The following is a 72,089-nucleotide window of genomic DNA, read 5'->3' on the forward strand; positions in this document are numbered from 1 at the left end:
CAGGTAGCTAGGAAGTAGATTACTACTCACCTCGTCCTGATTGGTCAGCTGTCAGAAAGGCGCTTAACATCACACAGCGCCTTTCTGAAAAGTTGAATGAATTCAATTGAAAAAGGCGGCGGCAGCTGCGCTTTTTTCACCTTTTTTAAAAGGCGGACGCTTTTTAAAAAAACTTCAGTCCCATAGGGTTGGATGTAAAAAGGCGCTGAAGGCCGCGCTTAAAAAAAAAAGTCAAGTGTGAACACGGCCTAACATATCACAACACATCTATAGAACATCAACATGCTAAAAACACATAACTACACATAATTAGATGATCACAGTCCTTGCTTTTGAACACGTCCTAAAACGTAAGTTTGTTTACAAGCCATGTATAATCCAATTACGGACGGCAGACGGTACAGTGAATCCAAATGATTGACCCTTAGTGGTCCTAAAACTGTTGTTTGTTATATTGAGTGGGCTCTTCAACACTTAAACTTTTGTAATATTCGTATTTCATATTATGAAAAAAAACAGAACATTTAAGATTTAGTCACTACTAAACTTGAATGGGTTGCACAACTTGCACCAACCACACTATATGACATAGACCTTAGTAACTACTAAATATTTATACATACCCCTAACTTAAGGTGGTGTAAGTTATAACTAACTCGTAGCTAACCGTAGTTACCTCAGCAGAGATAAAGTAGCCTGCCGAAGCAGGGGAAAACCAGCCTATGGAAGATAGCGATTCAGTTCCTGCATTTCTACATTTATTTAGTTTGTACAATAAAAAGACACATGAGCCGTAGTTATGACAAATTAAATAGTTTATTAATACAATGTATTCAATTTTGGCTTGTACTTCCACGCTTATGGTAGGATCACAATCACAGTTCTCAAGTAAAACGTAAATGACGAGTGCAACCTAAACTAGCCCACATTTTATTTTTCTGACTTTTATTCAGAAATTCAATTTTTTGGACTTTTATTCTGAAATATTATTTTTCTGACTTTTATTCAGATTTTATTTTTCTGACTTTTATTCTGAAATTTGAGGCGTAGGCCAATTTGCTAGCCTGTGCTGAAACAGGTTTTTTTGGCAGTCAACGAAATGGGTTGTGGGTGGCTAAGACTAGTCCTCACCACTTTAACACCTTCTCCATATTGTCAGATAGGATCTCTGCGCTTCTTCTGTTTGGGTGCACTCTGTCACGCTTAAAAATGCTGGTCTCTCTGAAAACAGGTCAAAATTGTCTACAAATGGAATATCCTCAGTGTTACAGAATGCTTTAAGCCACCGATGTAGCTGCCGTAGGCTGTTGAACCTCATGTCACCTGAGCAAAGTGGGAGTAGTGGACCAGAGATCACTGGCTGATTCGTTAAGGGTCGTGGAGAGCTGTATAAAGTCAGCTTTTACAAATTATGTGCTGTAGCCTTACTGAACTATGCAATTTAATTTAAATTAAAATGTTAAATCTTTCCCAGACACCAGGATGCTCGAATAGCCTGGGGATGAGGTTAGATCTGAGGGGCAGTTGAATACACAATCCTCAAAATGTAATACAGTATTTTATTTCAGTCACTCTTTTCACACACTACATTCTCATATGAAACAGATTTTGGCAGCTTGGTCTTGTTGAACAAGAAATAACATGGATCAGCAAAACATAATGACTATGTACTTTACAAATACATAGCAATATTCTTAGCTCAACACTCTCAGAATATACAAGGGGTCAATTCCAATGTAGAGCCACAGAAACAGTAATGAAAAAACTAAAGCTAAAATCAACCAATCCTGACCAAATAAAAGAACTCCCCAGTTATAATAAATATTTATAGAAACACAACATTTTCTGCGCTGACATTTTGTCTATCTGGTTTCTCTGCCAATAGGTTAAGTTATAACTCACACTTCTGTATCCATCGTTCACTGATATTAGTGCAAATCAGAAAACAAGTATTGCTGGACATCACATTCACAGGGAAAGGGTTTCTTGAAAGACTTTCACTCTGTATACAAACCAAGATGTCAATACCACAGTTAATACAATCAATTTGATAGTGAGGTTATCAAGAGCAAGAAAAGAAGCTTTACTCTGCAGGGTCACAATGACGTTTCCCACAGGCCAAAGCAGGAAGAACAGTTTTGTCATAGTCCTTTCATTTACAGCAAAGTACATACATTTGACACTTGTGTGCAATACAATAATGACATTTCTGAATGTTACTAACGGTGTATGAAAAGTCCATGAAATGTATATATGCTATAGTGAAACTATGGTGGCACACATTTCAATTGCTAAAAGCTATAAGAACAAGCATAGTAATCTACACATTGGCAATACTTGGTCTTCACTCTCTCTTACAAAACATTCAAACTTCAACTACTTTTGCTTTGAAAAACCATTTGGTGTGGTTAAAAACATTTTGGGTAATGTAATACCAGTACTGAAGATTTACTTGAATTCCCTTTGTGGAAAAGCTCCTCTAATTGAGTCACCTACGTCATTCTCAAACATGCAAAGAACATTATATACAGTATTTTTAAAAAAAGCAGAGGTGCGGTTAGGCCTCATTTCAAGTAATATCAACTCAATTGAGAAGAAAAAAATCACTCTGCCTGGGAGGCACCAAACAAGTTAGGTCTGATAAATCCTGTAGTTCATCACAATTACACACAGCATACTACTGGCCTTTTTAGAGCATAGCGTATGATTACAGACATTCTACATTCACAACTTAAACTGCTCACAGGAAGGAACTAGATAGAATCACATAGTGAAACTAACTACTTCTCTTGCACTCCTTTATGGTATTAGACATTTTTTGTGCTAGGATGTAGGTAGAGAGCAGTCGTATCAGTGTTCTAGTTACTGTAACAAACTGTCCAAAGTGCTTTTGTGTCAACAGTCTAAGGAGGTCCATCTTCATTGAGGAAAGTTGGATGTGGCATCAAGTTTGGAGACTCAAATAATAATGTTGCTGCAGTCCTAGAGGTCAAGTAGACTGCACAGTCTGCAGGCGTCGCTCAATCCACTGCTTACCTGAGATCGACGCAGAGAGACAAAACATACACAGGATGAGCATAATTTATTACATAATCTATAACTATGTGGTAAAACTAAAGTGCTCTGCATTTCTTATCCACCAATTTTATCAGTAAGTCAACATGCTCATGCTCATTTATTCAATAGTGTGTGTGTGTGTGTGTGTGTGTGTGTGTGTGTGTGCATACTTACATTTACTTATGTTGTCGATGTCTGCCTGTTCTGTAATGATAAGGGACAGGCCCTCCATCAGCAATAGGGCTTTATGGTAACTCTGGATAGACGCCTGGCCTTGGTGGAACATCTCATCCAGGGCTGCTGTCTGCACCTGAATTACACCAGGATGGCATCCAGGAATTAGCTCTGCTCCTACATTTTCAAACTCAAGATCATGAAGATCATTCAAGATGATCTCTTGAAGATCATTCAAGATGATCTCTTGAAGATCATTCAAGATGATCTCTTGAAGATCATTCAAGATGATCATGATTCAACTGGCCCAACTTCATAATTGTAAAATTGTAAAAGAATAAATAAAATAAACTGTCTACAAGACAGAGACAGATTGGGAGCACATTCTGTAATAGTTAAACAGAAATGTATGATGAGTGAGAGAGAAAGCTCTTACCATGTTCACAGTGTGACTGTAAAGGAGTTTCTCTGCTGTCATGGTGTTGATTTGGTCCATCAGCCGTTGTTTGTTGAGCAGGAAGTTGTGCAGACGGGCGTTGAGGGAGCGGCAGGACGTCACACTGCTCTTATACAGCTCATTCATCTTCCTAACCACTGCACGCAGGGTAAATCACCTTAATGCACCTTATCAATTCTACATAACATGACTATCTACTAACATGACATAATATGTTATGTAAGAACACTATCTTATACGTTTTGCATAGCTACAGCAATCAGGGAAGCAGGACGGTGGCCAGTCTCACCTTGCTTGACTGTGGTGGTGGGAGACAGTCTGCCTTGTCTGATGTCTTCCATGGCAGTGTGCAACGCAGAGGAAATCAACTCTGCTGCCTTCATGTACAAGACCAACTGCTCTGCATAGCTTGGGTACACACAGTAAAACAGACATAAATGTACCTAAGTTTGGTACCTGTACTACGTATAGCAATGACAATAAAGACCATTCATTCATTCATTCATTCATTCATTCAAAATGTTATTTTAAACAACAACACAGACAGGAGAATCAGAGATACTTCATTACACTGGTGTGAGGTACAGTACGTACGTTAGATGGTCATTAAACAGCGCAGGGTATCAATAATAGGTGACAGCAGCTGGTGAAACCGGGAACAAGTCGGCACCAGATTTAATGTTCAGACTTTTATTCCGAAAATGTTTAATACATTTCAGCGCTGTTGAAAATCAATGACACACTCGCTAGTCAACTAACACAGCTTGTTTTGTGAGCCTGCTAACAATGTAAAGTAGTGTTATAGTTAACTAGGTAGTAGTGGGGATTACGGTAGGCTACTCACAGAATCCATTGCATTGCAATGTTTTGGCTTAACTAGCAAGTGTGTCATTGATTTTCAACAACATTGACATTTATTTAAATGTCCCAATGTACCAAGTCCCATTTTTATTGGTTGGCGACTTGATCCTGGTTTCACCAGCTGCTGTCACATAAGACTCATGCACCTCACCTCCACTCCCGGCTTAGGAGACTAATCTGATCAGCCACCAAGCTCTGCTGCAGGAAGGACACGTCAGGGGCGTCGTTGGCTTCAAACCCTGTGTCTTTAGAGCAGGCTATCTCCATGATGCAGTGGGCAAACGCTAGAGTGAAGCGGAGGTTACTCAGGACATCCATATGACCCTGCTGTGATGGAGCAGAACAATATAATATTACGGTTATCTAGCGCCAAAGTGCTGCTTCGGAATCAACCATCTTGTTTCTGTCAATATACTTGACAAGTATAAGCATGACCCATAAACCAAAAGCCCAGTGCTTAATATGTTCCTGTGTAGAGATGTGGTATGAAGCTCTATCAACCGGAGTGTTTGTGTTTACCTCCATCAGCGTCTCCTCTGGGAACTCTGGAGGGTCAAAGGTCACAGTCCCATCTGGGAGGGCTGCAGGGGGGTCAGTGAGCTGCTGCTGGTGAGGTGAATCACCCTCTCTCTGGGCTCCTATCGGGACCAGACGGCCGCAGTAGGACCATGCGGAGCTGGGAGAGCCCTCAGCTGGGACAGACCGAGTAGATACAAGAATAAGTGGGTATTAACTCAAAGGCATTAATTTAAACAAAACTAAATAAATAAGGAGCTGAACCAACTAAATTGTTGTCCTACAGTTTCTCTCTGAGCATCCCACTATTCATGTAGTTGTATTACAATCTGACTGCATTGATCTATTGATCTCTTATGAGACGAGAGAGAGAGAGAGAGAGAGAGAGAGAGAGAGAGAGAGAGAGAGAGAGAGAGAGAGAGAGAGACCAGCTCTAGGGCAGTAGACCCCTACCTGAGGAGATCCTGGTGGTATATGGCGGGGTGTTTCTGCTGGGTGGAGATCCCACAGTAAAGAACGCAGCAGCCGGACTGGCTGAACCCCCTGCTACCCTGAGAGCACCACCAGGGGGAGCTGTATGAACAATTGAAGGGGAATAGTCAAAATACAGGACATACAAAATCCCTGTAACAGTGTTTACGTGGATGCACTATGGACTATTGACCATGAACATCCCATCTTAATACATGATCATATCCCTGCTGACCTTCAACCAGGTTCATTTTCTAAAACATCTACTCCTCTTGCCAAATCATACACGGATTAGATAGGTCTTGCCCTGAAGAGATTACAACTTTACCTAATCTATGAAAAATTGGCAGCCGAATTACATAAGGTCTAACTCATGTCCCAGAACAGGCTTTGCAAGTTGAAACAAACATTTGTTTGTGTTTTTCCTTTTTTGTGTTGGTGTAATCCTTTTGGCTTGCCCTGGTACGGTACCTGTGGTATCCATGGGTTTCTCAGTGTTCAGGCTCTCGTTACTCCCTCCATCCAGTAACTGAGCTCCAAAAGCAGCCTTCAGGAGAATGTCAGACAGGCGTCCTGCACTCAGAGACCTGGACATCCAATACACAAATACATTACCCTAAGAGGGACTCAGCATTTAATGATTAATTATTTGTTGTGCTGTATGCAACGGTATGCTGGGGACATCAAGGAAGATGACACCAAGAGGCTGAACAAGCTTAAGAAAGCTGGTTCTGTCCTCGGTGTCACCCTGGACACTGTGGAGGAGGTCGCCAATAGGAGGATGAGAACCAAACTCCTGGCCATCATGAACAATCCCTCCCATCCCCTACATTCACTCACTCAGTCACTGTGGCAGAGCATTGAAGCACTTTTAGCAACAGCCTATTACAACCACGCTGCACTAAGGAGCGCTATAGGAGATATCTTCTGCTTGCCGCAATAAGACTGTACAACTCCTCCTCCGACTGGCTCGATTGGGGTGATCAGAGTCAGGCAGGGGGATGTTAAATCATACTGGACTGTTCTTACTGTATATAATGTTCCATAATATTCAGATATTATATAATATTATATATCTGCTTTATGTTATTTTATTATATTATTATTCTATTGTCACATTATTTTGTTGTTTTTGATGTGAGTTGCTGTAACGCCTTCATTTCCCCTCTGAGATCAATATAGTAGCTAGCTTTATATCTATCATCTATCTAGCATAACCTAGCTTCAGTAGCAAGCAACTGTTGAAAAGTTCTCACCTTTCGAAAGAGCCCCTCCTCTTCCCTGCTCTGTTGATGGTGTTGGGCTGGGTCCCAGGTGACAGGCCCAGGACCTTCAGGTCCGGCATTGTCCTTGTGCGGGTGACACCCAGGTTCTGAGAGCTGGGAGGCTGGGGAAACTCAAATGGAGGCGCTGCCTGCGAGGGAACAGGGGAAAATAACTATATTCAGTCACTACCTCTACAGGCTCACGTTTAGTTGTGGATTCAACCACAAGCGTGCAGAGGATGGTTTTAAAGCTGACCTGAGGGCTTTGGGGGTCAGGAAGAGTGAAGTCTAGGTTCCTCCTCTGGATCGTCAGCGGGCAGGTAGGGGTGTGCACCATGCCAGGAGAGCTAGCCAGTCGTTCTGTCCTGGTGCTGAGAGGACCAGTCGGCTCTGGGGTCTCAGGGATGGTGCCCACTAGCACATATAGAAGAAGCAGTGTGGGTTAAGACGATAGGCAGTCTATTGACTGTGTGCTGTATGCATTAACTATTTCTGCCAAACCCCTCAACTGAGTTGTACTAACTATAATAGAGATGGTGATGGGGATCAGTACCTTGTGGAGAGGGCTGATAAGGTCTAGCCCCTCCAGAGGACGGCCTGTTGGAGCTGAAGGCTGCTCCTGGGCTTGATGGGTGAGGGGGAGAGAAGCCAGTCTTCTTACACCCTGGGGAACCTCCACCACCACTACCAACACAGCATAGTGTTGCCCTGAAACAGATCAAGAGCATACCAAAGGTCCTTGTTACATCCTCTCAATAGGCATACCATGCTGAGAGAGAGAGAGAGAGAGAGAGAGAGAAAGAGAGAGAGAGAGAGAGAGAGAGAGAGAGAGAGAGAGAGAGAGAGAGAGAGAGAGAGAGAGAGAGAGATGTGTGTGTAAGTACCTTGTTGAGCCATGCAGGCCGACGGGGTGCAGTTTCTGCTCCATGCGCTGGTAGTTGTGGATCTGTGTTGGGACAGGAATGGGCACAGACTGACTGTAGTTACTGCCACTGAACTCAGCAGTCCTGCTGCAAAAGGAGAGAGAGATAGAGAGAGGAGAGAGAGAGAGAGAGAGAGAGAGAGAGAGAGAGAGAGAGAGAGAGAGAGAGAGAGAGAGAGAGAGAGAGAGAGAAGGGATAAGGGACACCTTGGTGATTCAATACGTTGTGAACACAGCATCAGGTGGACGGAAAACAAACACAATAATTCCTCTGCCTATGTTCTGTACTTGGGCCAGGAGACATGATCATGGGTAACTACGAAAATGGCGACCATGTTAGACTTGATTGTGGCACCACAGTGTCTGTTCCTCTAATACCCTGGCTATAATCCCCATGCCAACCCCCTCAGCTCAGCTCTTACCTAACGGGATTGGGGGGGCAGCAGCGCGGCGACGGAGAGGAGGGTGGCGTCCTGCCGAGATCCTCCAGACCCCCGGCAGCTGCCAGCAGAGAACTCCTGCAGGACCACAGAGAGTCAGAGCTTCTTTCTTTCCCATCTCAAAGACGCAGGACTCCAATCATACGTTTATGCTGTTCATATTCATGGTCAGGATCTGGAAACTACAATGTCATAAAGCACCATTGGATCATCCCTTTATTCAACTCACCCACTGTATAGCATGCTGCCCTGGAGGGGCGAGCCGTCTCCTACCTCACATGTGATGTCACCTACAGGTCAATACAGAGGAGGGAGGAGACCAAAATGAGATCAATGACACAGTACTGAAAGTTGGTTATCTAGGTGAGTGAGAGGGTGGTCGTCTTACTAGGGAACAGAGCAGGCACTATGACAAAGTCCTCTGAGTCAGAGGAGGTGATCCTGCTGTTGGGAACGGCTGCGTCCTTCAGCGGGGAAGGCCGGGCCTTGGCCTGGAGTCTCTGCATCTCGGCATCGGAATGCTATAGGAAAGAGGGAATGTTTAACCACGGGGAAACATGCTTTTCACATTCGGAAGGGGGGCTTTATCCTTTCAACAATTCTTCTGAAAATTCAGGACTATTCTTCCACAGAGGGTGGTGGGGAGGGGGTGGGGGGGGGTCGGTACTCACTTGAGGGGATGCCATGTGGGAGGTGGAGGAGCTGCTGGAGGAGCTGCCAGAGCCAGAGCTGCGGTAGGAGGGGATGGGCACCGGAGACGCTGCCAGGCACACACAACAATCACACCGTGCTCCTTATCTCAACCACTACAGTGGAGGTCACAACAGGGCTGTAGTATTCTCTATTCAGTTGCTGGATTACCTTTACAGACATACAGTACATAATACAAAGCCACCAATACCGTACTTTCATGCGTACTTACATTTCTTCGCTGATGAATTTGACTCCAGGAAAGGGTGGTGGAAAAACTCATCTGTGGATAGAAAGTCACAGATAAATGGAAATGAAAGGTCAGATGCATCTAAATCTACATCTAGAATCTAGATGGTCTGAATAAAATGTGTAATGTAATTCAAGAGAGGTCGTGTCAAACCTCAGGTGATATAGTAAGAGTGAGAGTAGTAAGTGGGGCTGACCAAAGTCCATGCGATCCCTATGGTTCCTCTGCAGCAGGCCCAGGAGCAGGTGTCTCAGCTGGCTGGATGTCTCCCGGGGGACGCTGGGAAAGACACATCACAGGCTTGCTGTTTAACCTGGTGACTCACTGTTTGCCAATGTCAGTTTAGTGTGTTCAACCAGAACACCGAGTGATATCATGCTTTCTCACGAGGTGTTTTGTGTTTGCTGTTGATACACTGTGAAGAGTCATGTTTGAAGTTCACTGGTTGATGTGACACCCTAAGTGGCAATGTGTGTTTTGCCAGCACAACAAACTTAGAAACTCTATAAGCTTTGGAACAGCACCTGTGTGTGCATATCTGTGTGTTTTACCAATACTCAGGCCAGAGAAACTCTGCTGACCTGTGACTTGTGTGTTTGAGTGTGGTTGTGTGTGTGTGTGTGTGTGTGTGTGTGTGTGTGTGTGTGTGTGTGTGTGTGTATGCGTGTGTCTATTCTGCTGTCTATGAGCTATGTGGGTCATGTGGAAAGTGATAGTGGTGTGGGGCAGTTTGGAGATGTTATAAATAGAGTAACAAGAAAACAACAAACCATCTTAGACACATATATAGGCCAACCTTATCACAGGTTTATCCAGGAGGAAGGACTAACAGATCATGTATTACAGAGAGCCAAACACTAGCTCCCACAGTGAAAGCTCAAATGCTAACAAATGTGTCCCCTTTAATAACCATAACCGTAACCAATTTAATAACCATAACCATAACCAATCCTCAAGACACTTCATTACAAAGCAAACAGACACACTCGACTTAGACCATTATTACTGAACAGCATAGATTATAAATCAGAGAGCATGATTGGGGGCACTTGGCTGTGAGGACAGAATGGAAAAACGAGGAGCGCAGTGACGACTCCAGAACATTCTCCTGTTATGGCAACGGAAGTCAAAGACACCTGTTACATGCTTTAGTGCTGTCCTGTATATGCCTACTGTATACTTGTGTGGTTGAGTGTTCTCTACTGTATTTACATTGTACATGTGTATCACCATGGTGCTTGTCTTTGTGTGATTGACGATGTGTATGGCCATATATGTGTGGCCATGTTTTTTTAATGATTTTTGTCATGTCGATGTTCTTTAGGGTCAGAATATACTGTACAGCAGGGGTCCCCAATTACTTTTCATAGCGGGCCACTTTTAAACTGAACTGGGAAACCGAGCCCCGGATGCCCAGGCCTCACGTCACTGGCCTCATCTCTACAATTTTTCCCTTGAATAGTAGGAAACAGCTGTTTTACAGTCGTTTGTGACATTTACCAACGATTATGCTATCAATAGTTCGAAGCTAGCGTTAGGTGCGAGGCTGCTCGGGAACATTATTTGTTTCACAAAATAGCCTGATTTAGTTGACCATGAACATCAGAGACTACGAATTACGTTACGAATGTTCATTTAAAATACTCTATAGTGAGCACTGGTATAAGAACATGAACCAGAGAACAGCAGTAAATGCAAGAACCCAAGGTCGTCGCTGATGATGTTGCATTTTCGATTAGGATACGCTTACGGGATTAAAGGGACGGGCGACTGGCGAAGAGAGAGGGAAGGGATTTCCAGAAATCCAAATGTCCCGCTAAATTCGGACCAATCACAAAACTGTTTTGCAAGCACATCGCCGACGAGGTTAATTGCAACATTGTAACATATTGTAACTTACTACATCCTAAATCGGAACGAAATGTAGGTCTGAAAGCGGCCTAAACTAGCTTCAATCTGATTTTTTTCTGTTCTCCGGTCATAAAGTGGACTGAATCAATTAGTGGCGGAGAAAATGTATTTGTGGGCCCCGCGGTGGTGTAGCGGTCTACGCACTGGCCACTAGTGCATGCTGCCCACCGGGGCCGGGGTTCGTATCCCGGCTCGCCAGATCCAGATATGGCCGAGGCACACGGGAAGCGGCATATTGGCCGGCCGCTTCCGAGGGCGGTATAGGAGTATTTCTGGACTAGGATCCGTCGCGCAACACCGCCCCCTGGGCGCCGGAATAACGGTACTGGGCTCAAGGAGCCAGTCAGCCTAGTCTGCCTGGCGGCCTCTTCTGGGACTGCCGGCCACGGGGTCGTGCGGCGGATCCTATGCAATAGGCAGGGGATAATTGGATGCTAAGTTGGGTTAAATTGGCTACCAAATTGGGTGAAAAAGGGATAAAATCTGAAAAACAAATTTAAAAAATAAAAAATAAAATAAAAATGTATTTGTGGCGGCCCGCCACGAATAAATGCATATAGAGGAAACACTGTCGGACTCTAAAAAACGCATGTTTTTTTTAACCTCCGTTGCGAAAGGGCCCCCACCGCCACCTTGCGGGGGGGCCTCGGGATTTTGCGGTACGCCACTGGGTCTGGGGCTGTACAGGGTAACGTAAAGACACCCATGTGTTAGCTGACTCAGCAGGGCAGGCAGATCTCTCAGTGAGGTGTGGGTTTACGTTCTCCTCACACCTCACCCTGACTGTGCAGGACTCACTCACCTGGGGAGGACGCTCCTGTTCACCTGGTAGAACAGACGCAGCTCCTGGGGGCTACTGGCCTGGGGAACAACAAGACATGCTAGAGTTACAGCTGACATCAGCACACACAGGTACACCCATACACTGCACACTGCCCATACAGATATGCACCGAAGCAGACACATGGAATCACATTTGAATTTGCAATATGTTGCACCCAAGGTTTTACAGTATACACTAAAGAAAATTGTATATGTCATACATCTGAATCCTCACCCAGGTTGAACTGTATGTACAGTAACTGTCAGCTAAGACCAACTGCCGTGGATGGTTTGTTGGATTGAACCCTACACCATGGTCAAACATTTCCTGACACTGAGACTGGGCACTCTCTCTCATTGCTATTCATGGACCGGTGACATAAATAGCCTTCATCTACAAAAGAGGGTTCAAATAGGTTGTTCATATACAGTACCCTGTAGGACAGTGATGCATCTTTTTGACTCTATACTCAAAATCAAACAATTACTTACCGGTAGGTTAAAGTAGAAGTAGTGGCTTTTATTTGAGGGTATTTGTGTACATATTGGTTTCACCGTTTAGAAATGACAAAATAAATTATATAGTCCCCCTATTTTAGGGCTGCTAAAGTAATGGGACAATTGGCTTGACAGGGGTTTCTGGTACAGTATGGTCCATCACATCATTTGTGCAAGCTGTCAATGTCTAGTAGCAGTTCTAGGCTTTGCATTTGCCTTGGGAGTCTTTTCAATGAAAGTTAAGGAAGCCATTATTAGGATAAAAATCTGACAACATATCAGAAACATATCCAAAACCGTAGGACTGCCAAAATCAACAGTTTTGAATGTCATTAAAAATGACAAATAAAGCACAGCAATAGCAATAGCAAACATCCTGGTAGGCCAAGGAACACTTCTACAGTGGATGAAGAAGAATGCTCATCATAACTAAGAAGAATGCTCACCATAATTAAGAAAAGGCTGCTCTATAGAGGCTTCACTGCAAAACTAGTTATCCTAAAAAAGGATGGTCAGGTCACATTTAGCTAAAAAGTACCTAAAAAGCAGAGGTCTTTAAAAGGTATTGTGCACAGATAAGATGAATATTATCAAGTACCAGTGTGATTACAAGTGGAAAGTATGAAGAAAAAAAGATCTGCCTAAGATTTACAGCATATCACCTCATCTGTGAAACCTGGTGGAAGGGGGGGTCATGGTTTGTGTATCTTCATTTATGAACTAATGACAGGAGCAGCAGAATGTATTCTGAAGTGTACAGAAACATCTTGTCTGTTCGAGAACAAGCAAGCCTCCACATCCACTCAATGGTGTTTCATCACACAAGTAAGACAATCCAAAACATGCTGCCATAGCAACTAGGATGTTTTCCAGGCCAAAAAGTGGAAAGTTCTTGACTGAACAAGTCAATCTTCAGATTGAATTCTAATTTAACATGAATTGAATTTCCTGATGATAACATTTTATGCAAAAAGACCAAAAAACAAACGCAACTGAAGATGGCTGCAGTACAGGCCTGGCAGAACATCACCAGAGAAAATACTGAGCGTCTAGTGGGGCCAATGGGTTGCATGACTTCAGGCGAGGGATGAAGTATTGAAGTATTGTTGACCAAATACTAAACATAAGTGCTTAATTTGAACCTCATAGTAATTGTTTGATTTCAAATCCAAACGTTTGGAGTATAGAGCCAAAAGAAGAAAAATGCTTCACTGTCCCATTACTTACACAGGGCACTGTATTTGCAAACCAAAATTGAACAATTACTGGTAACATTTAAGTTACCAAATTGGTGAAGGATTCTACTGTAAATCAACATCAACCATCAACTTTTTTACTTGCTTGCTGTCAGCTCGCTAGCTTAAAACTAAACACGATCGGGCACCAAGTCAATCAGCATACTGTAGCCTACACCACAGTGATTTCAGAAGACTGCCCCCTGGCCATTAGAAAACTCAAACCAGCTGGGTGCCTGTTGTGAAACAATGTTTACCCTGGTCTCAGAAGCATGGCAGCCAGCCATTTCATCATACACACATTTGTAAACAAGGTATCTTTCCTAACAACTGTTCTTGGTATTTCACCACAGTTTTAGGTATGAAGCAGGTGGGGTGTCACTCAGTGAACACATGCTGTTTATGAGAGGCTTGTGACATGTTGTTTCCTAGAATGGCCCATGCTAATGTTACTATTTAGTGACAATACAAGAACCAGGAGAGAGAGAACATCTTAGAAGCCATCAAAACAAGAAAGACTGAGTGTGTGTGTGTGTGTGTGTGTGTGTGTGTGTGTGTGTGTGTGTGTGTGTGTGTGTGTGTGTGTGTGTGTCTATAACACTCACCTGAAATGGGGCCTTCCCAGTCAAACACTGGTACAATATAGTTCCTATGCTCCACAGGTCTGCCTTGGCATCATAGTTCTGGGACATGATCACCTCAGGGGCCTGAGGGCAGAAAGACAGCTTAGGGTCAGTGTCCAATGTGCTGGATGAGACACGGCTTGGTAATGGAGCAGAGCTTTTGTGCTCACCATATACATTGGAGAGCCGCACAGCGTGGCTGCCATAGTGTTAGTCTGGAGATGACGGGCAAATCCAAAATCAGCTGGAAAGAGAGCAAAAACATCAGCCAAAACACACCCTAAATACTGACATGTTTTGATGGTTTGGTATAGTTTGATGGAATGGTTTTCAATTGCGCCTATTTTCATTCTCTAAAACTATGACTCATACGTAACTGAGTAGGAACTAACTGAGTAGGAACATTTTGATGACTCAGTTGAGGGAGTAGCATTGACTAAAGTAGCAGTTAAATTTTCTTCAAAAACAAACACCGCCACGTGGCAAAACTGACATCAACAACCACCAGCTTCTTTCTCTTTAACTCCATCCAAGTAATCCCCCCCCCCCCACACACACACCTATCTTTATGCAGATGTTGTTGGGGCTGGACTTGCGTCCCTCTGGGTGACAAAGCAGGATGTTCTGTGGTTTGAGGTCTCTGTGGAGGATGCCCTTGCCCTGCAGGACCTTCATGGCCCCTGCAATCTGCTGGAGGAAAACCCGGATGGTGTCCTCACTGAGGGTGCCTTTAGCTGCAGGTCAAATGAGAGGACATATAGGTGAAGATACATGGGAATTATGTAAGCAGGACAATGGACATATAATGTGACAGATTACATTTTTATTATTATTAAACTAGTTTAATCATGAAGATCTATAACAAGGGTTAGGGTCTCAAATATGTTACATGGTCTGGTTAAAAGGTCCGCATGTCGGCAATTCTCAAGTCGTCCCAAAAAGCTAGTTTTAAAAATAAATAAAATGTTTTCCGTTTTTTTTTGCATATTACGAAATTGCCCACTTGATATAACACAATTATTTAATATAATGGATTCACTCTACCGTCTGCTGTAGGCTACCGGGTAAGTGATACATTACTTGTAAACAAGGACTGTGTGATCATCTATTTACGGGTAGTTATGTGTTTTTAGCATGTTGATGTTCCATGTGTTTTGATTCAGAGGAAGTTTCTCCGGTATTAGGTTTGAGGTGTACCAACATTCAAATAAGCATATCTTCTTCAACTATTTTCTGATTTCAATGTATGACACATCATTTGAAAGCTTACAATCTGCACGTTACTGAACTGAAAAATGACTTTGTGTCTATTGTACTTGAGGACTTTTTACCAGACCCTGTCACTATGACTGGATCCATCTCCAAAACCCCCTGCCTTATTGGAGTGTATTTACAACTGCTGTGTTTTTCCACCGACCGGAGGAGAGGGGATAAGTCAGTGACAGATGGATGAGGTGACCTCATTGGTGCTACATGAGCCTTGTCAGGCATGCCAGGGTGTTGGACAGGGCAGGAGGAGGTGCCAACCTAAGGGCACGGGCAGGGGACGGTCTGGCACACGTCTAAAAAAACAAGAGACACTGGCATGACAGCAAAACTCGGCCAGAGCTATTAAGACCTTCAGACTTTAAATAGATGCATCAACTCAAGCAAGTTACATTCAGCTAGTGAGAGGTCTTTATGGCTCTCAGTCCAGCCATCCAGGGTGTGTGTAACAGGAGGAGGGGGATTTTCAGTGTGCAAGCTGTAATATGTTCCTCAGGGCAATAGTACGGTGCCTTCAGTTTCCACCTCAACACCTTACTACACCATGGTAGTTCCTGAGAGCAATCACAGGAAGTACTGAGAACGGTTTAGACCACGTGGCTGGACCCAGAGCATGGGCTTTCTCTGCTGCCTGATTACACAAGTAAAGGATTCCTAGAACCCAGAAGATGTTGTTGTCCATTATTTTAGTAGTTGTGCAACCAAATTAACTTTCCACATAACTTTCACCAATAGAATATTCTGAAAAACTGTTATGCCATGCAGTGTTACCCCAACTCTTTTCCCATTCTTTGAAAATAAGACAAACAAACAAAGCATCTCACAGCTAAAGTCCACATTGGCTAATCTATCAAAAATAACAGTGTGCAACCAAGGGTCACTGTGACCCTCCATGATGTGTGGTTATTCTCTCAGAGCCATCAACATGAAAGGTTCAATGCAGACACCATCAAAACATGCCGTCACAATGAAGGTGAGATCAGAATGACATTACAGTATTTCCTCCATATGAGTCCTTCTGAACTTCAAAGAAGAATACGAAACACATCTTTTGTCAAAGCTCTTTTGTGTAAGGTGAAATAAAGCACACTTACAGTGGAGGTATTCTGCCAGGTCTCCCCCATTGCAGTACTGGAAGCAGAGACATAAAGTGATGTTTAAAAGTATAATCTTGTAAGAGCACTACCTGCATAGGATGATTGAATCTAATTTGGTTATACATTTCCAAAAACATTTGCAAACCCCACATAATCTTCATCTTACCTCCATGACCAGATACACACATCCTCCCATTTCCTGTCAATGAAAACAGTTGAAATCAATAACAGTGGGAGTATATCAGCATGGTTTTTCAACATTGCAAACACTCCGTGTTTAAAGAGGGAATGCACTGCCTGATTTCGCCATGATTTTCCTCCTTTTTTATACCCTTTTTAGAACATTTTGGGGATAGAATGTATGTATATGACTACTACTGATGCTACACAGATCATTTTCAACAGGAACAGTTGGTTTTTACGCATTTTTTTAACACTTCAGTTCCTCTTTAAACCTTAACAATCTGACACAGTGTGTCCCACAGGTCACTGCATAAATGTTGAACATACAATTGCTTGGGAAACATTGAAACATTGAAAATAGCCCTTGTCTAAAGCTTTTAAACTCATTTCAGCCAGTGAATTTTCAAACAAGACATATAGGCTAGACCCAAAGTTGGATGCACATGGGTAATAGGTTTGAATAATGCGTCAGTGTCTGGGGAGGAGACTCTCCTGTGTTACGCAAAAAATGACACCACTTCATCATTTAAAGTGGATTGACTCTTGCTTGAGCGATCTTCATGTACTCAGTCATGCAGGTTGAGCAGGGATGGTGAGAGGGGTATCAGTATAAGATGATGCTGTTTAATGCATAATAAGGGTGGGAGGATTGATGTTTCATTCCTAAGTATTAGGGCTTAATAAAAGCCAGCTACTGAATTGAGATAGAGTGGGGTTGAATAGATGCCAAATATTATTAACACTTCAATCAGTCAACCACAACAAGACAGAACCACTTCCTTGAAAGCCTCTGATTTGACCTGGAGCAGGTGACAGATCTCTCCACATTAAGGCCATTAACCTACTGAAGACCATCTGTTCCCGGGAGACTTCTGCTGACTAAGTGCTTAGCCTGTTTTCTTAAGCCATTGTTTATCTGGTAGCCAGGCTTCACCTTGCCATCTGTTTGTGTGACCAAAGAGATCAGAGCACGTGTTGTGTCTTATGGTGACGGTTTCATCTTACAGCTAGAAAAGGTGCTGAGGGGAGCACAAACGTATTGTATGGGTGAGCCGGTGAGGTGGGAAGTTGTAAAACAATTCAGTCATGCAAGCAACTTGACTAATCTGTTTATAACAAACAAGCCCCAAATTACTTGTAATAACATGTTAATAATCGGGTCATATCAAGGTAATTTGTAAAGCTGCTTTGCTGCTCAACCTATGTTACACTATAACCACTGGCTTACTAAATCCCTACAAGAGAAACAAAACAACACACACAACAACTACAAGGCCCAGAGAGCACTGCGATATGTATGTCAACAAATGACAGTATGAGCCAATGAGGCACAATGTTTTGCACATGGTATGTCAACAATAGAGCACGTGACAGCGGGCTCAGTCGTCGTTAAGACAGTTGAGTGTGGACTAGTTCCGACTTGTGTGAAATTACACTTATCTGTAAATAATCATAGCATAAATAATAGAAGCATAATCAAAACAATCAAAATCCACACATACTACTGTACCTGAAAGTCAAGTAGTCCAACGATATTTTCATGTTTCAGTTCCTTCGGAGAGAAACAAAAAAATTACAAGGTTAAGGATAATCTATTTGGAGCAAAAGGTCGTTCAAACCCAATGTTCTTACCTTTAATATTTGTATCTCTTTTCCTAAGAGTGACTGTGATTTGGCCAAGTTCTTCTTGTTGATGCACTTTACTGCAACTTCCAAGTCATGTTTCTTTAAACAAATAAATCACATTTATTAACAGTCTTGGCCACACAGTCGTGGCCATGTATACGTTCTTTAAATTCTTAAACAACTAAAAATCAATATTTTAGTACATAAGAATGATAGTAGGCCTATGTCTAAATTTAATTTCAATCTCATAAACAACATGCAACAAATAGCCTACCCATTTATGTCTCCCTTTGAACACCACCGCAAAGGCACCATGTCCTATCAGGTCTTTCCGGTTGAACTCGAACTTTCCAACGGTCTCCATCGGTAGAATGGTAATTTAAAATGGTATGATAAATTAAAGCAAAAAAAATGTATCCAGACGGAATCAGGATGGTGTTGTTGTCACTGTTACAATTTCGCCGTCGCTAATTTCCCAAGTGTGCCCACTTTGTTGAAGTTCCATGGGCTGTCTCTCCGATGAAGGAACCTTTTTAGTCATGACTATTTCATATGAGAGGACAATAAGTTATCAGTGATCACCATCACGAATACGATATGCAGATGACTAAATCACCCGAGAAAAAGCAGGGCTTTCACTTACTCGAGAGAAGTGTGAAATACTCTCCCCGTTCGCTTAACAATAGGCTATTTTTGATTTAAAGTAATACTCCACACTGTTTTGTTTTCAGCACTCTGAGCAGGCTACAGTATCCAGCTGCAGACCCGAGCTGTGTGCTATCGCCCTGGGGTTGTTACTTGTCTTTCTCACCTATCTCGCCGACCTACCTGTTGAACGAGCTGTCTGTCTGCCTGTCTCTGCCTGCCCGCCTGTCTCTCTGTGTGCCTGTCTCTCTCTGCCTGTCTCTCTGTGTGCCTGTCTCTCTGTGTGCCTGTCTCTCTGCCTGTCTCTCTGTGTGCCTGTCTCTCTGCCTGTCTCTCTGTGTGCCTGTCTCTCTGTGTGCCTGTCTCTCTGCCTGTCTCTCTGTGTGCCTGTCTCTCTGTGTGCCTGTCTTTCTGTGTGCCTGCCTGTCTGTCTGTCTGTCTGTTAGAGAGAGATCCTACTGGATTCATATTCTGGGTGTGAGCATGCGCAACCGGCGTTGTGTCCTATTCACTGTAGTGCGTTTGTTATGTTTTGTCCGAACTTGAAAACATCGTGACAAGTTGTGATTATTATTGTAAATCTGACCAAACCATCAGCCGACCTCAAACAATTTCGCAACCCTTGGCCGCTTTATGTTTTTCTTTAATAGCCAGCTTTCCTTGCAATCGCAATACCTCCACTAGATAGCGCAGGCGCTACATATTTAAAGCAACTCATGCCACTTCTTTCATAGGCCTAGTTGCTTTTTGACACCTGTGGCCTGTCCAGTTACAAGATCCTCAAACTGTCTCAAATAGTCTGGTTGATTGCATGTGAAAGGTTAAGGTGGTGGAAACACGTCAACATACTATTCACATATTCATTGATCAAATACATTTTAGTTTTCCCCATCTGGCATTAAACCTATGCAAAGACACATCAATGCATCAAATTATTCCTTCTCATAAGTATTTTATTCGTACAGAAACCTTGAACACAGACAGTACCCTTAGAAAACAAACAAAAAAGAAAATGCCTTATGATAGGATGCACTGTTCTGAAATACTTACAAAATAGACAATTAGTCATAAAAAGTGATTTCCAAAAATGGTTTACATTAAATGCTATTGTAGGAAGCAAGTGTTGGTACAGTGTCAGAACAATCAAGAATTTTAACAACATATTTCTCTCCCCCTCCAATCTCACAGTAAAACTAGACAACAGATAATTTGCTGGACTCAAATCAGTCCCTCTCTTGTGTTGGTGAAATGCATAAATATGCTATGGTATTCAAAGCTTTAAACCTTCAGAGAGAATTCAAGAACAAAACAAGTATATTGCTCTATGTAATTTTTAAAAGTTAAATGAAATACAAGAACATTCACAGAATTGTGTCTAACACACAATCAATAATTCACTACTTTTCAAAAAAGCATGAAATACTGCAGCTTACTGAGACATGAGGTACATTAGGAATACCATTGTCAAATCATCTTCATTGTGATAGGAACACACTGAACGAACAATAGGAGAAACAGAGTATCAAACAATGTGAACTTTATGAGTGTCTCTTGTGCTCTTGCAAAAAGTAGAAACTGAGAACTCTGCATCACATAATACAAACATAAATACATTAGAGTGTGGAGGTCTTCATTTAATGTGACTTATTTTAACCCATTATGGATAACTGCCTCTAAATTAGTTTTGACCCATAAGCATCTGCCTCCTTTATAAAAACGTCACTACCCTTGGTCTTTATTTACCTGTATCCAAAGTGACCTGAAACTGAAACCCAACCAGGACCTTGTGACAATCATTATATCACAACTACCATCCCAAATTAGATTAACCACATTGTACTGTCTGCAAGTATGTCTTACTATATGTGTCTGAATTAATTTACAAATCGCAGAACATACTGCAAAAAATCACACATCTCTGGCCAAATAGTTAAGCAACAGCAAAAGTCACATTGATCATTGTTGATTCTAGACAATTCAGATTGTAAGATCTTATTCTGATTATAAACAGACAAAAATGATTTATCTAGTACAGGTAGACAAACAAAGACCTGAAGCATTTTATGGCATGTTGACCCTGAAGTCACTCAAGGGCCTTTAAAATCTCTCTCAGTCCCCAACCTATGGATGCCCTCAGAAACCCCATCCCTAGATACGGTCAGGTCAGCTAACTTTAAGAAGGGATGTCATCAGACACAGTCCCTGGAGTCTGTTGGTTACAGAGAGGTAATGTCCCTTTTGGGTTAAAGCTTTACATCAAATCATCCTATAGTGGAGGAGTTAGAGAGGCTGTTGGCTATAGGAGCTTTGCAAAGAGATCCTCCTGTAAGGATGGTCCCTCACTGTCATTGTGTGTCGAGCTGGTAATGAAGAGATGCATGGCCTCATGACTACATCCACAGCACACCCTAATGTATCAGTCTTTACACTGTACTCCATGAGAGTGGGTCGCACGTCATATAGAGCAGTGGGAAACATTGCTGTAGCCAGTGTCTGCTAATCTACACTAGTGAGCCTCTGGTTCCGCCATTAGTAAAAGTGATGTGTAGTTTTAGACAGCAGAAAGGTCAATACGATTGGCTGAGTTGGTACTTTTGTCCCATGTGTTCATCTTTGCTGCTGTCACGCCTTCCTTGTTTCCGTTCATCTGGAGAAGAGAGGAGAGAGTATAAGATTGATCTGGGAAGTTGAAGTTGAACAACTAATTGCCTCTCTTGTGAATCCCCATAGCCCTCCCTATGGGTACTCACTACGTCAGAGTTGAAGGGTTTCACATTGATGTTGCGAATTGAGCTGCTGGTAAGAGACCACACCTTGGTTTTGTGCTTGAACGCAGCTCTGACCTACAGGAATAAATCACAACTATGAGTAAAGGTATGATGACAATGATGACAGATTCATGGTTAACCGAGTCCCCTAAAAATCTAAACACAAACAGAAAGAAACAATATTTGCAGTGCACCTTACCTCAGAGTTAAGAAGACAATGAAACAGGAAGACAAAGAATCCCTTTAAACAAGAGATATCCTGTTAGATTGCAGTCAATTACATTAAAATGTAAAACAAATTGTTACACATCATACAAAATCACTATTATTCCAACGCAATTATGTGCTCTCCACTAAGCAGCATGTCTTTTTTTCCTTCCCACATCAGCACAAGCTGTTCAATGTCACCCAATATGTTTTGCAGGTTGGACTCAATCATGCAAAACAGGATGAACTCACCTGTAATGAGTTGAACACAGCAAACATGTAGAGGAAAAGAAGGGAGTGGGTGTTGAAGGCCAGTACCCCAAAGATCCAGGAGATGCCCAGAATAGGCAGGAGCACCGCCACTGCTTTTGCAGTCAGCCTACTCATATACAGAGACACAGACAAAATATCGACATGTTAGAAGTGAGAACATTAGATAATTGACATAATATGGTCTCTTGTCCAGATTTGGATAGCGATGAAGAACAGAGATGAGAGTGACTCACTTGACTGCGTTGGCATCTCCATGAACCTTGTAATTCTCTGCACTGATCCGAGATATTATCCTGGTCACAGATATAAGAATGCCAATATTCACCTAGAAGGAGAAAATCACACACATCGATGTAAAACATGACCATATTCAATTATGTGCAAAACAGATACAGGTGACGAGGTGATTGATATCATATTCAATGGTCTCGCAGGGGAACACGATGTAAACACAGATGCTAATTGATCTTGAGTTCTCTCACCACAATGACAAACAATGCTGGTGCCACAAATGCCCAGATGGCCCCGTTCTTCAAAGACAGCCAGCAGCTGAGTGAAGGAGGAGAGAGAGAGAGAGAGAGAGAGAGAGAGAGAGAGAGAGAGAGAGAGAGAGAGAGAGAGAGAGAGAGCGAGAGAGAGAGAGAAAAGTCATTAGATGACCCTCACATTGTGCTGTATTGGCTCTTTCATGGTGTCTTTCTAGGTCTTAACCCTATGTAATAGCAACAATGTGTCACCAAGTGGTTTTTCACTCATTCAGGTTGGGGTGTGCTGACTCAGCTACTGTACTCACTTATCAACCTCTCCGTAGCTGTCTAGAGCTGATGTCATAGACACCACACAAATCACCAGAGGAGAACCTGAGAAGACAATGGATCTGTTAGGCACATTACAGTCAGAGTGGCAGGGTTTCCTAAAACACAAGAAGCCTAACAAAAAGAGCTACAGTAACACACAGTAGAGGAGTCCTAATAATATCCGTTATGAGTCTGTTAAGTCCCCTAAAAAAACGAGTTCTATCCGTTGCTATGCTTTCATCTGTTTAATGTTTTAATGACTTGTTGAGTCCAGAGAAAAATCCCGACTTTCTCACCACTGCACAATTACGCTGTTAAGAGCAAATGAAGAATAAACGGTCAAGAGCCTTCTTTCACAGCTAATAACAGGAGCTGAGTTTATTTTATTTTGAATACAAACGTACTATTTTTTCAGATGTCCTATCATCTATAATTCTAGCTGCTGTCCAAGTCCATGTCACTTAATCTGCCGTTGGCCACGAAATGTGAAATCACTCCGGCCAAAAACATAGGAAATGATAAAAATGGGATCTTATTTCAAATAATCATTCCAGCATGTGATGGAGAGGCTGTGTTTCCCAGGGATCCAAACAGCACATTCTCCTGTCTGTCCACTGGCCCCAAAAGATATCCGGGCGGTCTCAAGGCCAAGCTAGAGGTCTGCTAAGAAAAGACCTCGAACGTCCACTGAGTTTGATTTAGAATGTTGACATTTTTGTTAACTAAGATTTTATTTGGAGATATTTTAATCACAGCAGTTGACATGTGGAGCTCTACAGTGGGTGTAAATAAAAAAAAGCAGACGCCTGTTTGATCAACATAAAAAACCATACATTATATGTGGGTCAATGAGACAAGTGTGGTGTACATAGTATTATAAAAGTGACTACACCTACCCCAGCCAATCCCGTAGTAGTAGAAATGCTTGCTGCCCTCTGAGCCGAAGACCTTGATGACCATGCTGTAGAGGTGGAGGCCCTCCACCAGCATCCAGGCAAAAGCACTCAGGAAGAAGAAGTGCAGCAGGACAGCCATCACCTTACAGGGCAGCTGAGACAGGAGAGGAGGGGCCAAAGGTCAGAACAGCTCATCATCAGGGCACTGCATATTGAACCTCATCTTCACTACCATCATCATCATCATCATCTTCATCATCATCATCCTCATAGGTGTAGTTAATTAGTCCTAGCCCATGAGGAACTATAGGTTCTTACCGTTCCCGGGTCGAAGCGGGAGCTGATGAGCAGCAGGATCTCTGCCACCAGGATGGCAAAAGACAGGTTGGCATGGATGTGGTAGCGCTGGTTACGAATGGTGCTCACTGACCTGCATTGCAACAGATGGACAAAAACATTGTTTTACACAATAAACAATTCATCTGTCAAAGTCAATTTAAATAGAAAAAGGAGTCTAACTCATAACTAAAGACTTCAGTTATATAAAACAATCATTGTTATTACTGTGGGATACTCACGACAGGATTGCAAAGGTTACCAATGTGATGGTCAGGCAGAAGATGGATATGGAGCAGCCAATGTAACCAATGGTGGACAGCGCCACCCGGTGGGCATTGGTGAGCTGTGCACAGGACAGAAGCACATCACTTAAGCCAAATACAGTAGCAGCACATCAATAATACTTTTTTATACACACAAGTTGGATGTCACGTGAGAATGTGTTTAATAAATGTATTATTATTATTATTATTATTATTATTATTATTTTGATCATTATTATTATTATCATCATTATTATTTGTATAGCACTTTTCCGGCAAACGTTGCAGTGCTCCAATCATTATATAATCATCATTTAATTATTTAGTAATTTAAAGGCAGTATTAGAAATATGGGTTTTTAGTCTTGACTTGAACATATTTTCTGAGGAGTTATATGAGCTCTTCTGCTTGTTTTGGTTAAAACTCTCGCTGCTGCATTTTGGACTAATTGCAGCTGGCCAATAGCTTTCTTCAGAAGACCAGAAAGGAGACCGTTGCAATAGTCCAAACGGGTAATAACAAAAGCATGCATTAACACTTCTGCATCAGCTTGCCAGAGAAAATGTCTAACTTTTGCAATATTCCGTAGATGATAAAAAGCATTTCTAGTGATAGATTTGATGTGAGGCTCAAAGCTTAAGTCAGAATCTATAATCACACATTCTTAGCTTCATGTTTGCAGTTTGAAAGCAAGGTTCCCATGGTATTCGACAATTAGCTTTTTTGTGGTTTTGGTCCAATGACAAGAATCTCAGTTTTGTCCTGATTTAGTTGTAGAAAAATATAGAGATATATAAGTTTTATATCTCGGAGTGCATGTGAATTATCAGGCAATAAAACAAAAATGTACAGCTGAGTATCATCGGCATAACTATAAACATTTACAATAGGGAAAATGTATGTAAAAAGGCAGCTGATTTGAGATGCAGCACTGAATATACTGTTGTTGCAAGAATATAAAGATGAATGAAAGTACATTTTTCACAAAAGTGATTTTGTTGATTGACTCGAGGAAACAATATTTAAAAAGCAGATCACACGTGAACTATGAACCAATAATGTCCTCTATAGAATGTTTAAGGTATGTGACATTCTAAAACCTCTAATTTCTGAAGCACAGCTCTACCTAATCATGCCACTTTTAGGAGGTTATTTTATTATTGTTTTATGGAATGGCTAGCTTCCACGGAAGGAAGTGCTTCCATTGGCGTCTGACCTGCCCAGTACTATGACTCCTCCATCCAACCTCCCTGGCCAGGCTCAGCCAGTAGAGTGATAGGGTTTTACAGGGAGCTGTGTTCATATGGAGTGACTTGTTACTGTTCTCTCTAGAGGACTTCTGTGCTGGACTGGATGTGACTTTGCCACCATAATAAAACTACTTTAGCATAGCACAACTCCTAGTAAAGTCAATACAGAATTGCCCCAGAACATTTGCAGCCTAACCAAAGCTAAGTACAGTATTTATAGTCCATGACAGTTGTATGACTGTTGCTCCGTATAATCATGCATTGAAATGTAGAAATGTTTACATGCAAGATAAGCATTGTCACCGCAGCTGAGAAAAGAAACATTGTTAATTGTGTCCTTTCTGCCTGCGTGTGCGTAAGTGTGCGCGTCTGTATGTGTTTGTGTGTGCCCGTAGCACACACTGAGGTTTTCCGAGAGGAGGTTTATTTTCAGAGTTGGGGTTTGATTCTCCATTAACTCCAGCACAGTGCCTTATCATTAGGACAACCAAGAGATCGCAGCTCTCCAGAATAGGGGATGCGTGGGATGTTCCCCACAGCTGAGGGACGAGGCAGGCCACTAATTAGAGACTCACTGGAGGAAATTATAGCATCAAGGAGAGGACTGCTGAAATACGCTGGCCATCTGAGCAGAGAAGATGGTTTTCCTCTGCTATTTATGGAATCTAGTCAAGATGGCCACCACACACTCACTGAGTGAATATGCCTGGCCATTGGAGAACAGAGGAGAGTTCACTGAGTGAATATGCCTGGCCATTGGAGAACAGAGGAGAGTTGAAGGATTGGACTGACACATTTTGGATGGTCTTTGACCTCTGCTGACACAGTAATTGTCTGTCTCTGATACAACGATGTCTGTATGTTGATGTGCTGTTGTTGCTATTTGGACTGTATGGCAGCTTGGGATGGGTTTGTTTAACAATAATATGCTTTCCAGTATTGAGCACAGACAGGACGACTGTGGTCTTCACAGTGTGACTTTACAATTACTGTGGTCCGTGTGGTAATCCGATGATGTGTGGTCTTTATTACAATAAGGAAGGTATGGTATAATTCCTGAGCTAAAGAGACTGTGGTCTCTAAGGCATGGACCATTGGCCAATGTCGGGACCTGAAGGAAACACACTTCATCATGGTATTCCACAGCAGTTCCCTATTAAACCACGAGTGAAACCAAAGGTTTCTACTCTGAAGGCCTACCCATAAATGACCTTCAGGCGAGGAATGCTCGATCCTCTGAATGGTGAGGTTTACTGTTTGGTGCACCACTGCCCCCTGTCCAAATACACTGCCATAATTCAAGTATGTGTACTGACAGATGGACAAGGACAAAGAGAGGACACACAACATACCACACTTGAACATGACATGTTGTGGAGGAGAAGAGAGGCTCTTACCTTGATTGGTACCACCTGCATGAGGATGGCAAAGTTGGTGAGGTGGTTACACAGACACACAGAGTAGGACATGTTGCCTCCGGACCGCACACAGCCCTCATTGGACCACACACCCTCCTTTGAACTGATGGAGTACAGAAACAGAGAGGGCCCAGTGAGGGAGAACACAGAAAAAAGAGACAGACAAACAGACACTGGGAGCTCAGATCGAGATCCAGACAGACACAGAGACACGCCTATCATCAAAGGCATCGTAGAGATGACGGCAGGGAGTTTATTTGAATTAGGAATATCTGTGAAGTAACTAAACGACTTATGAACACACGTTTTCTGGAATTTGATTTCTAACAGCACTGCCAAATATTTCACATTTTTCAACGAACCACAAGGCAAAGGGGAGAAGGGAGAGGAAGCATTTGAGTCCAATGAAAACACACAAAACATTAAAAGTGATTTATAGTTTTCAAAAAGTCAAAACATTGGCTCCCCTTATCAGATGTGGGTGTTTTTACAGAAGGTTGCTGCACACCCATGCTCAAGACAGATACAGTCAGTGGGATTATGACCTATCCTATCCCCCCTTATAAGAGGAAATGGTCGAAGGAATAGTTAAAGATTTTGACTAGAACCCAGACAGTGAAATATGACTCACGCTTAATGTACATCAGGGATGTTTTCCTTAGGTTATAGAACACATTATAACACATTGTAATGCTCTTAACCGGCAAATGAATACAGTATGGAAATACAATCTCCTCCCCACGGTTCCAAATATCCATGTAGAGTTGTTATGCTTATACTTTATTTTGTTATAACATTGACATCATTTTACACACACACACACACACACACACACACACACACACACACACACACATCTATGTCTGTCACCAGTGGAGACCCACCTGTAATCAAGGAACGCACAGTAGAGGAACACATTGTTGCTCTGGTTTAAGGCTTGGTCTTGCTGGTCTTTGTTCTGTGGAAAAATAAAACATTCACTGTTGCCACTGTACTTCTCATTGCTTCATGGTGAAAGAGGGTCATCACATTGTCTGGGCAGAATTGAGTTACGATATCCCTATCAGCTTCATGATAGGAAGGTTTGATGGCCAACATTGGCTTTTAGTTCCTCCCCATAACTCTGAGCAACCTGTTAGGGAAATGCAGGTTAATCATGCGGAGGGCATGGAATCCTCTGGATCCAAATGAGCAGCTCTCCACGGCTTTCCGTGTCTCCAGTTGGCTTCCCCATTCATCTATAAGCTTAACAAGACCATTAGAGCTGCCTCTACGCTTTCCAAAAATAGACCTCTCTCTTGGATTTGGAAGAATGAACCCACTCGTTGCTCTTGTTTCTGAAATACAATAACAATGCTCCGCCGGTGCTGCCCCGAGCCCAATAAACATCTAAAGAAGACATAAGCTTAACTAGCGAGATCATAACAAAGGAGAACGAGAGGCCCGCGCTCAGCAAAGGTGATTATTACATTGACTGAGACTCCCTACTGTCTTAAAGGGGTTTTTATTTGATTACAACTCACTTTTTCCATGTAATTCCTTAAATGAGATTTGGAGTCCCCTTGAGACAATGAGCTAATGGTTAAAGAGTAGGAATGCTGTAATTAGGGCTTGGCCCTGGTTTCAGGTTAAACCTCGGCTTTATCCGATCTGTCCTCAACAGAGAGGCTGGTGGGGTGTACATCAAGAGGAGACCCGTCTCTCCTTACTCCCTGGGCCACAATAGCGACGTCGGATAAAACGATAGGATGAGTTGTCTCTATTTCCTTCTGGAAAAAGTGAGAGTGAGAAGGAGAGTGAAACTGAGGGTATTTCCTGGCCCATCCATAGGCATTCGTATGATGTTATTATGTCAGATATAGCCAAAAATGGTGACTTCATTGTGTAACATTTTGACGACATTGTAACTTACTCCACATACTCCACATATGGTACATACTGTACTCGCCCCGTATGGAGCAGTGTGTTGCTCACCTACAGTTCTGTGCAGTGAACAGGGCTGTGATGCGTTCAGGGTCAGGACCGTACAAAGACAGTTCAGAGAGCACCACACATGGACCCCATCATCATGGGCAAGCGGGCTGTTTTTAAAGAGGTGCTAGAGACCCTCTGGTTGAGTTTCCAGGGCCCTGTGGGGTTTAATAACTCACAGTTTCTTGTTGGGTATAAATGAAAGCAGATGGGCGAGGTACTGTAACTAGGATCCATTCATAGCAGAGAGGAGGAGAGTGTACATTTGCACACAGTAAACCCTCTCTTGAAACGTTTTTTTTTTTCTCCACTATCACTGAAACTGTTACTGAGGGAGACTCATTATCCTCATTCAGTTGATACTGCAAGGGAGAATGTTAGGACCTCTGACAAAGACCAGATGCAAACTGAAAAGAACACTGACAAACCAACCAAGCCATTCCCAGCTGTGAGAAGTGGTGCTTTAGCCCAACGCTCCCTGTAACAAACCAGTGGTTCTGACATTATCCAGTATGCGTTTCTTTGAGCTGATATGAGAGGAGAGTGATGGAGATCTGAAAGTCACTCCTCAGTGTTAGAATGCAGGCTATGGTGTGTGTGTGTGTGTGTGTGTGTGTGTGTGTGTGTGTACGTGCGTGTGTGTGTGTGTGTGTGTGTGTGTGTGTGTGTGTGTGTGTGTGTGTGCCGCTGCTCCCCGGTGCCCTGAGGCCTCTCTGTCTGCCAGGGAGGACTGGACCGCTCCAGCACTTTATTAACAACAGAGGGCCAGCAACACACAGCCTTGGAAATCACTAACCTCATATAAGAGAGAGAGAGAGAGAGAGAGAGAGAGAGAGAGAGAGAGAGAGAGAGAGAGAGAGAGAGAGAGAGAGAGAGAGAGAGAGAGAGAGAGAGAGAGAGAGAGAGAATAAGACAGGGAATAATGGATAGAGGAAAGGACGCAGAAAGTAATAGAAGGTCAAACAGAAAGGAGATGGTGAACGACAGAGGGAGAGACACAGAGGATAGAGGGTAAGACGCCGTGCCTCTCCCATGCCTCAGAGACCATTAAATCAGTAGTGAAGTAATCAGTCTTTCTCCACTCTATCAATCCACTACATCAAAAATCAGGCAGGACTCATAGAGTATAGATCAAGACTCAGGTGTAGTCAATCCTACACACGGTACAGCTCACTGGGGACAAGAGTGATTATGAAACTCTTTAGGGGAGAACAGGGTCGTTTTCAGCTGCTATGACATCATCACTACCATGTGGCAGTATGTTGCGCAACAACATTCGGGGGAGATTCTGAGCCTTGTGCTTCAGGGATGAGTGGCATATGCTGGTGATTAACGACCCCACCCCGCCCCATCCTCTCCTCACCCTCACCCCCCCCCCCTTCCCCCCCATCTGTCGTCATGGTGCAAGAATGGCCTTCAACGTCTACACTGCCAGCACGAGAAAACACTGGCGGCAGTCTGATATGTCTATTCTTGTAATTCAAAACAAATGTGGTGCCTTTTGTGGTTAACGTCAATGTTAAGCTTGATGGCTACGAATACAATGTCAGAATGTCCATCGATTGACAAAATGACGAGGGAAAAATAGTATCACACACAACCGTCTGCATCTACAGTAAGCCCTACATGACATACCCGGCAATTTCTCTAAACTGTTGTAGCTCTTCGCTGCGCTGCGGTGGCGTTTGAGACCTCCCATGATTGCCAGAGTGGGACGCCAAGCCCTTCTCTGTGGTTGAACTAACTTCACCAAACACTGACAGGACGGATACGCCTTCTTCAAATCCCAAGACAGCAGTGTATTCCGAGCCAAAATGGAATCCCAGCTCTTGACAGCTGGTTCTCAAGCGAGGCGTACAAGTCGAGGGAGTCAGGGGAGAGCGGATTGCGGTTGTTGTCTTGTGGCCTCTCGGTGTAGGTTTCAATGTACTGATCCACTGATATAGGATCGGTACCAAAACACACTGTGTGACGACCACGAGACACACAACCCTTTCATCAAAACCCCACCAACTCAGATACCCGCCGCTCTGATACAAATCCAAGCAGGACCACACTACTTAGATTCATATATACTCTCCACAGCCAAGCACGGAACTCACACACCACACTGACGCACATTCTCTGGGCTGGCAATGTCGGCCTGTAGTAAGGCCTATTTCAAGCGCAATGAAGTCTAAATAAAGACTGTGGTCGCCCTAAATTTAAAAGCACTTGAAATCGCCCAAAAAAAAACAATGAATGAAAAAACAAAAGTCACCTCTATGTTTCTATGTAACGCTCTACCCTTGCGTTACAACATTGCAGTCTAATTGAGGACTTAAGGAGAGACAGGGTGTAATTTAGAATGTTCACGCTGAAATGTGTGTGGGGCAGATATCATCACCACTGAAGTGTCTGTCTCCCTAACAGCACAACCGTCTGCAGAGACCGTGAGAGCATTGAAACTCAGCCTACATGGTATCAGTGACACCCTCCTATACACGACTTTACCGCGAAGCAATGATGAACTGTCTTTGTTGCCTTGGTGTTGAGTATAACAAGCCTCAGATTGAGTAGAACAAGACAACGTAATAAAGGTATCGGCTAAATAGTGTGTCTGGTTGCTTTATATAACACTTTTTAAAGTGCAAACATATGCATCTCCCTACGGCGAAATATACTAGTTAAAATTAGCCATGAAAGGAAACACTTTATTGCTCTGCAGTATGTCTGGGACAGGTACTAAGAGGTGAAGTGAAACACTATGCAGGCCAGCAGGCTCACAGCGGCACATAGCACAGCAGGTTAGCATCTCCGCAGAGACACACGCGCTGGCCTGGGAACTGTTCATAGACTCTCTCAGATTGGGATCCACTTCGAAACGGTAGGTCTGGACTAATCCCAGGACAGTGACTGTAGGGCTTAGGAAAGAGCAAATGTTGCTACAAGCAAATGTTGCTACACACACACTGACACACACACACACACACACACACACACACACACACACACACACACACACACACACACAAACCATGTGGAACAACATTCTGAGCAAAGCTGGACAACACAACTGGTCCGGAGTGAGGTCATGATGTCAGGGGAAATACAACAAGACTTGCAGCTGTGGCCGAAAGCTCAGCCTCCAATGTGGACACCGAAAACAACTATGTAAGTGTTGATAGGTGCGAAGGGTGTAAAGAAAAATGAGGCCAATTAAACACTGGCAATTTTGTTTTTGATATGATGAGATATGTGAAGTCTCACCGGATCATTCAAATGATTCTGCAATAGCCTTGGTAGCAAAATATAAACAGGTCGTAGTTTGGGAGAATGTTGCATACTGTAGACAAGGAAGGATTTGATTTTCTCCGAATTTTTCGAACTTGTGTCCAAATGCTGGAATAGAATACATTTCACTACGTCACTAATTGACAGCACAGTCAGAGATAGTGGCATTGTTCTGTGAATATGGCATATTACATAAAATTAACCTTTGCCCGAGAAAAGTTAAAGAAAGTTCTGTTTTGTTTAGGGAGAGTGGAGAAATGGAGAGAGAGAAAGCGAGAGAGAAAGAGAGAGAGAGAGAGAGAGAAAGAGAGAGAGAAAGAGAGAGAGAGGGAGAGAGAGAAAGCAAGAGAGAGAGAGAGAGAGAGAGAGAGAGAAAGAAAGAGAGAGAGAGAGACCCTCAATGCAAAGCACCTACCAAGAGGAGAAAAGCAATAGCTAGACCTCCATCTGTAATTGATCAGTGTGCTGGCCCAAATGTATGTGTGTGTGTGTGTGTGTGTGTGTCTGTGCGAGAGAGAGAGAGAGAGAGAGAGAGAGAGAGAGAGAGAGAGAGAGAGAGAGAGAGAGAGAGAGAGAGAGAGACTTCGCCCACACAGTTTCGGTTGGGTGTGTGCTGAGAGTTATAAAAAGACTGGCAAAAAAGACTGCTTATTATTGTGGCAGAAGGAACTGATACCAGCATTGGCTGACGTGTTCCAAAAAGATTGGGAATCAGAGCTTTAAAACGTTTCTGTAGACTCATTTCCCAGTTGTTGATTAATTAATCCACTATTTTCCAAGCTTTTTTCTTTTTTTGGAAGCTCCTACAAGTCGACTAGACGTATTTGTTACCACTTGCCCGCCTTCCATCCCTCCTGCCCAAACACTCCCTCCTCCCTCCATCCCCTCTGATTTTGATTTATAGAGCATAGATGGATATGCCGAAATACTATCAATCACCCCAAAATATCTACGAAGATCAGTCACCATGAAAAAAATAAGCTTTCGCTCCAGAACCTGATAAACTAATCCCTGCATTCTGAATGCCTGGGTCACTTCTTGGAGACACAGACAGAGGCCACCATCACTCCTACAATCCTCCCTCTTCATTCCACCTCTCTCCACAGCCCATCTTATGGATCCGCCTCTATAACACACACAGCTTTACTAGCCCGTAAAGTCAAGTCCTGCCTGTCAAAAGCTTTTTTTTTTTCAAACCTTTCAATTTTGACACTAAGCAACACCGACATTCCTTGTGAAATCACTCTTTCCATTTCTTCACCCTCATACCATCAGTGTGATGCTTTGAGAGAGGAGGAGGAGTAGGAGGAGGAGAAGGAGGAGGAGGAGGAGGAGGAGGAGTAGGAGGAGGAGAAGGAGGAGGAGGAGGAGGAGAGGGAGGAGGAGAGGCAGCAGGTTTTTTATGTATTTTTTATGTATGTATTAATGTTTAACTACAGACCCCCGGTGCCCCCCTCTCCTCTCGGCTGGCCCTCCCACGCCAAACCCACGTCGGACAGGAGTCATAAATCACCCCCGGAGCCAGGACCCAATCAGCACCACGCCAGGATGGCGTGAGAAAGCTTGCGGGCCTCGAGTCTGGCGGACCTGATAACACCTTTGTTGTGTATGGGATCTGCTCCCCACAACCCTGCTGGCGTCACCTTGGCCTGGGACTGATACAGCGGGGCCGGTCGGCTGCGGAATGGCATGACCTCGCTAGATGTCTAGTGAAGCTCTGAGCTCAGAGGTTATCAATCATCCAGGCAAGGCCACAGTCACTGACCTCCCCCTGTCAATGGTCCTAATGGCCACAACACAGGGCCATTATAGGCCATCACAGACAAGTGACACCTTCAATACATTCACTCATGTTCGATGACCTCCAGCTGCAGCGAAAAGGTTAATTTCATTGTTGTTGGTTTTTTCTGGTGGTAAGGCAGGTGTCCTAAAGGAGATGGATGATCACGGGTAGCGACGTAGCGTATCTACTGGGCACTAAATGACTGTTTTGGTTGTACTACTAGTGTTAGCAAAACACAGGATCTGTTGTAACCATGGCAGCATGAACAGAGCTAAGAAATATGGGGACAGGACAATGCTGCTGACACAGTTCCCTCTCAAGCTTTAATCAAGTAGCTGGGTGTCTCTCTCTCCTCTCTATCTGGGACTAGGAGCTCTGGGAGAACAGAAGGGTCAATCACAAATCACTTAGTCCAGAGTGGTGGAGCAGGACCACAGGAGGCCATGTTGGGAGTGGAGCGGTAAATAGCGACGTGAACAATGACGGGAAAGGTCTTCCACTGTTCCACATACTGTGTGAGAAGTTCTCCCTCTCTCCAATTTTGGAGCGTGATAAGTATCCACCAGCTCCTAAAGACATAAACATTCCAAAAATAGTCAGTCACTTTTTTGGTCCAAATCTTTCCACCGGCCCACAAGACCAGTTATAGCATATTGACCGGTCACAGCCAAAAGTAACGTGTGTGGTATGCCATTTCTAAATATAAGTGTCCGTTATATTGCCCTTACGTAGGTTGGAGGTGTGCTGGCACAAGAGGTGCCAAACTAAATCACATATTTGACACATTTTGTAATTTATCGCTCAAAGAATTCGGCCCAGAACTCATACTGACGACAATGAAGGTTAGGTCCAATCTATTCCTATTACAATACAAGGGGAAGATAGTTGGTGGTGGACATTTCTGTAATTGATTAATTTGAGATTTTTTGAAAGTCCCATTTGAAATGGAAACACCTTGAATCAACATGTGGCAGTACTGGAAATCATCTCCAGCACTTCATAACAGTGGAGAAACTGGCCTCTTCCATGCTGTCTGCTAAAACAAACACAGTAATCATTGTCACAGGAACCAGGCCAGATAATTGCAGCATAAACAATTTTTTTCGCTGGGGAAAATGGAGGCAAACAAAGCCCATTGCCATGGTTTCACGAAGCTGCATGGTTTTCATTTGTGCTCTTAAGAGAGAGAGAAGAAAAAAAACACCTTTGATGGTGATTCACTTTAATAGCAAGTGAATATTTTCAAATGAGCAGCTCACATGGCAGGGAAAGCGTTTTCTCTCAAAGTGAAATGGACAGTGTCTGCTTACGTAAGCTGTTTTTTGTATAATTTATTGGAAAACTTCATATTCGATGATAACTTGTGAGATCATTTTGTCCCTACAGAACTTTTGAGCAGTGGAGGCTAGTGGAGGTAGAAATTGGAGGATGGGCTCATTGTAATGCATGGAATGGAATGAAGAATGGTATCAAACATGTGTGATACCGTTCTTCATTCCATTCCATGCATTACTATGAGTCCGTCCTCCAATTTCTACCTCCACTAGCCTCCACTGCTTTTGAGTGCCTTTTCAAAATAGTGAGCTGAATAAGGTAAATGATGACTTGGTCATTTGTGTGTTGTGTGTGTTGGAGTTAGGAGAGTGCTCTATGGATGTGGAACTCTCCCTTGCATTTCTGAATAAAGGAAGGTACAAATGCCATACACGCTTCGCTTTATACGTTCACTTTCATAATGGGTTTCAAATGCATTTCCCATGGAAAACTGGCAACACTTCCTTAACTAACTCCCAGCCACAAAGCCGAGAGGCAAAAAAAAAAAAAAAAAAATGTTGTTCATAAAGTCAAATTATCGTTCCTTTCACAGGGCCCAAAGCCATGCAGTTCAAATGTTCATAACCACTATTCATTCGGGAAGCCACATGCTTTGTTAAAGAAAATAAAGGGTTTGGGACTTATGAAAACTGAAATATATTTCCTCCTTTGTACTAACTTTATGGTCCTCTGTCCACAGCTCATTTAAACACAAGAGAAAAAAAAAACGTCATGTTTTTTCTTGAAATGAAGGGTAACACATACTGATCTGAATGCTTCAACCAAGGCCACACCCTTCCTCCTTCTGATAAGCCAAGGGTCCCACACCCAACCACTGTTCTGCTCATTTCTGGAAAAGTAGTGTCAAACAGTTTCCCAACATGATTGAACAGAGGAGGGGTTTCCTGATTCCATGATAAATGGTGATCAATGTGTGTGTGTGGGCGTGATTGTGTGTGTGTGTGTGTGTGTGTGTGTGTGTGTGTGTGTGTGTGTGTGTGTGTGTGCGGGCGTGTATGTGCATGTCGAGGGTGCACTCTTACCAGGACGTGTGTGAGGACGATCTTGATGAGAGGTGCTCCAGAGAGGTTGACTGACAGGGCAGGTGAGGGCTCCACCTTCAGGGAGATAAGGTAACTGGCCACCTGGATCTTATGGTCTTTGAAATCTACTGCCTCGATGATCCTGAGAGAGAGGGAGCGGTGATCTGTCAGTCTAACACCAATCAAAGCTGCTACTTTATCTACACACACGTTTCACAGAGAGCTCAGAACAGTAACATGGGAGTGTGACTTTGATACATCTGTCATGAATCATAAATCGTAGTGACAACACAGCATCACATCAGGAGTCCACAGGTAAGTGGTGGCAGGTTGTAGTGGCATCCACACCCTCCTATCATGATACAGAGGGATATTCTCACCCAGTGATTATTAAGGCGCATCCATCATGAACTAAGTGCATCATCCAACACCAAGTCAATATGCCTTGTAAAATGGTGACAGACACGATTAAGTGCTAATAAAACAACATCAGCCAGTAACTTCTACCATTAATATGCAATTTTAAAGCAAAAAAAAAAGATGACTCACCCACTACACTGTTACTGGTATTCAATTCAAAGTCATGCAATAAGTAAACACCGCAGCGGTATCATAATAAGGTTCTCCAGGGACGGTAAAATGGACAGAGAGGTCAAATGTAGCAGAGTAGTTAATGTGGGGGTGTATCAGTCAGTGGAGGTTAAGTGGTGAGATGAGAGATAGCCAGGCACACTGATAAGGACCGGCCCGAGGCAAATCCGTTCTGCTGGAGCACAGGAAGCAGGGGCGCCACGGTGCCAGGGGACCTGAGCTTACACACAGGAAGTGCTTCTGGCTGACACTGGGAGCGCAGAATGCCGTAGCATCTCTTAGATCCTCCAGAGAGAACACTGTGTTTTTCTGAATGGCGGTAGTTCTTAATTGCGCTGTACGGGAAACTATTTTGTTTATAGAGTACTTTTCTGACTAGTCTCATTCCAAATAGATGAATCAACTCAAAATAAGCAGTTTTTTTCTGTACTGCAATTATCTGCAAATGAGACTATTCTGTTTGCAAGTGCTAAACCAACTTTAAACAGTGGGTTTAAACTGTACTTTCATCTGGGAAACATTATGCTTCACAAGTATAATATCCCATCATCATTCCACAGACGGCATGCAGGGTTGGCTTAAGGATTGGTTGGGATTTCTAAGGTTTCGAATCATTTCAAGTCATGCGAAGCTCGTGATGATCAGATCAGGTCTTTTCAAGCCGTCAGCCCACTTACCTGGTCCTGACTGGGCTGATCTCTTTGTAGTAGTTGTGCATGTTGTGGTAGAAGAGGCCTACGATGGTGGTTTGAGCTGAAGGGGAGGAGACGGAGGAAAGGGAAGAGAGTGGTCAGAGGTGAAACACATAGGCGTAGGTCTGGGAATGTGATGAGGTGCTGCTAAAATGCCCACAGGGAGGGGCAGTTAATTAACGCGGCCCTGCTGCCTCAGGTTGCCACTGACAGACTAATGGGAGAGCTGCGTGCTCACACGCGGGTGACAGAGAGAGGGAAGGGGGGGGGGCCACAGATCATGTGTGTGTTGGGAAATGATGCGAATCACAGTGCCATGACTTAAACACTACAGCAGGAGGTCTGGGACTGTGGGACTGTGGGCCCTCCTCCTCACTGTGCCCCCCCCCCTCTCCTCACTGTGGCTCCCCCTCCTCCTCACTGCGCCCCCCCCCGCGTCTTCTCACTGTGGTTCCCCCTTCTCCTCACTGTGCCCCCCCCCTCCTCCTCTGCACTGAGCCCACCACCTAGTCCAGTCGCCACCTACAATAAGATAAACAATGACAACTAGAGAACGTTCTAGAATCCTTGTTTGCCTCATTCCCTTTTTATGGGGAAATCAAATCAATTTAACAGAGTATGAGGACAGGTCTCAAAGCTGTATCTGAGTTGAAACTAATCTGAATTCACCAGACAACTAGAATTAATTTTGAATCCCAAAAATGCTTTTTTGACTATGAGCACAATACCCCCATAAGGTCTTTGTAGAGATCAGTTGGTGGCCTGTTAGCCTGTTAGTCTTTCTTAATGAAGAAAGAAAATAATTCAAATCCATCTGCATCTTTTTATGAAGTCTTGGAAGCAGCTCAAAAATCCCTTATCTGTAATACTTTCTCTGTACTTAATTGGGGGGTATAAAACCTTAAATACACTAAGCCATGTGTCTGGCCCCATCAGTTAACTCAGTCTTGAGTGTAAGTTGCCAGCAGTAACATTCATATTCCATTTCTGATAATGGTGTTTTAATAGATTATTAAAATGGTTTATTCAAAATGTGAGTGTAGCAACACAGTGCGTTTGGGGCCCAGGTGGAGCCAAGGGAATTTGACCCGAAACACAAAGTCAAACAAACACCGTTTTAATACCTCCAGTAATTACTGCCTTCTCTTAGTTAGAGCGCCACGAAAAGTGAGCTAAGTAAATAAATGAGTTCACTGTGTGAGTTGGTGGGGTCACTTTTTAATGGGCACGTAAAGTGGATAAAAAAACTCTCTCTCACCCTCTCTCTGGCTGTCCTAAGTGATATTCACACTGCCTGCATAAAAGTCATACTGTAGTGTAGCTGTACTTCAGTACTTTTAAGAATCCCAAGCAATCACACCGTGATGCCTATTCCCCTGTACCTTTCGGCTATGTTAAATGTTGTCTTTTTAATCTCATCATAATAAACTACTGCCCAATAACAAGAGCTTCCCGGTTGGGCAATCTTCTCTTGGCAGAAACTCTGCAGAACTAATGGGCAGTATTTATTCACATTCAAGCCAAGGAAGCTGCTTGCTTAGGCGTAAATGCCTGACACAGACGGAGGATGAGCATTTCATGCAGTACCAGCAGTGGTATGCACACAACGTTGTGTTAAGGTGGGGGGGGGGGAGAGAGAGAAAGAGAGAGAGAGAGAGAGAGAGAGAGAGAGAGAGAGAGAGAGAGAGAGAGAGAGAGAGAGAGAGAGAGAGAGAGAGGGAGTGTAAAGAGTGAAGTGAGATGTAGACACTCACACTGCATGGTGAACGCCTCCCCAGGCACTGAGATGTAGTTCTTCCCCTGCGTGGGGAACCTGTAGTGTGGTAGATTGTAGTTCTTCGGGAACTTCATCAGGGAATAGTCTGAGGGGTCAAAGGTTGAGAAAAGAGTCGTCAGCTCCAACACCAGGGGGATTCTGACTCAAGGCCAGCGGGTTTAGTGTTATCTGATGATTCATGGGTGGATCAAACATTTGACTGAGCCCCTGAGAGAGAGAGACACACGCAAGTCCTCAGTTAAACAAAATATTATGCAAAAAAGAGAGAGGGGGTGTTTGTAAAAGAGCCATGGTTAGATCTGCTCTTCTGAGGACAGCGGGATACTTAGTTTGCCATTCTAGGGGAAACCCCTTCTTTCCGAACTGTGTCTTCTTAACATTAGAGCCGGTGAGTCACCTCGACCGGAGGGACGTGATGGAACACTGACCTGCTACAAAGGACTTTCCACCCAGTGAGATGAGAGAGCGGGGACTGGGCTCCAGGTTCAACACCATGTGGTCCATCACTTTGTCCACTGTCTCAATCAGCCCACTGACCACAGGGGTAGACTGCTGTTCAAAAACATTTGAGTCACTTCATAAAGATTCTGTACTCACAGATTTATATTCATTACAAATCCATATAACCGTGGAAAACAATAAGAAAGTGAATGCATCTAAATAGTTACATGAATTAAGACAGTGATCAGATGTGATGATACAGTACACTAGCATTCACTGGCCACTGACTTCATTTTCATCATTCTCCAAGTCTAATGTTCTCATGCGCTGAGAACATCTGTTTCAGCTTGTTTCAGCTTGCTCCTATGAAAACAAGCGCCCTTGTTCGGTGTGTTCAGCGCACTGTAACCACAAACTCGCTCAAAATGTCTCTCTTTAGGCATTCCATACTTCGCACATGGGAGTGTTGAGCTTGGGCCAGAATGAAAAGATAGACATGTGATCATATTCGCAATTTAGTATTAAGTTTACTGTAACTATTAATTAGCATTCAGCTGAGCTGTATGAATATGTGCTTTACAAATACAGTTGGCTTGCCTTGCCTTGTAACCTCACATAAGCCTCCAATACTGACTTTATCATGACTTTAACTCTGTTGATGGCGGCAGCATGAACTCACTTACCTCTGCCACCCCAGGAGAGGACAGAACTTCCTCCACACTCCTGAGAAAAGCCTGGATGGACACCATTGGACTGTTACTTCGTATAAGACTACACACGTGAACATACAGTATGTGTTTGTGTGTGTGTGTGTGTGTGTGTGTGTGTGTGTGCGTGTGTGTGTGTGTGTGTGCGTGTGTGTACGTGTGCGTGTGCGTGTGCGTGTGCGTGTGCGTGTGTGTGTGCGTAAGCCTGTGTGTGTGTGCGTGTGTGTGTGTATGTGCATGTGTGCATATGCATGTGTGTGTATGTGTTTACCTGGGTGAGGTTGTTAGCAGTGTCATGTGGGATGGTCTTGTTGGGCAGGCTGAAGGGCAGAGACTCCAGGAAGCCTAGCATGGGCATAGGAGCAGGCTCCTGGGAGCTGTGGATCTCCTCACTCAGCTTGGTGATGATGGGATGGGTCACATCTGTAGTTCTCTGAGGGGCAAAGCATCATGCCTCAAACTGATTTTCCTCTCCTCAGATACTCTCCAAGAGAGCTTGGGCCAATATACACAGGATGTTTTATGTGACCACTAGCCTGAATCTCTGAAACTCTTTCTTTGTACTGTAGGCGTCTGCTGTGAAAAGCGTTGTACTTTTCCAGCTTCATGCCCTACAGGGAGCCATTTTGTGTTGTGCGGAGCAGCTGTCTCTGTTTTCTGCTCTCTGCGTCCTCAACGGCCGTTTAATAAACAGGAGAGGTCCGTTCACATGTGCTCACAATATCCTTTTCTTTTTTTTTTTTTTCAATTCCTCAGCCGTAAAGGAAAACAATGGTTCCATTAGAATTGAATTGTTTGTGTTTATGGCGGTTCAACCACCAGGCCTCCACCTCATTTCCTCGTAGCTGCTGTGTGTCTGCTCTAGTAGTAAAGCCAAACTCTAAACTATGCACTTTCTATGTATTGGCGATTGTGTGACACGTACGCAAGGACAACACTGGGAAAATTGTCAGAATTGTTAACAATATCTCCGATACTGTAGTACCAGACAAGTCAAGATATGGAGTCAGAAAAATCTCCATCCAACTCACAGGTGTTTGGGTCGTGGAGGAGACTTCTCGAGGGACGCTGGGTGTGGTGGGAAAAACCATAGCTTCACCTGGTTGGAGCAATATAACAGTCTCATCAGAGACATTAACATCACACTTTATCTACAATAGCTAAATACAGTATACATTTGTCTGGAGGTCCAATCATTAGCTGTTAGTATTTCACGCTGAACACTTTGTTTTATATTTCAGGCATCATTGAACACTTTTTCTCAGACTTCATATAACCTCTATGCAGCCTCTCCCCCAAGTAATCTTCGGCCACAATATCATGACAAATGAATTGCTTAGAAGTTTGTTCAGGACAAAAATATTCATGAACTGCAAGACAAGCCTGATGATGGTTGGACCTACCTCAGAGAGGGATGGAAAGAAATAATGTGATATAGTAGTAGCCTACTAAATCTGTCAGAGTTACTGTACAAGCCCAAAAGAAGTTGGAAGGTTGTCATGAACACACTCGGCTTCAAAACATGACCACATATGGGTGTACATTAGGACCATAACTCAACCCAATTGTGAACTCTTCTTCACGTCCAATCAACATTTCATATGGATACACCATAAATATATTTAAAAAGAATCTCTGTAATCATAACAGTCTTGTTATAGTGTTCTGTCTAGAGGAATCTATTGCCATTAGAAATAATGTCTGATAAGATTTGATAACATACCATTATTCAGAAAATGGATGCTTAAACAGCTAATGCTTTCACTACAGTTAATAGACAAACACCAAGGAAAATAGTGTCGACACCCTTATTATGTGTATTTTCCATAAGAATGAATAGTGATTCATCTCTTTTTTTCCAGCAAATACTAACACTCACCATGTCCTGACCCACATAACCACAACTACAAAGGAGTTTATTAATTTCATTATTAATTTCTATTGAGATTTAGAATCTTTATGGACCATAGAATATGAATTAAATATAACTTTTCTCAATGTTATCTCACTGCGATAATGTATAAGGAACTAGATTACCTACAAATATTCAGGGGGACGACAAACACAACAAAAGTGTTTAGAGGGGTGGGAGAGAAACAATTTCATCACCTAACCTCAAATCAAAATGCTGCAGTATACTCTTGAATACTACAGTACATGGCTCCTTACCGGTTTAAATACCGGCTTATAAGGTAGAAATATGTGAGAGACTTTAAGGTGGAAGGTTGTGAAACACTTATATGGTAGAAGTATGTGAGATGATTTTAAGATGACGGAATTTGAACAGTTTAATGTCTTGTTGTCATGCGTGAGTCCTGTGGATGGAATGTGGCGATGACCGAGACGGAAATTGCTTTTTAACCCTTTTAACATCACATCATAGTCAAGGGGAAATTGTCAACATAACAAACATTTCATATCACGGGGAAAAAAGAGCAAAGGAACAATGTTGAGGGTGATATCCTACCTATGGTAGCTTTGTAATACATCAGTATCTCCTTGGGTGAGAGGGCCCTCTCCCAGATGACAAACTCATCGAAGGCTCCAGTCACATAGTGGCCATAGGTCTGTTCATTGTAAGTCCCGATGACAAGGTCAGGGTACGGATCACCGTAGTTCATGGACACGTTTCCAGTGGGGTCACTGGTGGTGAATGTCCCGTTTATGTAAATGTTCAGGCCATCCGTCAGAGTCCAGGTGAACAGAATGTGAGTCCAGAAGGGCCCTGAATGAGGAGAAAGATTCATAAAAGGACATGGGCATACGGTTCACAGATTATGAGAGTAATGTGTCACTATACTGTAGTTCACAGGCTCATCTAAGATATATCAAATGGTTGTATTCTTTGTGCCAAGCATAATCGTACAACAAACAACCCTTTTCCACCAAATTCAAGGCCATGTTTCGCTCCAATCAGTCATTACCTCCATCTCTCTGTGGTCCTGATGACCATGAAGTTTTGCCCCTGTAGACTCTTCCTTCCCAATCAAATGTTTACAAGAAATATCCATTCAAAGAGGAAATTAAATCCACAGGCTTTCTGAGGTAAACTGGCAATAAGGAGGCTCCCTAAAGACAAAACATTCACTGTCTTTATATTTCCACCAGAGGAGATTGACTTACAGTAGAGCACAAAAACACTGCTATCCAATTGGGATTGGCTCAAATACAAACCATATGTCCCATAGAAAACATCCCCATTCACATCTTCAACTTTCCTCATGTTTTTATCTCTGACTGATATGTTTCTGTTAAAAACTCACAGGTTACGCAGGGCCACACTGACAACTTCCACTGGACACATAATGTCTAATGGTATACTTTGTAAAGAGTCAGAAGAGCTGCTGTCTTAGATCTAAGGCTCAACCTCTGTTTTAAGTCAAAGGCTAACCAATCACAGGGTTAAATAGGCTTAGCCAAATATACTGTATCATCATGTCACATTATTTGAAACAGATGACGTTTGATCTTCTGTAACTGATAAAATAAATCAAGTTCTGATGCCTCTTGTTCGTAATTGGAACAAAAACACAATGAGAATGTCTTTTTTTCCTCGACCACTGACTGCTATATACCATTTTTCTCTAAGAAATTGCTTATCTGCTTTTTGAGTGAAGTGGTTGGAGAAATAGTTTTACCATATTAGAAAGTCAATGTTATTGCAATTACTTCATTTAGAGTCCACTTTGAACTTAATATATGACCTTTTAAGCATATGATGTACTCATTTTTATATACAACTGTTTATGCAGTAATTTAGCTATTTCACTGTGTAGTTATTACTGTATAATCACGGTAGCCACCCTTTATTACAATATGGAGTCACGATTGCTAGTGAAAAGTATAAATTGTGACATATTTATGATCGTTTCATGGTTTGAGAAAACAAACAAAAAACTCCATAAAAATGTTCTGGGACCAATAGTATGGACTGATTGTGGTATCATCTGGTTACAATCAGCCAAAACATGGACATAATTATATATTATCCACATTTATGGTTGAAAATAAACAAACCCATGAGAAACAGACTACATTCCTCATCCATATGGAAAACTACAGTAATAAACAAGGGAACAGGGTAGAATGAAAACTCAGGAACAATACCTGGAATATTGATGTTAGCCTTCCACCTCTTGAAGTTGCCTCGTGTGTAGAATTCCACGTAACTTCCAAAGTTATTGGCATACACAGAGAATCCATTGGAAATGACTTTACCTCCAGAGGCGATAGCAAAACGGGACTGTGCCTCCTGGTTTTTCCAAAAGAAGGAAAATGTGATCCCTACAAAATGTAAAAAGAGATTACAGTACTTGCGATGAAAGTATGTAACATGGCTTCAAACTATGAGTCATGCAATGTCTAACAGACACATTGAGATCTATACTGTATATCACAACAATAGAATTGCCCCACTCGGGAGTCTCTTACATAGAACCTATGATAAGATTACACTTTATTATTAGATTAGATTAGATTCAACTTTATTGTCATTGCAGAGTACATTATGTGGTACTTTATGTACCATAGATCATTATCATTGGCAAGAGGAGAGCAGCAAGACTCACCCTCAGGACCACACAGAGTGGGGTCACTAATACAGGTGTTCTGGTAGTTCCCAAAGTGTAGAAATGTGCCTCCATTATCACCATTCAAAAATATGCCCTTATTGACCATTCCTTCAACAATGTCTGCAGAAGGAAGAAATGTAAAATATACAGTATTAATTTGCCTGAAAACAGGGGACAGTGCAGCTGAATTAGCTGTACTGGTCTTAGAAGACCAGATCAGTTGTCTACTTATCCAGCAAATCAAGTTACCTGATTTGTCTACTGATCATAAAGCAATCAACTCTCTGAACCACACTGACTATGGAGTAATTCCAATGTATAGCTTTATAGAGCTACCGTATTGCGATCAACCCTCTGTGACCTGAATGCTTGTATTGTTCTCCTGCTTTGACTCATGTACACAGACACAACTGTATCAGCTTGTTGGGGTTAAAAAGTCACGTTCCTCTCTACAGCACCCCAGATACAGATCTCTAAACCATGGTCTTGAGACTAGTGTAATCATGAATTTCAGCTTTGTTTTCTTCTCTATGACACACGTCAGCTGACAGCTATCGAGCTACGGAGCTAGTGATGTATATCAAACGATGGGGACTGCAAAAACATACCTAAGCATGATAGGTATAGTGTAGCACTAAAAACCATCAGAAAGGGGTTGCTGACAATACATAGATACATGTCACTGAGTAGGGATGTTCCTCACCTACTGCTGCAGAAATGTTAGTGTAGGCAGAGTCATTGGTATACACAGAGGAAGAGTTATGGGAGGAAGCGAGGACAGTGTGGTTGTGGATTCTGAGAGCTGGATGAGACATGGAAAACAAACAAAGACAGGAGAAACAGGTGATTCACATACACATGAACATAACACCAGAGGACACAGCAGTGAGACACACACACAGACACTAGGCATTGTGAGAGACAAAAATGAGATCCAGTGTGATGCTGAGCTCAGTCCACAGTGCTCAATGAGGTATATAGATCATTTAGCTAAAATATTTTTTTGTTCCAAAATGTGTATATCCTCTTCATGTCCATACCCTCTTAAAATCAATGTTACAAGCTACTATCCTACGCTTGTTAGAAGATTAACTACTGTACACAGAGGGGGAAGTTTTAGTGCTTTCCGTTTTTAGAAACACATTATATCTATAATAACTCCTCCACAGTACTTTGATGAACAATACATTAACAAGGGTTTACAGAGGATGTAAAATAGCCTTTCAGGCTTTTCATCAAGAATGAATCTACGCTGTGAACGATTTTACAATCATGGACCTAATCAAATTTGAGCATTGCACACAGCTGCACCTTCAAAGCAAAGGCTATACAGTATGAGATAGACAAGAGGTGAATTGTGAAGAGTGCATAATAGTTGTGACCATGCGGACAGAGAAGGGAAAACACTGATATTTAGGCGTTCTATTCCTATGCAGATGGGTCTGTGCACATACTTATATTAGTTCCATTAACATAACCTGGTCTGTTTCCAATTTCATCCCACAGTCCGTGGATCCCGTCCACGGCATCCAGCGGCCAATAGTGTGAGGCCGTGGCCAACACCTGCAGGCCTGGACGGAGAATTCATGGATAAACAAGGACTCAGATGGGACTTTTCCCTAATCATGCTCAATCATGCTATTTCAATTTGTTATTTTCCTGGCATACTTGAGTTAGTTTTTTAGCATTAAAAAGATTGACAATTGTAAACATTTTACTTTGGAATATCAATAAAAGGTAACAGTTACAATCACTATTTTGCATGACTTTAACAGCTTACTAATGGGTTTTACACATGGAACTGAACAATAAACAATAATTACAATAATTGTCAAATAACCAATAATATTACTCAACATAGATCTATCCAGCAATTTCAGACACTATGGAAACATGTCAATAATCTGAACTCCAGAATCACAGCACAAATGTGGAATATGCTACAGTATAATTACATTTACCTGGATGCTTGGATGGCTGTATCACTCCACCATGAACCTGCGAATAAAATAAATAAGCTCATTCACCACTCAGCTGAAGAACTAGTGATGGTCATTAAAAAGGTATTTTTTTGTAATTACCTGAATCAAAGTGACATAAGCAAATAAAAACAGAATTTCCAACGAAAGTTCCATGGCTCTTAAATTACTTGGCATCTGACAGCTACTTAGGCTACTGCAAAAGGTAATGGTTAATTGATCTAAATTCTCAATGAACGATCGTTGAAGGATGCGTATATCATTATTCCAAGATGCTGAAAACAATCAAACCACTCTGCGTATCAGTCCATGTCTTCAATAAACGTATTCCAAAATGCAAATCCCTGAAAAACTGCAATAAAGCAGAGTGGTGGAACTTGCATATCATAGTCTATTGCCAGTACAGATCCATTCAGAACTTTCCCGAAAGTTTGTAATCCAACTTTTTCACAACAAAAATAATTTATTGCTGATCGAATTGGTCTAATACGTGTTGCTTAGTTTACTCTTGTCTCTCTGTCTACAGCAATGATCTCTCCGGGCACGCGTATCGGGCTGTTCGATTGGATATGGGGATTCAAAACGTGATGTCATTTTTGGAGCAATTGAAACACAAGGTGGGGCCGTGCGTAAAGTCTGCGTAATTTGCGATCCGAGCTCACATTAATAGGCTAGTTAGTAGGTTAATCCCCCAAAAATGTTCTAACGTTTTATTATTTAAATAGTATGTTAATAGTTTCAATTAGTATGTTAAAAACTTCAATTCCTAAAACAATATTATATAATATACACTGTAGGGGTAAGGGAACACAAGACTGTATGGCCGTCAGACGTCCGCACCTTCCTTATGGAGAAAAATTGCCCTTTTGGGGTTTTGCTGATGGGGATGGTAAGACTTATTTGCACAATGGCAATAAGTTGTACAGATACAACACACCTTAGACTATTAGGCAACATGGTTTTGATTTATTTAAGTAGGTGTACATTGTAACTTAGTTGAAACTTTTTAAACACAATTTCCCATCTCGTCATTAAACGAGTTACCTAATCAATTGTTACCTGTCATCTTTAGCAATCAGAGTTTTAAGATGTGCAATTCAGATGTTTCAGTTATGAGAGATGAGGAGAGAAAGCTGCTCTGGTGCAATTCCACATGTAGCTATTCTCTCCAGAGGAACCTCATGTGGTAGTAAACACCGCCACCGTGTGTCTCATCATCACACAAGTGATTGACCCTGATGATATAAATCATAACTTCCGCAGCAATGAAAATCATTTGAATTTAATAAAAATTGTCCAATTCGCAAAAAAAAAAAAAAGTTATCTGTTCTATTATGCTAAAACTCCACATTGTGTAACATTAAAGCATGTTAGTGGACTGATGCGGCGCCACAGCGCGCAGAGAGACACGGAGACCAGAGGCGTGTCTCCAGCTGATGTGGATGTGATGAAGTTTCAGTCACAACAGGCAGCTGGAACCAGCCTAGTAAACTAAAGGTAGCTGAAGTTCGATTTAGAGATACGATTGTGAACGCCTTCCTAATAATCGAAAGAGGTCTTCCATACTTCTTGGATGTTTATATCAACATTTATGTTTACATGATTTGTTACAGTGTAGTTAGCCAGCGTCAGCTAACAGTGCTGCTGCTACAAGTTAACGTTGCCTGCTATGGATTTCAGTATTTAGCGAATGGTTTGTTTAACCTAGTTGACCGTGTCAAGTGATCGGTGTGATGAAGGATCGATTGGGTGAATTAAGCGCCGTAAGTGAAACATACTTCCTTTCTTCATAGCTGTTTAGACTGAAAATGTAGCCTGAATCGTCATGTTATGAAACTTTCTATTGTCATGTTACTCGTTGTTATTCGCGAGTAGTAGACAAGTTGATGGTGGAATGTTCGACTTGATATTGTATTTTGTTTATAGAGGACACAAGAGGAGGAGGCGGTCACGGTGACAGTCGAGAGAGATGGGTTTATGGAAGGGGTTTTCAGGAGGGTGAGTCAAGTTGTTGAGTCCAACTGTTTTCAGATATGTATGTGTAACCACACATTTCTCCATGTCTCTGTGTATTGAAATGATAATGAAATGATAATACTATATATTCAGGTGGAAGAGGTTAGGGGACTCATTGATACAATCTCCTCCCAAGTGGAAGAAGTGAGGATGAAGCACAGCATGATCCTGTCTGCTCCCCATCCAGAGGAGAGTAAGTTGCAGCCCATGAAGAGCCTCTGGCATGACTGTGTGCAAAAACACAACTGTTCACAACATTATTATTTTGGAGAATGTTGGAGATCTTTTGCTCCACTTTCTGATTTTGTTTTCGTTTTAAACATACAGTATATACACACAACCATTAAAAGAGGGCATTTGATGCATTCCAAACCTTTTTATGTTAATGTCTAAATATAGTCATTGATGTTTGTGTAGTGTTAGGATGTGTTTTCATTGTGCATAGACTTTAAATACTTTGTATGACATAATCATAATCAAGCTGTGTCATTCTCTCAGTCAACATGTTCATGTACACTCTCTCCCTCATGTTCTCTAACTTGTGTAACATGTCACTTGAGCTGGACCAGAGCCAGATTTAGACCATGGCCAGGCTAAGGATATAGGAAACTTGCCTAGTGGCCAGCAGTGGTCAGCAGAGCAGAACAGCATGGACACAGGATAGAGTCATGTATGGGAACTAATGTTAGTATTGTAAGTTACGATGGACAGATGTAAATCTATTCTCTCTCTGTGAACAAGTATATAAGGTGTAACTTCCATCAGTACTTTGCTCGGCATCCCCTATGCCGTAGCCAGGCTCGGTCGCCCACTGCACCGCAGCCAAGCTTGGACCTTATAACAGAGCATGCTGCCTTGGAAACATCTGTACAAGAGAATGTAACCCAGATCTGCATAATACAATGATTACGATTCAACCTTCTCTCTGAGTGATCAATGTCATTTCCGGCCACCTGACTAAGTGCTGACTAACTCCTTATAACATGTCGTTACTTCTATAGTTGGAGCACTGCACAACATGACGGTCTTACTTCCTCTAGGGTATTGTCCTCCTCAATGCAAATAAATGGCTGGCTGTCCGGAAGCCTGTGTAGGAAATGGTACTATTGCCCAGATCCTCACAGGCCATTCAGGGGGTGGGTTCTGGCTGACCCTGTCAGGGGGCTTATTTTAGAGGCTTTCTTTGACACATTGGCCTCCAAGCATACTGTCACTGCTCAGCTGCTCTCAACTTTGCTCAGGCCTACAGTGAAAGCCACATGAATCACCAAACCCTATCCTTATTTAAGCGGAACAGAATGTGAAAAAGACACATTGTTTGTGCATGTGGCTATGGTCCTCACATTGAATTAAGACTTGTCAAGCAATGTTGCTGCAGCTGTGTGCATCAATTGCTGGATTGTTGAGGTTTGATCCACTGTCCAGACTGAATAGGCCTGAGGAGCCCATCAAGGCCTAAGCTCAGACAAAGCAGCCCTCAGTTGAGTAATGATGCACCACAACAGCATCAGTCTTACCAGCAGAGTAGGAGGAACAGAGTATCAGCCATCTGTACGATGACGTCATCATCATACTGAACATGACACAATGATGCATTTTGTACATTGTTCACTGATAAGGTGCTTATGGTTAACATGAGCACTGATAGGTATGCTTGTGTTTCTTTATTTGCAGGAAGGTTGGAAATACTATTTTATAGAGCAGTTGCCAAGTGATTATGGTTAAAGCCAATATATTAATCATAATATTTGCCTAAATTGGAAACAATAGAGTTTAGCTGAGAGTCGTGTTGTTTTCTCCATGGCCATGCCCGTTTGGGAAAATATGCAATTGCCTACTTCTGTCCCTTTTACTTCCATAAGGAACGAAAGAGGAACTTGACCAGTTGACCAACGAGATCAAAAGGAATGCCAACTTTGTGCGAGCTAAACTAAAATGTGAGTTGAAATATTACTCCATCATTATTTACTTACAAAAGTTATTTCTCTTAGGATGCGATACCACACAGGAATTATTAAATCTACCTGCATAATAGGTTCACATTAATGCCTCTAAAGTCAACATCCCATTCTAAAAAGCTAGATATAAGGCAGGTGTATTTGCATTTGGTACAGAATTCTGTTGTTCCTTCCTGTCCCCTATAGCCATGGAGCAGAGCCTGCCCAAGGATGATGCTGCTAACAGGGCCTCGGTTGATTTCCGGATTCAGAAAACCCAGGTCAGGAACCATCCTTCTAGCCGCTCCTTCCTTCAACAAATTGTCACAGATTTGGTGGTCTAAGTCAGAGACAGCGTTGCCTCGTCTCGGCCAAGACTTCCGATCTGGACCAGAACAACCTGGAGGCTACCCTGGATTATTTATTTTTTTATCCTGTACAAATATGCATGAGAATGGTTTTGCCATCTGGATGTGATGGCAGTTTTATGTTACTATACACCATAAATGTACTGTTCTAGTGTATTTCACGCCTCACTCCCTGAAGAGTTAAGTGTGCCTTTATCCCCTTAACTTGGTATTGTGGTATTGTGCACTGCCTGTTAATCAATCTCCAACTCTCTGTCCCCTTCACAGTTATAATGTTCTGTTTCTCTCCACCTCCCAGCACACAGTGCTGTCCCGGAAGTTTGTGGAGGTCATGACTCAGTACAACAAGACTCAAGTGTCCTTTAGGGAGAAGAGCAAAGGAAGGATCCAGAGACAGCTGGAGATAAGTGAGTGACAAATAACGTCCTGGGCCACCGTCATTGCAGGAACACAGGAAGGAGACCACACCCAGAGCCCCCCCCCACACACACACACTCCTTTCTGAAAACTCTTCACAAAAACTCTTCACAAATCCAACAATGGCGTCAGCCCTCAACAACACCAAATTAGCCCATAATAGCCTAATTAAGCCACCTTGGGTTGACACTGTATCATCTTTCCACTGATGATTCCACTGATTATTATTTTTTATGATAGTGAAGAAATGATACCCATCCATATGTAATGGCTGTGTTTGGACTGAGAATAATTGATGATGACAGAAATAGAGCTAGCCTCTCCAGTCCCGAGGGAAAGCATTAATGAGACTCTCTACCACCTCACACTCCAGACGGAAGAGCCTGACACAGGAGACATCTACCTGTGTTATTGTTGCCTGGGAAACGGAGGGCGAAGAGACCTGCGTAACTCTAGTACACCTTTCTGAAAAGACCATGGATACCCATGGCTGATATAGGAATCATGGGTTAAACACACACACACACACACACACACACACACACACACACACACACACACACACCCCAAGGTGCAATTACAAGTTATTGATAAGCCATTATAGTGGTGGGTTTTGCTTGTTTGGAGGTTGTTGTGTCCCTCTAAAGAATAGCTCACTGCAGTGTGTCTGTGGCACAGCCTTCTGCACAGAAACCATCCTCTCCTTGGAGTGAGCTATAGGAGAGGGAAGATCAAAATAGGTTCACAAGTTTGCCTTGTTCCAGTTTCCCCATAGGCACTTAGTGAGTCACAACACAGGGTCCTCTCAAACACAGAGATCCTAGGGGACAGGATGACCAACACATCTGTTCAGCTGTTCCCTCTGCCTCTATGCAGCAAGAGCCATTCTCTCAGCTGAATCAACATGGCCATTCTGAACGGCCTATACCTCTCTACGCAGCACGGCACATATTAGTACAGTATATGGAAACATGGACACCCATGGATTCTGGCAGATACAGTATATTATGTACACAAACGCCCATGAGCCTGTTACCATATTCTCATGGTTCAAGGATACGTTCTGTCATGTTTTAGAATCCCTGTGTGAAGTCTCAACTTTGTTGTTAAAGCTGGAAGGATGACCAGTAGCGAGGAGCTGGAGGAGATGCTGGAAAGTGGCAACCCATCAATTTTCACATCTGATGTAAGATCCTCTAGTTTTTTCACAGGACAATTCATCCATGTTTATACCAGCGCCATCTGCTGGGGAGATAATGTAAACTCCCAAATTGAGTCCCAATAGAAAATCTATTTGGGGATAATTTGGTAACAACGTTTGTGTTAATGGTTCATTCCCCAACTATTCCAGTATCATCAATTATCATTGGTTTGAAGTCATCCGACATGTTAACGCTCTCTGTCTCTTCTGCCCCTCCCCACCTCAGATCATCTCAGACTCTCAGATCACTCGGCAGGCCTTGAACGAGATCGAGTCACGGCACCAGGATATCATCCGCCTGGAGTCCAGCATCAAGGAGCTCCATGCCATGTTTGTGGACATGGCAATGCTGGTGGAGACTCAGGTATCAGAAAACACATCAGCATCATGAACACGTTTATCATCATAAAGCAGCTTGGATGAAGCATTTGGTAATAGTTCAGTGCTGCTACATGATCTGATGTTTCTGTGGTCCTGTTTAAAAGGGGGATATGGTCAACAATATTGAGAACAATGTCTCCAATGCAACTGAATACATATGCCGTGCCAAAGAGGAGACCAAAAAAGCAGTGAGATACCAGAAAAAATCCCGGAGGGTAAGTCTCTCTCCCAAGAACAAGGGTCACATACTGTTTTTTTCTAATCACTAGAGGACATTATGCTCCAATGCATGATATATCAAGCCTATTAACCAGTGCGACTGTTTTTCACCAATTTCACCATAATGATAATCCTGTTCATCTCATCATGTACTGTCTGGTACCTGGCTGTATTTAAATATTGAATGCCAGACTGACTGGCTAAATGTCTGGCTATCCTTAATCGAAACATTGGGCTTAAACTGTCCTGCCCACAGGGCTGTATCTGTTGCCAGCCAGACTCAGGTGTTTTCCCTCAAAGCAGTCTAATATAACCACTTTGTCTCTGTTCTTGGCAGAAATGCATACTCCTTGCCTTAGCTCTGTTGGTCCTGCTTGCTGTCATTGCACTACTTGTAGGCCTGTCTGTTGGACTAACCAAAACTCCTGAATAAGCCCTTCCATTCTTATTGCCTGAGGTAACCACCATCCTTCATCCACATCACTATATTCACCATCCAACGTCATTCTTTCTTATAGTAACTTTAACCCAGTGAAACGACATTAGTAGAACAATGCATTTGGAAGTAGTTAATAATGTAATAACTACCCCTTGTCTCTGTCCTTTATTTTCCTGTACAGAAAAAATACCTCGTCATCGGTGTAGTAGTGGGTATCATCATGTTACTCATCATACTAGCAGGGATCTTTGAATGACCAAAGAGGTGTCCCTTTGTTCAGAACCTGCGAAGTGAGTCATAAGCAGTTGCACAGACACTTGGGCCAGTTAACTATCATTATATCCTTCACAATAGTCAACAACTGCTGTGCCAAGAAGAGCACTTCTCTACCAGAGCGGGATCTGTATTTGTACCTATCTTGCTGTTATACTACAACTCAAACAGGGACTGCCTTGCACAGTCATGGAGGGGTACTCCCAGAGCCAATCTGTACACACCTAGGAAAACACTCCCTCTTGCTGTACTCCAGAGATTTGAGTGTGTCTTCCCTCTCCTTGTTTATCTCTGGCTGGTGGCTATGAATATATATCCACAGGACTAAGATACACTTCCACAATGACCAGCAAATATTTCTAATCGTTTTTTAAAACCGTAATTTAAACCATCATTTAAGTGTCATTTGTTTTTATCCAAACACTTTTAGGTGTACAGTGTACAGTATGTTGTATTGTATAGTGTACATGTTTGCTTGTATGTTATTTTGTACATTTTTATGTTAATTCGTAGCAGCTCAGGAGTATGTATATGTAAATGTCCAACATTTACATTTTCAATTGCATGTCCATATCTGTGAGCACATAAACATTAATTGACATAGAATTGACCCCAACACTGGCAGTTTTTGCACAGTTAGATAGTTTTTAATATAAAATATTAAGTGTAATTTTGTGATGGTCATGACTGAATGTGCCTTCAGAGAACTGAACACTAGAACTAAAGTGACCCATTACAGTAGGTGCACTCCCTAAGAATAATATGACTGGAAATCATCTCAATTGTATATCATGTTTATACTACAGCTATCATTTTGTTTACACACTAAAAAGGTCTGCCTTTTGTCTGAAATGGTTATTTGTTACAAGTAACGATCATTATGTAGTAATATATAAACATAGTAATCGATTGCATTTGTTTACTTGGAAATTGGATTGTATTTGTCAAGGGGATGGCAAATATATTATATACAGTTATTATGATATATGATTATATTTAGCTGGATGTGAAGGTAGATGTCACTGCTCACATTCTCTCTATATATTTTTAATGTACTGAATATCTGCACAATATGAAGTCAGGTCATTGAGTTATTTTAATATAGACTTTTTTCTCTTTGTTTGTTTTGGTGTTTCTATTTACAGACATACACTCACATGACACTTTATTAGGAACACTATACTAATATTGGGTAGGGCCTCCTTTTGCTCTCAAAACAACCTCAATTCCTCCTGGCATTGATTCCACAAGATGTTGGAAACATTCCTTATATCCATGATGACATGATTGCATCCCGCAATTCCTGCAGATTTTTCAGGTGCACTTTCAAGCTGTGAATCTCCCGTTCTACCACATCCCAATGGTGTTCTATTGAATTCAGATCCAGTGACTGGGAAGGCCACTGAAGAACACTGAACTCATTGCCATGTTTATGAAACCAGTTTGCTTTGTAACATGGTGCATTATCATGCTGGAAGTTGCTATTAGAAGATGGGTACATTGTAGCCATGAAGAGATGTACATGGTCAGCAAAAATACTCAAATAGTAATTGGTATTAACGGGCCCAAAGTGTGCCAAGAAAACATTCCCCACACCACAGGTGAGGTGTTCCTAACAAAGTGTTAAGTGAGTGTATATCACAGTTTTTTATACTAAGACATTACTACTGATGGAATCTTGCATAGATAAACAATAAATAATGTATTGAAACATGTATGGATTATAATGTGTGTCTCATTTTAGGACATCAATGTTTCAGGTGCTTGGATGATTAAACCAAACAATGACACTTAAAATGAATGAATGAATGGTCTTTATTGTCATTAATACAGTACAGGTACCATACAACGAAATTTAGGAGGGGGGGCTCCCCTGGTGCTTGGAAAACAGACTAAAAACAAGAGGGCCAAGGGTAAAATAAAAAGGGAAAAGAGCTGGTTTACATAAATAAAGGCTATGTACACGATCTACTATACTACTATACTATACAATAAAACACTGTGCTGTACTCTATGCTATGCTATAAAATAAATATCCTAACTTTTTTCTATATCTGAACCTTATGTACACAAGGGTTGTCATATTGCACATAGTATTGTTGCACATTCATTAAAAGTCAGTGGATTTAGGAAACAGAGTTCATAGAAGCCCACAGACAAATGCAAATAATTGAATGCAATGCTTACCATTTTATACTATAGCAAGATCCATTTATTTAACCAAATACCATTACCACTCTGGATTTAAATCAGCGTTTCTGTTTACTGAGGAGAAAACAACATTTGGAAATACAATTTGCTGAGGAGAAAGCAGAGAGAAAAGGAGCTGATGTTTACTTCTGGACTAATGAGCACTTTCTGCAAAGTGTTGACTTCTGTGTAATCAACCAAATAGGATTAGTGAAGGAAGTGGAGGCAGGTCCCAGAGGGTTAGGCACTTTTCAGCATCTAAATAGGTCAAGGAAAACTTCAGAGGTGCGTTTAAAAGGCAAATTCCAGTGAACCTCCTCACAAGATATATAAATGTCAGAGAGATCAGAAAATAGGGTTGCCAGTTCATTGAATATGTTTCCCTAAAATGTCAATGTGATATGATGATCTACTGTAGCTATGAGGTTTAGGCTTGGAGACATGTTATTAGTTGTCATTCCTTAGAATCATGCATGTTGTTAAATTATTTTCGGATTATGTCTATCTTGACAAGATACACAGTATAGTTTCAGTTGATTAGTTCATTACAATGGATTACAGTCTGGACTGAACATGCCCAGTCTTGTCCTCCAGGCTTTGTACACCTGAGACATATTATTATTCCTTGGCGTCAATCAATGGAAGGATGCAATCCTACTGTATGATATGAGATAAAAAAGCAGATGACTAGAATTTGCACACATTTCTTCTGCAAATGTTCAACTTTGCTTACCTTGATGAGAGAAATTCAATTGGCTGTGACAAAGTTGGGGCAGGTGCAGTCAGACTTGCTCAAGGGACCTCGGCTGGCGGCTGCTGCTTAGAGTGAGACAAGAAGGAGATGTGGAACATGTGTGTCAGTGTTGGTGCTGTTGAAAGCTTGTATAATGTATTATTGTGCTGCAGAGCTACACAGTTGCATAATGAAGGTTGCCTTGTGTAGGAGGAGTAACCTAATGTTGCAAACATATAAAGTAGCCTACCAAATGCTTATAACTTCACTTGACCGAGGGATTTGACACGGATAGATGAGGCTCAGAAACATTCACTGCCAGTAGGTTAGTTCTCATAGAACAGACAGTCTGGAGTCCCATAATATTGACTCAGCAACAAGAGGAGGAATCCTAAGGAGTAAGTAATGGCAAACCCATATTGTTGTCATAATATTGTGTGATCTGTGTCAATCGCTGTTGAATTGAGGCTGTAGTGTAGGCAATCTCAAAGGGTGCCTGTTAATTACAGTCAGCCTGTTTAGGTGTGTTATAGCCCGTTCAATCTTGACATTATGATGCTAATGTGGATGCATGTCACACCTGTGACAAACATACTGCAGACTGTCTGTTTCATTTTAGGCTATATTGTTGATACATAGTATACAAATTACATGTAAGTATTTTAAACGGGACACAGGAAAACATGCTGTCCGATGGAACACGGTTTTCTCTCCCTCTCTCCCTAGCCGCTGCTTACCTCGTGGAGAAACAACACAACATGTATTTGTGGCGGGAATTCTCAGATGGAGCACATAAAAGGAAACCCTTTGGCAAAATAGTACCCAAGCACATGATGGACGGGATGTGTGCAGAAGTCAGGGGACTGCTGGGTCCATCAAAGGTTGGTCACCTAATTTTCAGAGGTTTTGATACATTTAGGCTATAAACCAAAGAAAGCATTTTGTCATGCCAACTCAGGCCTTTCCTTTTTTCGCGTGTCCACGCGTGTCATGATAATTTTGTTTATGCAGAAAATAGACTATTTGTATACTCTGTCAATTATGTTTTTTATACAATCTTAACTAAATTAGCCATGAAGGACTTTAAATGTGTAAATTAAAAGAGTTTCAGTCAGACACCGGTGGTGCAGATGCAGATGCAGAAGCAGAAGATGTTGGTCCTTTCTACATATTTGCTGCCATCTAGTGTCCATCTTTTACACACAAATACAGATCCTCTGCATTTACTATACGTTACTATACTTGCCAATGTAAATGTAGTCAACGACTCCTTTGGATTGTCATCTTTTGCTCAAAATACGATAACATGGCAATAGCTATAATGGCTGACATCGTAGCTGATGGTTTTATTGTTAATGATGGTGTGTGCATGTTTAATGAAATATAAATCATATTGCTCTTGACCAGGGGTGCTCATTACGTCGATCGCGAAGGTAGTGTGGGTAGATCACACGGCATTGAGAAAAAAAAAAAAAAAAAGTTAAATAAGAAAAAAAAAAGTTTGCCTATCATCCTACCCTAAACGGATAGAACCTTATAATTCTAAGCTCACGATTTGCCACCGACTTGATTGACGTACAGGTAAGCCAGTCTGAGATCTCATCGTTTCTAACACACGGTTCACCACGCACGCGCACGTTCAACGCGCCAAATACAAACCACCTGCCAGCTAGCTATTTCTTTTTACTATCCGCTTGTTAAGTCGTGACGTATTTCCGGGGCCAACGTTGGCTGAGGCGCTGTCTTCGAGATGCCGAAATAATAATAATAATTAATTATATTTATATAGCGCTTTTCCGAGGCTCAAATACCCTGACAATATGGAGAAAACTGTAAAGTATTGTGTCCCTTGTTGTATTAATAGATCCGAGTCTAAAAAACGATTAAACTGTCATTCTACCGCTGTAGTTCACAGGTACTCCGGTGCGGAGAATTTCTGATTTGGACTCGGAAATGGCTAAACGTCACTTTTGACGTCAGACTTAACAAGCTGGGGAAGCTGGACCAAGCAAGAAAGCCAAAACTTACCACTTCCATTCAGAATGGGAGGACTGATGACTTTTTTTTTTTACAATGTCATTTTCCAAGTGTGTTTGTTTGATTTGTAAATGTGTAATAGCCATTTCAAAGAAGGGAAATGTGGAGCGGCACTTTCGGACAGTTCACAGAAAGTACGACACTGACTTCCCTCCAAAAAGCGAGCTAAGAAAGAAAAAGGTGAAGGAACTGAAATCACAGTTGTCCGGACAGCAGGCATTGTTCACAAAGGTGACTTCAAAAGCGACGGCAGCCACCGAAGCATCTTTCAGGGTAAGTCATGCCATCATTAAGCACAAGAAGTCCTTCCAAGATGGAGAGATGATAAAAGAGGCATTCATTGAAGCAGCTGACTCATTGTTTCGGGACTTTAAAAACAAACCAGAAATATTAGCTTCAATCAAAGCTCTCCAGCTATCAAGAGCTACAGTTACACGGCGCTGTGAAGCCATGGCCGAGGATTTGACACAGCAGCTTCAGAAGGACATCGCGGACTGTGATTGTTTCTCACTACAATTGGATGAGTCTACAGACGCAAGTGATGTAGCTCAGTTGTGCATCTTTATTCGGATGGTGTTCACAGGCATGACTGCAAAAGAGGAGATGTTGACATTATTGCCCATGAAAGAACACACGCGGGGAGAGGGCATTTTTCAGGCTTTCAAACAATTCATCGAGAAGACCCAGCTCCCTGTGTGCAAGCTGGTGTCAATCACCACGGACGGTGCGCCCGCAATGGTTGGCCGCGCCAATGGATTTATCCCGCGGGGAGGACGATGCTTTCCCCGACTTCCTCAATTACCATTGCTGTGGTAACCTGACTTCAATAATCACGCCAGTGGTGCGGTTTCATAACTTTAATACCGGAGACTTGTAGTTCACAATACAGAGTACATTCACAGACTGAAATCCCCTTCCGCATAACACACATTGACCACACCCCCACTTCCCGTGTCCTGTAAGGTTAGGGGTCATCACCATAACGATCTAATAATGTATCCAAATTACCCATTATAACATCTGCATCATACACCAACAGGCTTTATGCGCAAAGATGCTGAATATGACAGAGATCATGGATTTGGCAATGAAGATCGCCTGTTCTATTCGCGCTAGATCTCTCCGCAAATAAAAGTGCCGGACGGCACTACGAGCTGGTCTACAGTATAGAGAGGGATACAACACTATTTGTGACGAGCCACCTTAACGCTTTGCAACAATTATCTAGAATTTGAAACAACTTATTTTGTGCACGGTTTGTTGAAACGCAATCATCCCAGGATTGGATTGTTTTCCTACTCAGTCAGTGACACCAAGCCTAGACGTGACAACAGTTCTCCTTGGGAATATTATGTGCATGTTGGTATTGTCACTGATGTGTTACCTAGCTGCGAGGTCGTAACGCTGGGGGGTTTGTTCCGAGAGAGAGCAGCATGTGCGGTGGGGACGATACGACAACAACGACGGTGTCCCCTTCCCACCCAGGGGGCGAAACGAAGACGTAGCTTCTTCCCCATGTGCACACACTCGAAACGGACACTTCAGTTCAGTCACACGACACCAGACCTCCAGACAGACTTCACACTACCAGAGAATGTCTGGGTGGAACGGGTGAGGGACTTTGGGCCGATGATGAGGATTTCCGATTGATTGCAGTTGAGTTTCAGAAAATTCAGCTGCATCCATGATTTTATGTCGCTGAGGCAGGTAGTGAGAGTGGAGTGGGTGTTAGGGGAGATGTTCGCCGCTTCTCCACCAGAGCTAGCTTAGCTCCAGTCTTTATTTTACTTTTTAATCAGTACTAAAGTTAGTATTTTAGCATATAGTATTTTAGCGTGTCTTTGTTACTCTCCGGCAACTTTTCGGCAACTTTTGGCCACTAGCAACAGCAAGCCATTGTGAGACGGAGAGCTGCGACACAAAGACTGTGCTAGTCTGTGCTAGCTGGGCTCAATGCGCTCTTCTTGTTCCGCGGCGGAGGACAGAGGAGAGAGACGCTCCTGCTAGGAGCTGGACGGATGGAAAGTGGAGAGTGATTTTTATGTTTTATTTTTTCGGGGGTTGGTTGATAAACATTTGACATTTTCTGCAGAAGGGAGAAAGTGAGAGATCGCGGACCGTCGGGGATTGTCCAGCCAGACGTTTTGGGGGTCTCGGCTATAACGGATATATTTCTTACGCAAACATTTACTGGGATTTACTACCGACGTGTGCGATGTGGAGAATACAAGTGGTGTTGTGGTTCACTTTCTCTGTTCTGCTGTCCTTGTCTGGAGGGGAGATGAAAGCCCGGACCTGCAGCGAGGTTAGACAGGCTTACAAGACCAAAGGCTTCAGTCGGCGACGACCCCCCCTCCCCCCTCCCTCCCCCACCCGGCGACGACCCCCCCTCCCCCACCACCCGGAGACTCTCTACCGAAACCGTGGAACAATGGACAACCCCCCCCATCCCCCAATCCTCACCCCCCTACCTGGTCTACACTCTGAGCAAACGCAATGTTATTATGTCGCTCCCCCCCGCCTAAATCTACTGGTGTTTTTGTACCCCCCCCCCCACCATGACCACACACTGTACATACTTGTTGTTTTGTCCCCCCGCCCGAACTACCCATTGTACATATTATATGTCTGTCCCCCTGCCCGAACTACCCACTGTACATACTTTGTGTTTTGTCCCCCGCCCCCACCTGTGGTGTATGTCCCCACCTGTCCTACCCGCTGTACATACCTTATGTTTTGTTGTATTGTTCTTCCCATGTTGGATGTATGTTTATCTTGTAGATAGTACTAGTTATTTGTCTGTATTATCTTGTAGATAGTACTAGTTTTTTGTCTGTCTTACATGTAACGATTAATTGAGTATCAAGGACCCCAATTGAAATAAGCCAGTGGCTTTCTTGGGTTTTTATCCTGTTAGTTGACCTTGTATGTAATATGTACTTTCATGTACCTACTTCTGCAAATCTTCTAATAAAGTTTTCAATCAATCAATCAAAAGAAGACTGTTCCGTGCACATCTGGAAAAGGCCGACTCCGATCATTCAGAGCTATTGCTACACACGGATGTGAGGTGGCTTAGTAGGGGTAAATTCCTGCAAAGATTCCGAGAGCTCTGTCCGGAGATCAAAGAGTTTCTCCGGGTCACTAAGCATTCCGAATATAATCAGCTAAATGACGACCAGTGGCTGCTAGATTTGGCATTTTTAACGGATCTGACCAACATGTTAAATGTAGTGATGCTCCGATCTGATCGGCGCCGATCGGTATCGGCCGATATGGCCTTGATCGGTTTTGATCGGAGTTCTCAAAACGGCCGATCAAACACGACCGATCAGTTTACAAAATGGCGTCGCCAGTCTGGAAATATTACACAGTGTCGGAAAGAGACAACAAATATGCCGTTTGTAATGTCTGCTCAAAAGAAATACCTCGGGGAGGAACGCACGCAAGGTCTTTCAATACCACGAATATCATACGGCATTTGCTGCGTTCGTCGATTCGCTCAGAGAGCGCCGAAGCGCACACTGGGCTCGACGTCATAAAGGGACCGAGTGCTTTGATTGGACGAGAGGCGTTCCAGGAGTGCTGGTCAGAGTTCCAGCGCGACTTCACGAGCGTAGTGTAGGTAGTGTTCACCGACGTCATGTGACCCCGCGAGCAGGAAGTCACTTGGCCCATAGCAACAACAACTATTAGCGCGTGAGTTTTAGGTCTTCCTCACAAGTGTAGATAGCGAGCGACTTTTCAGCAGCAGGACATATTTTAGATGATAAGAGGAACAGGCTGAGTGCCAAAAACGCTGAGATGCTTGTATTTCTCAAGGCTAATCTGCCAGTGATGCTGCTTAATCAGAAGTAAGGTTTGAGTCTGAAATCTCCTTAGGTGCAATGTTTAGTTTTTTTGTTTTATTGATTATGCTGACTTGCTGTCTTATCTCCTCCTAAATATGACTTGAAACTGACTGACTTGAAACAGTATTTTATATTTGGCTATAGCCTGTTTATGTTGCAGTTTAGTTTGGGTATGTTTATTGTTCCTCAGGAAAGCTACAGTTACAGTATAATATATATATATATGGAATGTTGCACATTTGATGTGACAGTGTACATTTTATTTATTATGATTTTTATTTTCACATTTTATTTGTTTTTCCTGAAGTAAGCTACAGGTGGTTGTGAATTCAATAAAACAGATGGTCGTCAATTCATGATACTTTCTCATCTCCTAATTTCATTTAAATACTTAATATACAATGTCAATGGTGTTAAGAATAATTAAAAACATAAATAATGCTACACAATAAATAGAATGCTACAATTGCCATTTTCGACGCTGTGATCGGTGATCGGTGATATCGGATCGGCAGATCACTGATTCCAGTGATCGGTGATCGGTGATCGGCACCAAAAACCCTGATCGGAGCATCTCTAGTTAAATGACCTTAATTTAGAGCTGCAAGGAAAAGATAAAACCGTGATCAATATGATTAGCTCAGTCAATGCTTTTAAGCGAAAATTGCAACATCAGTCCTCAAAGCTGCAGCGCCATGATTTGGGGAACTTCCAAAACCTCAAGTCAGAGCTGGAGACACAAGGGAAGGCGTGTGCGCAATTTGACAGTGCGCGTTACACAGAACAGATTGGGACAATTGTGTCACAGTTTGACAAACGTTTTCAAGACTTTGCATTACTCGAGCCAGTCGCTACATTTATGTGCTACCCATTTCGGGAAGATGTTGATGTTGATTCACTCGCATCAAAAGTTGCAACGCTGTTTCACTTGAACTCCTCTGGAGTGGAGGATGAGATTTTGACACTACAAGCTGCCATTCAGCTGAAGGCCAGGGCTCACGGACAGTTCTGGAACTTACTCACAGAGGAAAAGTACCCAAACATGAGTTGTGCTACCTTCTTGACTGCATTATTCGGCTCCACTTATTTATGTGAGTCAGCCTTTTCTCACATGAAGATCATTAAGTCAAAATACCGGTCCACTATTACTGATGATCATCTAGAAGCCTGCTTGAGGATGGCTACCAGCAGCTACTGCCCGGACTATGCAGCCCTGGCTGATTCCATTCAGTGCAAGTCATCAGAGTAAGGTAGGTACCCTACTGTAAATCTGTTGAAATGTAAGCTAAATGTGCTGTGGGTTCTATACTGTGTATGTGTGCTCAGGACCATTGACAGCTCTGCTGGTTGTGTGTTATTGGTTGGTGATTGGTCCGCTTGGTAGCACATGATTCCGACATGATTCCGACTCTCTCGTAGGCCTAAATGCAGAAGCCATGACAGAAATGTCATTTACTTTTTCTGTAATTACTTATTAATAAATATTAGAAAAATTATGATAACCATCTTATTATCTTAGTTTAATGTAATTTCAATGCATTATAGACATTTTCTTTGCAACAAGCATTAAAAAGAAAATGCCGCTATGAGTGCGTGCAGTTCTGCTGTGTATGTATGCTCAGGACCATGGATAGCTCTGCTGGTTGTGTGTAATGGCGCTTATTCATTGACCAGCACAGTCAGGAAGGGTAGCTAAAAGGGTGCACGTGTTAAATCTGTTGAAATATAGGTTATTGTGCTGTGTTGCTGTGTGCTCAGGACTATTGTACAGCTCTATTGGTTGATTTGGTTTCTTAGCCTGATTGTTTCTTGTGCTTTTCCCATGCAGGGAAGTGAATGGGCAGTCTGAGAGAGGGACAAAGATCATCAATTAGCAACCTGCTACTTTTCTACACCTGGACTGGAACTACAAACTAAAATAAAGACACAGAGTTAATGTTAATGTTAATGGACTACCAGTGTGAATATTTGTTATAGTTTAATAAATCTCTTCGGAATGAGGCGGGCCCGTCATAAACACACCAGCCTGAACCAGGCAGGAGCCGGGGACGCCTCCCGTCTGGACCACACAGGAGAGGGCATCACTCAGCCCGCGCCGCCTCACAACACACACACACACACACACACACACACACACACACACACACACACACACACACGCACACACACACACACACACACAGACAAGCACACACACACAGACAGACAAACAGACAGACACAAGCACACACACATGCACACACAGACAGACAGACACACACACACACACACACACACACACACACACACAGACAGACACACACAGACAGACAGACAGACACACACACACACTCGCCGCCCGGAGACGTCGATGGCACCTGGCTTGGCACTGGCCAGTCTGGTGTAAACCACTCAGAGCTCCTGAGTTAATGTTAATGTTAGTGGACTACCAGTGTGAATATTTGTTATATAGTTTAATAAATCTCTTCTTTGATTTTGAAACAGTGTAGCGTGGCCATAATTTGTTATTATTACAGACACATTTTTGTGTTCGCAGCCATGGCAATATGTTTTATTTGGTTGGTAGATCTTGTTGAGCTGGTAATTTGAAAAGTAGCTCACAAGCCTAAAAAGTGTGAGCACCCCTGCTCTTGACTGTTCTGTGTAAACATGGACCGTTTTATATAGTACTCTGACTTAAATGTTGACATAAACATTTACTATTAAAATAACAGTTAACAGTTTTAGAATGTGACACAATGATGAATTGTCCATTCAAATGGTTCTGTTGTTTCTTTAGAGTGGCAGTATTGTCTTTGCTGCTTTTTCTGAAGCCTATAGTCAAAAATAATCCTGCATCCATTATTATGTGACTAAGCGGTAACCAGATATGAATAAACCTTGAGAAAACCAAGGAGGGAATACATGATTAAGGGCCTTGATTATGTCTGTTTGCATGTTGTTGTTTTTTGTTGTTGTTGTTGTTGTTTTATTTTTTAAATATGTAGGCATTTAGTAAAGCAGTTCTGCTTTATTGGGATAGAGACAGTAGAGATCGACAGGAAGGATGGGTGAGAGAGAAGTGGGATGACATGCAGGATAGGTCGACGGCCGGACATATCAAACCAAGGGCCCTGCGATGATATGGCATGCGTCTTTCTGTTTGTGTTTTTGTGCCACAAAGGAGATGGTGGGTGGTCAGAAGGCTTGTGAGGTGGAGAAACTTCTGAAACAGTCACAGAGGGAACTGATGTGGAGACAGAGACAGAGGTCAGGTGTAGCTAAGAAGATTTCCACTCAGATGAGGGATACAGACAGAGTGAGTACTTCACAAGTACAGTGTTCACAAGACACTTATATTTTTCATATAATGATATAATTCAGTTGATGAATCTATTAATCAACCAAAATGTGTTCAGTTACATTAATGCCAACAAAGGAATCCTGTATACAAATGTTATCTAACATGATATAATATGATGATGTGTACTATACATAAATATGAATCCTTTCATATTTATATAAATATTTAAGTTTTTCCAACAGAATGAAGCATCACTCTTTAGTGGTCTTTCTCAGCAGCCTAGATGACGCTAGATGATCAATAAAAGAGGCCTTGTCCAAGGTTTCACTTTGGAGCACTCAGTGAGGAATGGCAGCTCAACGTTAACGGAGAAATTAGTGCTGGTTCCCCTCTTTGGCCTTGTCTGATGTTGGGGTCTAAAGTGGGCTTTTAGCCCATAGCTCTCCCAGTGCTGACATGAACTTTAAAAGCAAGGAGCGGTGTGACCCGTATTCCTTTGATGAGCAGCATCAAGGCAGAACCCCTCTCTACCCCTCACATTTAAACAATGAAGTGACTAATGTTAATATTGAAGATACAGCGAAAACAATTTAATAAATAAATGTATATATATATATATATAGCCTCTTCTCTCATAAATGCCCATTAGCTATTTTGTGAACTTCATTGTATAATTTAGGGAATGAAGTAGATGCTAAATTGTAAAGCTAAATGGATTCATTTAGATTATGAAGAGATATAATAGCAATTAAATATGGGAGATTGTGTGCAATTGTCTGTGATTGATCAAATAGAATCCATTTTGTCATGGTTTTCATTAATTTGTCTAAAATAGAGAAAATTATTAAGATCATGTTAGATGTGAGGTTGCCTTCAAGGAATTATTACGTTATAATGACCAGGTGTGCTGCTGTCTGCTGCTCATCATCAGTGGTCTACTCCTGCTTGCGTGTTTGGACTGAGAGTAGAGGACATGGGCGGGGAGGGTTTGACATCAATCGTGTGTGTGATGTCGCAGTGCCAGAGCGTTAAGCAGTGGTTGTGCAATGGAGGCACTCAATTGGGATTGCAGAGAGGGTCCCGCTGGAGGGGGAGGGAGGGAACTAAACAGAGGAAAAAAGCTTCTGTGGTTGCTAGGCAGCCTAGGAGGGGAAAAGCATATCTGTTTTAGGCTCTGTTCATTCTCTCTCTCGCTCTACCTCTCCAGAGTGCAGCACCACTGACAACCACAGGGGGCAGCGGCTGCATGCTCTTTGCTCATCCCCCCCCTTCTAGCTGCCTGTAGGGGAAAAACCCAGGACGGGCAAATAATCCCCCTTAATACCCTTCTGCACTTGATTTCCTGATCTGGAATTGGATGGGAATGTTTTTGCCGATGTTTGGGGTAGCCGATTGGTCGGGGCCCTCTAATGCAGTGAGAGAGGGTTTGTCAGGTTGAGCCTCCCGGGATCCTCTTTAGCATAATGACCCATGAGGAGGCTGGCCACAGTCCCAGTGTCAGCTTGCAAAAAAAGCTGAGAAACACTGCAACAGAGGCAGAGAGATGGGGCCAGGGGGAGGCCGGAGCCAAACAGAACCTTATTTGACCTTGTCAGCTTCAATCATGGCTTCTCATCAGCTGTGGGGAGGTGGGCTGACGGTCTGGTGGAAGAAGAAGGGGCTAGAGGGGCATATGGACCAGCGTTCTCAGTGATTGGAGAGAGTAAGACAGGAGAGAAAGAGAGAAAGACAAACCCTGTTTAAGGCAAAGAGAGAGAGAGAGAGAGAGAGAGAGAGAGAGAGAGAGAGAGAGAGAGAGAGAGAGAGAGAGAGAGAGAGAGAGAGAGAGAGAGAGACATCCTGGAGTGAACGCTGCTCAGTGCTTCCGTGTACTGCACTGCCTTTGCACCCCTGCGTGCCTGTGTCCATGTGAGTAAGAGTGTGTGTGCGTGTGTGTGTGTGTGTGTGTGTGTGCGAAGGAGAGAGAGAGGGAGAGAGAAAGAGAGAGAGGGAGAGAGAGAGAGAGGGACAGAGAGAGAGAGAGAGAGAGAGAGAGAGAGAGAGAGAGAGAGCGAGCGAGAGGGGGGGGGGCGTGTAGATGTGTGTGCTCTGCTGCACAGCCACGGTAGTGTGAGCTGAATGATGCTCTCTGGCTGTCTACCGCGCTGCCTGGCTGCGCCGCTCTCTGCCGCACGCCGATGAACCATTTTCAACTGCAGAGCTGCGGACACACACACACACACACAGCCCCGAACATTATCCCCCTGCCTCAGCCCTTGGTCCTGGCTGTTCCCAACCAGCTGATCTGTCTGTCTGACACATGAGGAGGAGAAGGAGGAGGAGGATGAGGATACTGCTGCCTCTGCACTGCTCCTAGAACAGGGGAGAACCACAACCGCTAGTGAGGTACTGTCTGTCATCCCATCTGTTTTTTCTCTGGCTGCACTGTACTGTTGGTTGTTTTTTAGACTGCTGCTGCTGCTGCTGCTGCTGCTGCTGCTGCTGCTGCTGCTGCAGAAGCCCTGACTCTGCTGCCAGGGGAATGGTGATCATAACATGTCTGTGTGTGTGTGTGTGTGTGTGTGTGTGTGTGTATGTCCCAGCCTCTCTGCAGTGCTCTACATGCATCTCTCTCTACACAGCTGTTTTTTGCGGGATGCAGACTATTTCTAGCGATAGACCACAGGAATACGTGAGAGAGGATGTATAGCATGAGCAGGGGTAGGAGTTATATCAGTGGATGCCGCTATAGGGATTTTGTGCGCGCTGTGGAGTTTGAATCAACGGAGGACATAGAATGAATGCACAGCAGTGGAATTAGGACATAGGAGGAGTGTGTCAGGCGAAGGGACCCTTAGGAGCCGTATGATAGTGTTCATGTTACAGTATGTTAGTCGTATATGGTTTTCGTAGTAGAGTTACGGGACAGTGTTATCGTCAGGGGTCAGTGTAATGTGTATAGGTAGAGGGTCATTACGACAAGGAGACGCATCCTGCTTGTGTTTAGGGTGGTGGAAGGATCAGAGGATAACATGTCAGTGATATATCCCTAGCGAAGAATAAGGCCACCACAGACTGTGTGTCATAAGTTGATCGTCAGGGGTTTGGGGACACATCATGGGTGGGGTGGGGGGTAGGTGGCCAGGGGGCTTCATAGCTGAGCAGGACTTTTTTTTTAGAAGAGACAGGGTCCTTTAGATGGCAGTGATGAGAGAGTAAAAGGGAGTGTGTTTTTCACCGTGTGCGTGCGTGAGTGAGTGTGTGTTCCGCCCGCCTCTCAAGGTCGCTCATTTGAAGAGGTCCCATAATTAGGCCTGTCACTCTCCACCAATCACCTGGGGGCGTGAGAGAGTACCCCCCCCTACCACCACCACCACCACCACCTCATTCATAGCTACACCTGCCCACCTTGACGAGAAAGAATGGTCATTCATCATCCTACTGGCTATCCCTGAGGTGCCATCAAAGGTCTTTTTAATCTTCAGCAGGCGTTGCACACAGGTATCACCTATTTCGAACACACACAGGATGGAACCTTCCAGGGGATGAAACGACTGCGTCGGCAGAGGCGACGTGGAGCTTTTTCGAAGCTGTGTGTGTGAAATAAAATGGTCGAGCGTGTGTTACGGCCATATCACGCAGCCTGATGCAGCCTGTGACGCCCCGCCAGGCAGCAGGACGGTACGATAGTACCCTATAGAGAAAGAGGCTTTTTTTTTTCTCCTGCTCTTTTCTATCGCCAGATGGCTTGTGTGAGCGTAGCGTTTGGCCGCTGCTCCTCCTCCTCCTCCAGTGCTGCTGATGGAGAGTACTTGTGGTGGTGCACCAGTGGAGCGGCGCGGAGGCTGAGAGGTACGGGTCAGGGGGCAGACGGCTCAGTGGAGGATACGAGGTGGTCGGTGTGGGGAGTAGCGTGACTCTGATACTCTCTCTGGGGACGGAGCAGGGGCTAGGGCCGTAGTGACAGCTGGGTGGTTGTTGCGGCTGCTGCTGCTGCTGCTGCTGCCGCTGATGATGATGCTGCTGATGATGCTGTTGCCGTCTACGTGGGCCTGGCCTGGATGAGGCACGTGACTGGCCGTGCCGCTGTGGTGTGGAGGAGGTATTAGTGATATGAACAGCAGGGTCCGTGGCCACGATGACGTAATACCATGTTTTTTTTCCATTTTTTTCTGGGAAATCTCTGTTAAGATGACTATAGTAGACTGGCCCAGAGTGAAACTGCATCATCATCGTGACAGGCATAGTTGCCTTGACTCCTGGTCTTGATAAGGCGAGCATATGGGGTGTTTTCTATGCTAAAAGCTGCAATGTGTGTTTTAGGGATTTATGTATATGTATGTATGTCCTGGTTCATCCATCATTTGTAATTCCTCTCTACACACTAGATCCTAAGCTACTGTCTACAGATAAGTGTATGTATGTGTGTATGTGTGTGCGTGCGTGCGTGTGTGCGTGCGTGCGTGCGTGCGTGCGTGCGTGTGTGTGTGTGTGTGTGCGTGTGTGTGTAGTATGTGTTGATGTGTATTTGTGTGTGTGTGTGTGTGTGTTTACACAAACACGTGGTGCACATGTTTGCATTATGCTCTGGCTCCCCAAGCCCATAACACGTAAACCGTAAGTAGTTATGTTGTGCCAGCTGTCATCATGCCGGCGGTGTGGCTGCATGTCGGCATTGTCAGGGACAGACCTCATGGTTGTCAGGGACAGACCTCATGGTTGTCAGGGACAGACCTCATGGTTGTCAGGGACAGACGTCATGGAGAGCCCTGTAGGCTTAGTGTTCTGGAGGCCACAGGACAGAGTCATCACCTCTGGGATCTGGCTCCATTCATAATTGATTCATTTTGGAGTTGATATGGGGTATCCCCCTTGTCATAGGGCCCGCACTGATTTTGCTAAAATGACGGAAAACCAGATCTATTCCAATCCTTGGTAATGCATATGTTTTCAATTAGATATGAAGACCATTCATACAGATCAATGGTTTATATCAAAACGGGCATTCATCTACTCATACAGCAATATTGCGATACAAATAGAAAGTCAATGATGCTAAAACCACTAAGAATATTGGGTTGAATGCTCTGGACTTGTTTGTGGTGTAGCTGCACACACAGCTCTACCCTGATGCTCCAGTTCTATCAGTGTCATTGTATTGGAGTCAGGCCATTGATTGTCTTAATGAGGATGTAGTGCTGGGGAAGAGAGGGGAGTCTGAAGGGAAGGCTGTATGTGGTGTTGTGCTGGCTGTAGGGGACAACTATGGTGAACAAGTACTTAGTTTGACAATGCAAGAACCCCCAATGCAAGGAACAAACAAACAACAATTTAATGAAAATTATTGCTACAATCTTCATTAAAAAGTCAAGCTACTGCTGTGGTGTAAACAGTGACAGTGAT

At 43.0% G+C, this 72,089-nt stretch overlaps 3 protein-coding genes across 3 annotated transcripts; 1 reads left to right on the plus strand and 2 right to left on the minus strand.

The window, feature by feature from the left end:
- Nucleotides 1-1,615: 1,615 nt before the first annotated feature.
- On the minus strand, nucleotides 1,616-18,728 carry ulk1a (unc-51 like autophagy activating kinase 1a; the record flags this gene model as incomplete). Its single annotated transcript, XM_080531438.1, has 27 exons — nucleotides 1,616-3,036; nucleotides 3,232-3,367; nucleotides 3,668-3,825; nucleotides 3,978-4,096; nucleotides 4,701-4,876; nucleotides 5,069-5,241; nucleotides 5,519-5,638; nucleotides 6,008-6,123; nucleotides 6,793-6,950; nucleotides 7,058-7,215; nucleotides 7,355-7,509; nucleotides 7,686-7,811; nucleotides 8,146-8,241; nucleotides 8,393-8,453; nucleotides 8,552-8,684; nucleotides 8,835-8,923; nucleotides 9,086-9,136; nucleotides 9,300-9,382; nucleotides 11,817-11,875; nucleotides 14,175-14,276; nucleotides 14,363-14,436; nucleotides 14,753-14,926; nucleotides 16,553-16,589; nucleotides 16,722-16,754; nucleotides 18,249-18,290; nucleotides 18,371-18,463; nucleotides 18,639-18,728. 27 exons carry the CDS (start codon nucleotides 18,726-18,728, stop codon nucleotides 2,990-2,992), a joined length of 2,859 nt encoding a protein of 952 aa, XP_080387564.1. The 3' UTR covers nucleotides 1,616-2,989.
- Nucleotides 18,729-21,560: 2,832 nt separating this feature from the next.
- adgrd1 (adhesion G protein-coupled receptor D1) lies at nucleotides 21,561-48,428 on the minus strand (the record flags this gene model as incomplete). Its single annotated transcript, XM_080531439.1, has 25 exons — nucleotides 21,561-21,656; nucleotides 21,760-21,852; nucleotides 21,977-22,018; nucleotides 22,237-22,363; nucleotides 22,491-22,582; nucleotides 22,740-22,806; nucleotides 23,051-23,117; nucleotides 23,951-24,104; nucleotides 24,269-24,380; nucleotides 24,529-24,632; nucleotides 27,200-27,323; nucleotides 28,105-28,178; nucleotides 36,605-36,746; nucleotides 37,873-37,948; nucleotides 39,642-39,749; nucleotides 40,093-40,216; nucleotides 40,789-40,839; nucleotides 41,084-41,245; nucleotides 41,844-41,911; nucleotides 43,280-43,537; nucleotides 44,920-45,096; nucleotides 45,381-45,503; nucleotides 46,087-46,185; nucleotides 46,838-46,954; nucleotides 48,422-48,428. The coding sequence occupies 25 exons, from the start codon at nucleotides 48,426-48,428 to the stop codon at nucleotides 21,561-21,563; spliced, it is 2,664 nt and encodes an 887-aa protein (XP_080387565.1).
- Nucleotides 48,429-49,095: 667 nt separating this feature from the next.
- On the plus strand, nucleotides 49,096-54,615 carry stx2b (syntaxin 2b; the record flags this gene model as incomplete). Its single annotated transcript, XM_080532824.1, has 10 exons — nucleotides 49,096-49,125; nucleotides 49,289-49,360; nucleotides 49,472-49,571; nucleotides 51,241-51,315; nucleotides 51,523-51,596; nucleotides 51,982-52,090; nucleotides 53,213-53,286; nucleotides 53,528-53,665; nucleotides 53,787-53,897; nucleotides 54,522-54,615. The coding sequence occupies 10 exons, from the start codon at nucleotides 49,096-49,098 to the stop codon at nucleotides 54,594-54,596; spliced, it is 858 nt and encodes a 285-aa protein (XP_080388950.1). The 3' UTR covers nucleotides 54,597-54,615.
- Nucleotides 54,616-72,089: the final 17,474 nt, after the last annotated feature.

Source organism: Nansenia antarctica, assembly GCF_963989245.1.
Source record: "Nansenia antarctica genome assembly, chromosome: 5".
Lineage (NCBI taxonomy): Eukaryota > Metazoa > Chordata > Actinopteri > Argentiniformes > Microstomatidae > Nansenia > Nansenia antarctica.